A 58,742-nucleotide genomic window follows, 5' to 3' on the forward strand; every position below is an offset into this window, starting at 1 on the left:
ATCAAGGCTTACACATGCTGAATTGGGCTCATCTCCTCCTGCATGCCTGAGTTGAATTTCAAAGTATATCTATCAGTTTCTACAAACAGAGAAATGTGTTGCTTTCCACCTTTTTTTTTTTTGCAGCGTTCCATTTTGACACCCAGTGCAACATCTGCAGCAGACAGATGAGAACAGAGGAGTTTGAATTAGAGTTGACACGTCGTACATGCAGGCAGACACGCCGCACATCAGAGCCAGGCCTGCGCGCCGCGATGGACACATCAGTCTGTTTGGATATCGGCGAATTCTGAGCGTGAAAAAACACGGCTGAGTGGGGCCGCGGGAAAGCAATCTGAGGTATCGACAATGAAATAAATACAGAGGAACAAACCAAAGAAACAGCACTGTGTACCCAATATGACTGCTTAAACTCGCAGAGAAGTTCCCGGGAAGGAAAAGAGAAAAAGCACACACACACACACACACACACACACACAGAAGCTGGAAAGGCATAGTTGTACCTGTCTGGGTGTATTTCCGTTGGTTCTTTTCATTTTATTTTAACAGCAAAAGCGAGGCAGACAGAGATCACCACAACAGAAATATGATGTCTGAACTGAGAAGAGAGATCTGTTGTTCCATTGTTCTGTTTGTTTGTTTTGAAGACCAGTCTGCCAGCGGAAAGCACATCCCTTTCAGAATACAAAAGATGCCTTAGAGGCAACATAAGTGAAGTTTTATGCTGATGACTGACTGTTTGACAAACATCGGGGGTGAAACTGCGACTCCGTTCAGTGAGGAAAAAGGCGCTGGGAAAAAAATAACAGGGATACCTGGTTAATGTGTAAAAGAAAAAGAAAAAATAAGGGTTTAAAAACTGAAGGAGTGAGAGGACAAAAAAAAACCTAATTTATATCCTATAAGAGGAATGTGAGGCACCCAGGGGGGCCGTGTAAGTTGTGAAAAATTAAAGGAGACGGATTCAAACTGTCCAATTTCCACATCAAACAAACCCCGGGCTCCATGCTCCTGGAGAGGCTGCCTCATATCCAACACATAGCCTGAGAAAAAGCCCCCCACCCCTCTCCTCATCCTCCCCCTGCCTCTTCATCCCCTCCACGAGTCCACCGCTGCAGCCGCCACATTTTTTTCTTTTTTTTTTCTTTTTTTACGGGTACTCTCCATTTCCTCAATAACCCCGCTCTCTAATTCCCCTAAGCACTGTACTGGTTACACTAGCCACTGTCTCTCCCCTGCCTAATTATACCCTTGTGAGTCTATTAATCAACTTGTGAATTATTTAAGAAGGAGAGCTCCTCTGCCTGTAACTGGCTTTGACAGTGTGAAGGAGAGACGAGAAGAGAAAGGCAGCGGGTAGGTGGGGGCAGGCTAAAGCGAGGGGGGGACGAATGTTAGGAAGGAAATAAGGAAGGCGGGAGGGTGGATGGAAGGTAAGAGAGAAAAGAAAGGAAATTAAAAGAAAAAGAAAAGAGAAGATGGAATCAGGGTCTTCTTGCATATGTCCCCTGAGGACTGGTCTGCCTGTGCAGCATTGCACCCAGACGAGACAAAACCCCCATCAACATTCACCCTGTTTGTTTTTTCTTTTTTTGTTGTTGTTTTTTTCCCGCTTCCCACCCTCTATTTTCATGCATAAGTTTTCATGATAAACAGGAAATTCATGAATATATGGAGTGATACAGTGGGAAATGGAGAAGGGGGGGGAGACAGAGGGGTGAGGTGAAGGAAGAGAAAGAGGAGTGAACAGTCAAAGCCAAAGAGTGAGCCGAGACTGGGGGGGCAGCATGCATGTAGACAGCAGGATGCACGCATACTCGCATGTACACACACATACACAAGCAGATGCAGTCACTTATATTTACACACACACGCTTCGCATTGCAGGTGAACCGGGTCCTTCCGCTGTTTGACAGGAGGCAGCGTCTCCCCGGAGCAGCAGGTACGCGTGGCGATGGTGATGATGATGATGGTTGTGGTTGTTAGCGTGCCGGAGTCTGTCCTCCTCCTGCTCCCCTGGTCCCTCCTGCTGCAGCCGCTCCCCATCAGTCGAGAGGAGAGCCTGACCCTTCTAATGACTCCCATCGACACTGACGCCCGCCATAAGCAGCCGGGGCAGGAAGAAACAAGCGTGAAAGTGAGATCATTATTATTTTCATAATGTTTTGTGCTCTCAGTCGGACCCCTGGCGCATCGCCGCGCTGCCTGCAGAATCGTAATGAACTCGAGACGGAGGAGTGTTTTGTGGGCCGAAGAGATGAAGTTTATTTCAAAGATGGCGTGTCAGTTTAAAAGGGTCAGTGAACCCAAATGACAAAAACAATATGTTTCTCACTCACCTCTAATAGGATCTAACCACGCAGATAGTTTTGGGTTTCATTTCAAGTTTTGATACATCCACCTCAAGGATTTCTGCCTCCACCCCAATAATACAATGGAGGGGAATGGAATTTCATCCAAGTACTGAAAAGGATGTCTCTTGCTAGAAACAGTGGAACTCAAAGACAATTTTCTAAGGGACTATTTCTTTAGTTTAACTGCAGTGGTTTTTGGATTATCCAGAGTAAAGAAAGAGTAAGGCTGGGCACTTAATCTCAATACTTTGAGTATCGAGTATTGAAAAGTGATCAAGTATCAAACGTTCATATTGAATGCTTGGTATTTAAGCTTAAATGTTTGAAGATATCTGCCACTAAGATTTCTGCCTCGACTCCAACATACTTGAGGTCAATGGACTTTTGAACGCGTAATCTGTCGTCTAGTACAGCGTATTGATTACAAAAACTAATATTGTTGCAAATACCACGTCTGTGCTTCGTTACAGCAAAACAATGCTTTTGTGTTCTCAGTTTGAGGAAGCTGAACATGTTTTATTCCTTATTTAATCATATGAAATATGGCAACCTGCTATTTTCTGAATTCAATCTGGCAGCTGATAAATAATAAATAAACATGCTAAAGAATCAGTCCAAGCATTTAATGTCAACTTTTGATACTTTTCCATTTATGTTGTCTTGTCCTCCTCCAGACACTATGTCCACGTTACTCTGCATCACCACACACTTTTTTTTGTGCACCAAGCTTAAAAGTCCATTCACATTCAACGCATAAGGGTGGAGATAGAAAACTCCAAATCAATAAAACCCAAACTATCTTCATGGCTAGAGACCACAGTAGTAAAAACCTTTTTTTTTTGTACTTTAGGTGAACAGACTCTTTAATGCTCTGTCCTCTGGGCGGCATGCTTGTGTGTTTCCTGAAAGAGTGTGTGCACATTTGGTGAATGTGTGAAAATGTGTGTGTCTGGGTAGCACATCTCATTAGGCCCGAGCGGTGCTGTTGTCTGCGAGGGTACATAAGTCCACACTGCTCCGTCTCTGTGGGATGTTTATTAAATTAATAAAAAGTTGCTCAAGGCGAGCTGTACAGGGGAATGCCCAGGGCTCGGCTGTGATTGGCACTCTCCGCCGCCCTGCGTTCTCTCCAGGGTCCGCCTGCGTTTGCTTTAACTAACTGGCCGTGACTGAGGAGAGCAGGCTGACATGAAGCCCCTCTCCTCTCCCCCTCTGTACTCCCCCCTTCCTCCCATCCATCTCACCCCTCCTCTGTCTGACTGGGCCCTGATCGCTTTGAATGAAGGAACAGGATATCAGTGAAACCTCCAGCCACTTCTTGTCTTGTTGTTAATGAAAAGTATCTCATTTGAAAAGGATCAATTATCCAACTGATTGGTCTGGTTTGCTCTGTGCATGTTTTTTCAGACTAAACCAAAAGCTGAGCTCAAAAGATTTAGCTGCATTTATCTTCAACTTCCACATTTTTTATTTTCTGAACAGATTTGTTTTTTTAGAGCATGGACCAAATAATGTTTCCATTTAACCCAATTTATAACTAGTAGCCTGGAGTGCCTGGTGGTGTCATGTTAAACCCAACAGGGTGGGTGAGAAGGAGGGCAAGGCCCGTGGACACAAACCAGACAGAGCAGAGGTCATAGAAAGGAGACAGTATTCATATTGAAAGAGAATAATCCGACAGGAGACTCCTGAGGGGAGGATGAGTCTTGTTTGTTTGAGGAAAAAATGAGTCATTATACAACCATTTCTCACTTCACACAAACACTTTATTTAGACTACCGGCATTATGTTCCAATTAAGCACAAAAGAAATGTCTGGCATTTCAAACTCTTCAGAGAATCTGCATTTCGCCTTTCAGGAAAAAAAAAGAAAAAACAAAGGGAAAAATTAAAATATATTATCATCTTTTAAAAATCCTTTTAAAAATAAACAAGACAAACACAAACAAAACACAACAAAAAAGCCCCACTCTGTCTCTTTCACTTTATATCTCTCTGTCTATCTCGCTCTCTCTAGCTTGGCTGGGCGACTCTCTGAGGACGAGGAAGCTGAGAGGACTCATTTGCATATAAACTGTGAGAGGCAGGGATTGTCATCGGCGGCACATTAGACGCAAGGAGCGCGAAGGGAGAGGATTTTCATGTGCAAATTTCAGCCTCGCCAACTCCACGCATTATTATTTCATCAGCGCCTGAGAAGGAAACCCCTCCGATCCCCAAACCCTGCCATCTTCCCCACGGACACTTCAAGATTCAGACCAAATCCCCCCGCTGCGCCTCTTCCCCAGAAGGCCCCACTACTGAGTAGCTGTTTACACCGGGGCCCGCCAAGCAGGAGGAGTCAATTCGCCTATGAGACGGGCGTGAGATCAGATAAGAGGGAACCGCAGGAAGAGGGAACAGATATACACCAGTTGTGACCAGCAATATTGGTGTTCCTTGCATTAATTGCTTGTAAACTGTGGGGCTGCAGGCTTGCTGGCTTTCAAGTTTAAAAAGGAGATTACAGCCAATTAGCAGGGCCTCTGAAAACCCTTTACCGCCTGGGGAATAGCGGCTGATCCCTAATGTGGGACAGCTGTGAGCAACAAAAGAACAGTCGCAGTCCTGCTTTTGAAAACACACTTGCAAGCGGAGCACTTTCAAAACACACACGTCACATACACTCACGTATATAATCTCACACGCAAACAAAAAAAAAACCCTCCCAATTGATAGCAATAGCTGCTAAGAAGTACTATTACGAGCATGAAAAATGAATGAGTACATAAATGCAAGCGTTGCAAACAGACACAAACGTGCACAAAGTACGAGCGTGTTCCCAAAAGTGACAAAACGGGAACAGACGGGGAGGTAAATATGTTTTAAAAGGTGAGGGGAAACGTTTGTGGGTTGGGGAAAATATTTCATCCTTTTAAATCAATTTGTCAGCTTCTTCTTAGAGACGCCTTACCAAAAGAGCCGAGTGTTTCCCTGTAAACTGCCATCTTTAATTTCTTTGTCTGACATGCTCCACTATACCACGACACACCAGAGACCGAGCATGAGGTGAGCAAAAGGTTCAAAGCCCAGATGGGAGCAGAGCCTGTGTACCCCTGAGCACAGTGGATTACCTCATTCACTCTCATGTCAAACAGAAGGCAGGAAGAGGAGGAACACAAGTCAAAAGATCTCCACAGGCTCCGTAATCTACGACGATTTATGCCGAGCCCCGTGACTCCCACTTACGAGCCTCGCTCAATGATTTCCTTCTTCCTCTTTATCTATTCTCCCCGTGTTTCATTCCACTTTCTGTCTGTTTTTTTTTTGTCTGTGTACCTTTCTGTCACGTTCGCTGCACACCTGCACATCTTCAGCTACACCCCGCCATCTTCCTCCTCCCTCGTACCCGCGCACACATTAGCAAAAACAGCTGTCTGCCATCTATTCACAAGCTGCATTTGAAATGCAAGTGTTGAAGATAGCTTCAAGAATGTTTTTTTGTTGTTAAGCAGTTGAATCCGGTCTGGTGTTAAAAAAATGCATGCGAATGTGCAGCCAATTGTTCTGCAAGTGTGTTCACAGTTCCTGTGCTGTGGAATTGTTTTTATTATATAAAGAGAATTTTCCAAATGAGACTGAAACTTCTAAAGGGGAAGACAGCAAATTCAATGCAGTAAGGGGTTTTGCATATACAACCTTTATATGACTAGTAGCTTATGGTTGATAATGTTAGCTAACATTAGCAACCTTTACATACATTATTGCTGCCGTGTAACTGACATTACTCGGACAGCTCACTGACTTTATGCGCTTTACTTGTGATGTTGTTAAGCTATGGTTTAACTTTAAATTCTTAACATCTTGACATGTTTTATTTTTTCTGTTTTATCACAAAAGTAATTACAGCAGAAGTAATGACAACTTGTGGCCATTTTTCCAAAATTGCCACGCAGCCCAGGCCTCTACCTCGGATCTGGGAAAGACACCATCCTCACCAAAACTACAGCATTGGTTATTTGTTCAAATTCTTGGTGGTGTACATTACACACAAAAATACATCTTTAATCCCCACGCAGACTAAATCAGTAGCTTTTAGCAGTGGCTCCACTCACATGATATACACTACTGCATCTTACTTAGTGGTCAACAGCTCAGTGAAGACTGCAAAAGTCACTAGCGTAGCGCTGTCCAGCTCCAACTAAGGCCCAACAACTAGATCCTCATGCATTGTTAAACATTGTGCAATAGTGATACTTGTTTCCCAGAGAGATTGGAAAGTTCCTTAAATGCTATATATATGTAAAAACCCGTGGAGAAAGCATTAGCAGAGTATGTGAGCACAGTATTAACTAGCATTAGCACTACGTGAGCTACTAAAGGTACACTGAATGTATACACATGTTGCTTTTGCTTTTTAATGATTGTGAATAACGACCCATCCAGCTTTACAGAAATAGTGTTCCTTCTTCAATGAATTGTCTTTTGTCTCGATTGCCAGATGATGTGTTATAGATTTAGCTTCAATCTTTATATGTTGAACCTCTTTTCACTGCTGAATTACTGTGACATCATTCAAACAAATATTGCAGAAATTCCAAAAATGACACCCTATGTATTCAGTGAGTGCTGTTAATGACAGTGTGAGCTCCATGGGATCTCTTACAACCTGACAGTGTAGCAGCGGAGGGCGGAGTTTAGTCAATGGTCAATTTTGATGATTGATGCATACCGATGGAGGTGCTCATATAGGCTACAACGAAAGAAAAAAATGGATCCAATATATGACTAAAATCACCATCAAACTAAAGATGGTCCAAGCAGCTTAACATCATGATACATTAGCTCAGAAGAAAAAAGATTAATTTTTGATTTTATCATAATTTTCACCTCTAATTTCCACGTGTTTTTCTGATGAGCTACATCTTGCAAATTATCATTGTTACCTCTAAGAAGCCAGAAGTACTGAGATGTTTTTGTAGCATTTAATCTAGTTAGTGAAGAGATCATGGTCAGTGAAAAAGTAGAAAAAGTAAAGTGTCTGCATGGCCAAAGTGACGTGACACCATCACACGGCCCTTCATGGGGTCCTGTGTGGCAGGTTCCCGCCTGTTGGCTATATCTGACTTTTTAACAACACAGAAAACAGGGAACTTTGAGAATGTTGGTTTGCTGTCAGGAGAAAAACCTGTGTGGAGAATAAAATCTAAATTCTTTGATCAATCAAATGTTTCCGCATCACAATTCCATGTCGGCTCATCCTTGCAGAAAATAAAACCGAGGCTTAATCTATGTCACTTTGATACTGCAGACCTCCATTATTGCTTCCTAGCTCCAACCTGCTGTCAACTTTGTTTTCCTTTAACAACGACCACAATATTTCCTTACAGTTCAACTTTAACTATGGAGGTGGCAGATAGTTTGGGCTGAACAACACTGGTAACAACAATTCTAAATCGTCAATTTAACTTGAATCAAGCAGGTCATTAGGTATGCAAAGAAAAGGCAAAACGGAAAACAACACAGTCTCTCAAAAATGACATTCATATAATCAAAATGGTTTTGTCTAATACATTTAAGAATAAATGTAATTGCTTGCAAGTTTTTGTTTCATCGGTCCATGAAGTGCTACATTCTTCCACAAAGAAATAATTTGGAGATGCTTGGGTTGGATGGAGGACTTTAGATTTAGGCCACAAAAAGGTTATGGTTAGGGAAAGACCTTTATGGGCAGCAGACCATAAGTTCCTGTATAACATAGAAGTCTCCTGTTCGTCTTCTGTAATGTTCACACTACAAGCAAAAAAGCAACAAGCATTGCCAGCTACAGTACATTGTTGGCGCATTACTGTTGAGATATTGCCCAAGGGCTCGTCAACATAGGTATGTTGTTTAATTGCATTTGTACCTGGTGAACGGCATTTTTCTTAGATGGAACAGAACAGGGTGAAACTAAAACGTGATTGGTTGGCATTTCACCGTATCATTGGAGTGATGACAAATGTTGAGACCAGCTTGACTTTTTTAATGTGTGTCTTGCATCAGCAAGCGTCACGATGGTGACGATGCTGTCAGGATGGCGTTATGAGCTGTAACCGCTGTATAAGTGCAATATATGCTCACATGCACAAAAATAATGCACTGCTGGCCGGGCTGTGTAAACATAACACAGAGAAGCTTTGATAACAACACACACAGAGGGAGAGGGACTTCATTCTCTGCTCAGGTAGACATTACTCCACTATATCTTTACAAAGCAAATAGTTGTTGCTGCTATATTTACATTCTGAATCGTGTATATATTGCACTGTATAACCAAGTGCTTTGAGTCGCCTGAGCAGAAAAAATATTTGTCACAAGCAGATTTTGTAGAGAAAACACAGGGAAAAAGCTGGCCATCGATAAATTCATTATGAATGCTTTGTGATTTTGCAGATTCATTTTCTAAAAAGAAAATTTGCTTTTAATGACTTCACTCGTTTAGTGCGAGTGGTTGTCCCATCCTCTCGCTGTGCTCAGGGGAGTATTTGTTTATAGCATGACCCTCTCAGGAAAGTCAACAGCTGTTTCCAGTCGGGCGTTAACGGCGTCCCCGCCATCCTTCAACATGATGGGTTTCGCCTTTTAATGTATCGCAGTTAACCACATCCTAATTAGAACTAATGACTTGATTTTGAAGAGCTCTACAGCTAATTGGCTTGCTGAACTGCAAGCAGGGAAACACCACAAGGAGGTCAGGAATTTTAAAAAATATGGAAGTTGTAAAGCGGAGCGAGGCTGACCAGAGAAAGCTGCTAACCTTCTTATCAAACTGCATTTTTAATTAGAGATAATCAATATTCAAGGCAATGGATTTACCACAGTTTATATATCCATCAAGAATCATAAATACTTAATGCTTTAAAAAAACATTTCAAACCCCAACACACCCAAATTTTTATTCCCCAAGTTTATGGCAATCTGGCAAATCAGATATTATTAATTATAAATTGAACCATTACAGCACGCTTCAGAAGCTCACGTTCACAAATTGCATCCACAACTGGGGTTGAACATGAATTTGCTCTCCTGGTATTTCCGAAGCTCGTATGCAAAGTCGCCGGGTCTCATTCACATGCAGGGTCCGTTCTGCACCCCGTAGTTTCATTTAGATCAAAAAGACTCAAATAGACAGAGAATCACAGGATATCCAGAATATCTGATCATTTCCCCCCCACCTCACCTTGCCTCAGAGAATCTCAGAGGCTCCAGAGACGATCTCATTAAATCAGAGATGTAAGAACCAGAGAGAGAATATACAACAGAAATACTCCCTGCTATTGTCTTTGCTATAAGACACTGTGAATCCAGGTTAAGTGCTCCAACTATCCTCCATGTTGGTCCGTTAAGGAGAACGGCAGACACAAGTGGAAGCTTTGACAGTCGCACCGCATTAGTGCACTAACTGTAAAAAGGCCTTCCTGGGATTTGTTCCCTAAAAATACTCTCACACCACTGGAAGCCGGAGCCTCTCAGGAGCCTGATTTGAAACCTTGCAGCCTGAGGACAAGGCAAGAAAAGGCGGTAAAATAAATAAAGATAAAAAACATGCCCCCAAACCGCTCCTATTACAGACACAACATGGCAAACAGTAGAAAACAATAGAAAACAGCGCAGAGCAGGACGGAGAGCGATGGCATCTTGGGGCACAGGGCTGCAGGGCTAGGTGGGGGCCTCCCGGGCGGAGGTGGAGGGAAGGGTGCTCTAATGGGCTCAGGGAGGCTGGCTAGCCCTGCTGGAGGCCCACAGGAGGCCCTAGCCTGTGGTCTTGCCTTGGGCAGGCCTGCCACAGCAGCAGTCAGGTGGGCTGACAGACTGAGGGAGAAGAGGACCTCCCCATGTGGCCTGCCATCAACCCCCCACCCCACGTCCCCCTCCCTCTGCACAGATATTAAGGTCTGGGGAGCAACAAGCTGTGCAGAAACAAACAAAGACGGAGATTTAACATCTTCAGGTTGCATCTGAGCAATGAATCTGTGCTAGTTTTAAATTCAGACTAAAGCATGTGTTCATATCTCATAGCTGCCAGATTAAAAGTTAAACACTCGCTCATGCAACATGGAGAAGAATGAAGTATGAGGTTTATTAATTAATGGTCATTTACAAAGTTGAATTAAACATTAACACTAGGCCTCTGCACCCACATATATTAGTATAAAGTTTGTTTGGTGTCGTGTGTAAAAGAAAAATACATCAATGTGAATCTGAGCTACAACACACACAAGGCTTATCTCTCAGCTGTGTTATGGAGCCGCTCTGTACTTATACAGTCGACCTTTGGCCCCAATGCTCCCTGAAGCCCTATCCATATAGCCCACTGTAGGAGGTAAAGATCAGGGCGGCCCGGCCTGGAGTCTCCCCTCCTGACCGGCGAGGCGTGTGAAGCCTCTGGCATGACTCTCAGCATGGGAAAAGTGCAGCTTTATCACCGTTGCTCAAACATTCATCACACAACCTCTCTTGCAGAGAGCTCCAAAGGGAGACAATAGTGCCTCCATCAAGTCCCATCTGAAGCTGCCGATTTAGGCAGAAGGTGGCAGAGAGGCAACTTCAAAGTTTTCAGGGCCTGGGTCGACGCACATATCACACCAAAGAAGAAGAAGGAGACAGCCGAGGAGGGGCAGCTCTCCCCAGTCAGAAGGGAGGTCATTATCAGGCCATGTTTACGCCGGCACAGAGCACACTGATGTATGCTGCTGTTTTAACATTTGGAAGATGGTACTGCAGCCATCACTGCAGGCAAAATAGTTTATGTTCCTGTGTGTGTTCTACCAGTGTGTGTGTGTGTGTGTGTGTGTGTGTGTGTGTGTGTGGTTGTTCCAAAAGTCTACCGAGACGACACTTTAAAAGGGATTTGCATTATTTCCTGAGGTGAAGGTCAGTGTTTCCCCAGTGAATATCAACATCTTTGCACAAACAGCAAAATAAATACTTTATACAATAAGGCAGCAGGAGAATTCACTGCAAAAGCACCAGATTTAACAAGTCATTTGGTTTGTTATGGACTCCTTTTTTTGTAACAAAACATTTAAGTTTCTAGTTCCAAAAAATCTAATTGTTTCGGGAAGTCTGGCTTGACTTGAACCCGCTGATTTACTCTACTTTGTCTGGTTGCTCACTGTTTACACTGACGGACAATTCTGGAAATAAGAAAAACGGCACATTAGATAAAATAAGCATTATTTGTCTCATGAACTGAATGTGTTATCAATCATTGACGGGATAATGATCAGGAGTTCACTACACCTGTCCAACAGGTGTGCAAGACAATAGTTATAAATAGGGGTGGGACGATACGGGTAACTCACGATTCGATACTGTGACGATATTTGGCCCACGATAACGATAATATCACGATACACGATATCTGCGATATTCGATATATTGCAAGAAATTTCATCAACGATATATCACGATATGTGACTGAAAAAGAAAAAATATGCATAAAAAATAAATTCCACAACTTCGTACAATGTACAAATGAATAAACACTGTCCAGCTGGACACATTAAAGTGCATGAACATTAATAACATGTCTTATGTAAACCAGGACAGTGCTTTCTGATACTGAAAAGTCAGTAGCAACTTGTTTTATGTAAACTTGGGCCCGTTTTAGTTTAACAATAGCTAAACAAGATAAGAATAACATCAGAATTAAATGAAATATTGGGCACATTTCAGTATGCAACCAATTATGTGCAGAGTTATGTTCACCCATCCAGTACCTGGGAAGTCGGGCCTCAAACCGCTTGGAGCTCACAGCAACACCGGGCAGCACACGGCTCCGCGGATCCACACATGCGGACCCTCCGGCGGACGGTAAACACGCGCCGCCCAGAATCCTGCCCGTAAATAGGCAATCGAGCCCGGCCGAAAAGTGGGTCCTCATGCCCTCAATGCTGTGTGAAAAGCGCTTGAAGCTCACAACAGCACCGGCCAGCACACAGCCACGCTTATGCGGCGTTCACACCGGACGCGATAGACGCGAATACAATCGCGTGAGACGCGCGCCGCTTGATCATTTTGGATTATTCGCTTCATTCGCGCATGACGCTCATTTTTGAACCGGTGCTGCTCTAGCGGGGGAAACGAGGGCAGCGCCGGCGGGTCACGTCGGCGGACCCTCCTCCTTCGCCTCGGGGTACCCGATGCCAGAGTCCGTGAGTCCGTGAGCCTCTAAACGCTCGGAATCCTGTCCGTAAATAGGCAATCAGACCGGGCAGCGGGCAGCCCCCGCGGATCCGCTCCGGAGAACCGTAAACTTTTAGACGCACCGACGGGAGTCTAAAAAAACCCGTAGACCCAAAATATCTATATTTGCCGTCAGTGTATCGATTAATTTATTGCGACAGAGAGCACAACAATATATTGCAATATCGATTTTTTTTCCCACCCCTAGTTATAAATATGATGTCTATCAATTTCACACACAAAATAAGGATTATAATAATTACAAAATGCTTATAAAATCTGTTTTGCATATAAAACTTTAGTACTGAAGTCCTTATTAAGATGAACACAGAAAAGAGTGGATGTGAATGTTTCGATTAAAATTATTGTAAATCTTTAAACTTAAATAAGCTATCAAACATCTTTTGGATTTGTGATGAATTGAATTATTTGTTAGTGGGTCTCATCATCAGCTGGGCAGTGCTACGACTTGAGCCCGACTTCAAGCACAGGTGGTGGCCAGGTGAGGTCAGCTGTACTGCAGTTTAAGTAGTTCAATGATCTGATGCCATAAAAATCCCTTATAAACTCCAGTGGACTCCAGCGTGAGCATGCATGTTGTACTTGGTTGTTTAATCCATCCGTACAGCGTGTCATTACAAGTGGTATGTTTTTGCATCGCAGAGAAGCTGAATAAAATATGGGGTGTGAGTCAACTTCACAAGGAAGATTAATAACATGATACAGTGTCTGCCAACCAATAGGATGAGTAAATTGCTCTGTTTTGCACTATATGGCCATTAAAACAATCAAGAAGAATGAATGCACATTTATTTCTCTCGGTGGCAGAGATGTTTACAGACCTGCTGTGCCTTCTCCTGTATATACAGACCAGTTAACCCATATTTCGTAAACATACAGCGTGACTGAGAATAGAAAAACAAAGTCAAACTATGCCATATCACTGGTGTCAAGTGAAGTATGGTTGCATATTTGCATTGGAAATCTGGCAAAGTGACGATAACAACCTCGTGCACTCTCTCGCGAGGCGAGAAGAGGGTTAAATGAACAAAGCCTTGAAAAAGAGTCCAATTCTCCAGCTCCTGCCCCAATCCGCGCAGTTACCCCCACAAAGTACACAAGAAAAAAGAAAACAGTATCATGCATATCATTCATTAGCAGCAAATAAAAGAAATTCTCTCTAATAGTGCCCCCAAATCCCCGAGCTCCCAGCACCACGGAGCGGGGAACTAAAGAAATGGGGGAGAGAGACGCAAAAGGAAGCCGTCTCCCTCAAGTGCTTGTTAGGCCCAAATTATTATGGCGATGAATAATTTTAAAAATAAATAAGAAAATAAATAAATAAAAAAAAGAAACATTTATAGATCTAAGTATTATCAGAGGAGCCGCGGGTCTGTTGCCAAGCTCTCTGGGCCCGTTTGAAATCCTCCTTTGTTTTTCACTTTGATCTTTAACTGCTAACCTATCCATCGCTTCACCTGATCCCCTGTTAGCGCTTCTTCACCCACTTCCTCGCGTTAAACTTTTCTCCACGTGGCACGCCACTGCCCGCACTAAGTGGTAATCATAACCACATCATCATCATCATCATCTTTCTCCTCGTTGTCGTCATTAACTTTGTGTTCTTTCACAACAATAATTAACATACTGCACAGGGAGCAAGATTAGGCAGAGAGATGCAGGAGTAAATGAGGGAGTATAGAGGAACGCGGAGCAAAGAGACGAGGGAAGGAAGCCATGTTGTGGAGGAAGAAAGAGAGGAAGGAGACATGAGAGGAAAGCTGCGACCAGCTCATCTACCCCTCTTTCCTCTAATCTTATCACAATTTCTCAGCGTTCCTTCCCTTCCCTTGTCGGCAATCAGAAACAGAATCCGGTTTATTATTTCGTCTCTTTTCATCTCATTTCCTTTCCCTCTCATCTACTTACTGTATATGTTTTCTCTTGTTTTCCCTTTCCTCTCCTCTGGTATCCTTTACATGCACCCTGTCCCTTCTCATGTAGTTCCTCTCCTTTTGGTTCACTTCATCTATTTTCTCTACTCTCATTCTTCTCTTCTCCTGATGTTTCCTCGTTCTTATTTCATTTCTTCTTCCCTCGCTTCCTTCTCTTCCCCTCTGGTTTCCTCTCCTCTCATTCTTTCTCCTGTCTTCCACTTTCTTCTCCTGTATTTAGTTTCCTCTTATTTCCTAGTTGTTTGACCCCCTTTGCTTCTTTTTCTCCCATGTCCTTTTCTCTCATACTTTCCACCTCAGCTGTTTTCTTTCCCTTGCCATCCTCTTGCTTTCTCTCCTCGTTTCCTTCCTTTAGTCCCTCTTATTTGGTCTCTTTTCCTTTCTTCTTGTTTCCTCTCATCTTCTCCATTTTATTCCCCTCTTCTTCTTCTTCCCCTCTAATTCTTATTTCCTTGTCTCAGTTATTTTCTCTCATCTCATTCTGTCTTCTTCATCAACTTCTGCCTCTTTTTGACTTCTCCTCTTGTTTAATATTTTCTGTTAATGTCCTTTCCATTTTGGTTTGTTTCCTCATGTTCCACTTTTCTCATATCTCCACTCACCTACTTCTCTCATTTTCTTTCCTTTCCTAATTGCATGTCATCTTTCCTATCCTCTTCCTTTGTATAATTTCCTTTATCTCATCACAATTATTCTCATTTGCATTCATTTCCTCTCCCTTGCTTTACCTCTTCTCATTTCCTTTTGTCTCATCTCATTTTGTCTCCTCTTCCCTCCTCATGCTCTCTCTCTCGTCTCCTCTCAATGACTTTCATCTCCTCCCGATGTCTCTCTACTTTCATCTTGTTCCCTTTCCTCTCATTTCCTATGCCCTCATCTTATTTTGTCTCCTCTAATCTATTTCCTTACCATCTTCTTTCTTTTTCTCACTCTCATATTTCATATGGTACTTTATCATCCATTGCTTCCATTTTCCTCGTCTCTGGTTTTCCTTTCTTCCTGTCTCCTCTCATCATCATCATTTTGTTTCCTCTTCATCCATCTCATTTCCTTTCTCATTTTTCCCGCTTCCTCTCTCTTCCTTAATTCTCCCTCTCATTTCCTTTCCTCCCATCTAATTTCTCCTTCCCCCTTCTCTTTTCCACTTCCTTCCTCTTCCCACATTTCTCCTCTCCATGTTTCCTCTCCTCTCCTCCTCAGAGAGGTCAGACACCTCCAGTGCAGGGACATCTCTGTGCCCTGTGCCCGGCCCATGATTAATATTATAATGAGACTTATCCCAACATCCCTTCCTCCTTGTACACTTCCCCACCTCCCCCATCTTTCCTGGTACCCTTCCTCACCCCTCTACCCCCCTTTGCTCCCTGAGCCCCCGAGTGGCTCGCTTGATTCTGTTTCATCACACATCAAACAGGCCTGACGCTCTCCACGCAGGCAGGACCCAGGGACTGCAACATCTGCACGGGGAGGCATGCAGGGGTGTGGAGGGGGGGGGGGACTCCGGCCTCTGAGGGGAGGGAGGACACGGCGTGCTACGAGCAGATGTCACCGGGACCCGAACAGCAGGCTGGGGGGATGCCGCGGGGAAAGAGAGACCCAGTGAGGGACCCACCCCTGCAGCCCAGCCTAGGGAGTCTCTCCTAACACTCCACCTCTGCTCCCCTCTCCTCTCCTCACCTTGCAGCCCAGCTCCCCTCCTGCTCCCCCTCTGCTACTCCTTTTGACAGTACAATTAGGTAATTAGTCACCTCAGCGCTAATAACCTAATCATTACTTGTCCGTGTGTGTTTTCTCTCTATTTTGAAATCTGTGTCCTCCACAGGCACTCCCCTGAGTCCTGACGTGGAGGTGGAGGGGCAGAGGAGGCGTACAATTACCTTTGTCTGGCTACTCCCCGTGGCACAGAGAGAGCCAAGGCTCTGATCCAGACCAAAGTAAAGGCCCTTTTTAATGGAGACAGAGAGCCTGCTCTTTGGAGGGGGTCAGGATCACTCTCACATCCATTAACACCAGAGCTATTTCATCACTGCCACGTTCTGGCAGGCGGGCGTTGTAGAAGGAATGTGATCATCAGCCTCCGTTAAGCGCAGACGCTGACATTTCCCCAGTTAGTGAAAGTGGCAATCGGGAGCTTTCGCTGTCAATGAGTCATCAAAGGGCTTGTTTGAGAACAGCTGTTGACGTCAGTGCACTGCCAAAAGCATTAACCCTAGTTGAGAAGTGAAGTTTTTTTCTGAATTGCTGATGATCCTTTCATCTGCATGGGCAACATGCAGATCTCAAAGTTCACAGAAATGTTATCTGTCATCAAAAAGGGGATCATCTTTTGACAGCATTTTTAAAAGACTTTGGAAAGGTTGAGAAGAACAATGTTATTAAAGAGTTTTTCTGCATGTTTCATTCTTATTGAGAATGAATGTCAGGGGGGCATTTCTTATTGTCTATGAATCCTGGTGTCCACATGATAAATTAATACAATTTCCAATGACAAAAACAACGTAAAAAAATGAATTACATTCACTGGGATACATTATGTATTTATCTTGAAAAAGAAGGCTGAAGTCGCACAAACTCACACAGAGGTCAGAGAAACATTTAAAAATGCTGTAGCACTGTCTTTCAGCTGACATTTCCTAGATTTTTTTAACTCAAGGCACCAATCTCACTTTTCCTTTTCGAATATTTTTCAATTCTCCACAGACTACAAGTTTCCCAGCAGCACAGAAAAGCTGCTCATCTTTGCCATGAAACCACCCTCATCCATTCCTCATAATCTAGTCTCATGTTGTGGGTTTGTGGAGTTTGGATCCCCCGCTGTGCTCGCAGCGACAGCCGTCGTGTCATCCTCTTTAATATTCAGATTTCTTCAAGCCAAACAGCTGTTTTGCATGGCAGATTGAATTAGAGCTGGTGCTGACTCCTGACATTCAGGTGGCAGATAGAAGGACTGAGACCTTGAATTACGGCGCGGCGAGAAACACATGAAAAGAAAAGTTGGCGTTAAAAAATTCCACTCATATCGTACCGATGAAGAATTGCAACAGACTCTTCTTTTTAAATGTACTGTGGGGGTTGTTAGTGTGAAATCTTCACATCGTGTACATCCATACTTGTATATAAATTAAGTTTTACAATGAATAAAACATCTCGACTTCATGGAGACAAGCGTCAAAGCACAGAGAGAGAAAATTAATCGCTGCAGCCACTAACAATATTTCTCCTCCGTAAGAAACTGCTGCAAATGGATTTCATGAGCAAGTGCGTGGTAGGCAGCAGCCTTTATTAGACGCAGCTGAATGCACTGCTTTTGCTTGACGGCAAAGTCTGTGCACTTTATCACGGTCCGGTTAATGAGAGATAACTTCCCTGCGTCTGCGGGAAGCGAGTCCAGGACCACAGCCCCCATGCATTTTTTATCAGCCGCAATTACTCAGAGCTTGTTGATATTTCTCATTTGTTTCATTTGGGAACATTTGCATCAGATAACCAGAGGCCTGCTGTAGGGCTAACTGAGCCATGCTGCAGTAAATTATAGGTCTCCGGCTGCCCGACAACGTACGGAAGATTTGCTAATGGCCAGTGCTGCAGCACGAGAGGTCAGCTGGTTCATTTTGACGTTTAGTCTGTTGTCAACTCTCCTGGGTCAAAACGTGTATGTTTGCTTGTTTGGCAGTATCTCCTCCTCCTCCTCCTCCTCCTCCTCCTCCTCCTATCCAATCAACAGAATACATTTGGTGTTTAGGACAAAGGAGAACCGATTAGGTTTTGGTTCATGGTGCAAAGCCATATTCTAGCAAAGTGTTGAACAATGTGCCTTTCACTCACACAGACACACTGATTTGGGTTTGGTGCCTTGCTCAAGGTCACTGTTGACATGTGGACAGGAGGAGCAAATGTCAATCAAATGTATCAAACGTGATCCACTTTAAAACTAATTCATCCAATTGTTTCTATTAAATTCGGTCAATAATTAATTGAAACAACTTGATGACACACCAAAAAAGTGTCAATATCAAATCAAATTTAAGTGGTCTGGTGACACATAACAACCATTACTCTTAAATAAATTGTGCATCATAAATAGCATGGCACATATCACCACTACTTCAGCAACAGCACCCCTTTACATACAGTGGGCATAAACCAGGTCATTAGTGTCCATTACTTGCACCTTTGAAGTTCTTTAAATTCATCATCAGTTTGTCTATCACTTTGTGTTTTTTCATCCAGTCACTCGGATTAAAATGCAATTTGTAAGACTGTGAAGCCTTTGTACTTTCTGATCCACGATTGTCAGCTTGCCTTACAAATCAATGTAACTTAAAACGGTGGTTGCCAACCCCAACAAGGTCGGGAGTAGCAAGCAGCACGATTACCAAGATAGGAAAGTGATGTTTTTCTGCTCCACTAAATTAAGTATATTTGTTATGGCTCTTGTGTACTAATATTATTCAGATATGTGCAATTAATTAATATTAATAGTAATGTAATATTATATACACACACCACCATTGACAAGTGGCCACAAGCCAAGAGTAAAAGTAAAACAAGATAATTGCATGGTACTGTATGTTCTATTTCTGTGCCACGCTGCACAATCAATCATAATTAGCAGCAGTTCACATCAATTAATGCTGCAGTCTTGAAGTAGAGATGAAGGGCTGAATATCAATATCTCCCTGACAGGACAGGGCTGATTGACAGGCGGACTTCTAACCCGATCACAGTGCAGAGACCAATGGTGGCTGCTTCCAGGTGTCTCGGATTTGTTGTAATTGACAGGTGCAGAGAGACATCCGGGGTCCTGGTGGAGCTCTGCGCCGTTTATGCAGATTAACACGTCAAAAGTACAAATGAATAAATAAACTGGTAAGCACAAATCAGGCATTTAGCCTGAGGGGACGCCATCATTACCAGATTAAACAAAGTGACTAATCACAAAAACAATGAGCTTCAGAAGTGGAGGAAGTCAAAAGATGCCAAAGCTTAGGGGTAAAAAGCTAAGTCATCCTAATTATTCAGCTGTATGCAAACAAAGATATGAATTCATAATGGAGCCATGACAGATAATATTTTTATTTTTCATCCGCCCTCATAGAGTATGTGAAGCTGTGAGATGCCTGCTTTGATGAAAGAGACTCGACTTTCAACAGTAATTTACATGAGGACATATAGGAGAAATGGATGTTTTTGACGATGGAAATTGCAAGATTCAAACCGAAAATGAGCCTTGAGGACGGGATCACAGGGATGGCACAAATTCCCAAAACAACCCGCCAGCATGACTACCTGAGGGAGAGGCCTTGTGGGAATACTTTGGGTCAGTCTAAAGAAGAAGTCGGGACAACAAGATAGCGAACAAACGAGCCCCACGCAGGGTGTTTTGACACTAAAAAGAAAATCCTTCTTCCTTTGAAACCCAAATGAGCGGATGCGAGGTCCTTGTTCCAAACACACAGCCGTGCCACTGCCCATGAAACAAATCCTTAGATGTTTGAGTCTGAGCCACAACTGCTGGGGTTTTTTTTTTTTCACTGTGTGTGTATATATATATATATATATCACCGAGCTGACCAGAGCAGCCGTAACCTCAGCTTGAACTTTCTTCGTGCTTGGACACAACTCAGCTGTAAACACATCACTTCTCTTAAATTGGCATAAAAGCGCCCCTGGTTTCCAGACTTCCCTCCACGCACCGCAGACACCAGCCTCCTTTGACCTTCAGACCAAGCCGCGGCCCGAACCTCGGCTATTGATTTTTCTAACTATCTGTTTACTCCTCGTCTGCACACTTTCCCAGCTGCTTGGATAGCATCGTTTGCCCCGAGGCGATCAGCAGGGCTCAGCTTGTTCCAGTCTTTGATCATCGTTCAGCCAGCGGATTAACATATGCACACTCTCTTCCTCCCTTTGTCGCTGAGCTTGATAATAAATCTACGGCCTTCCTCTCTCTCTCACTCCTCCCTCTCTCTCGCTCCAATATGGGACGAGCCATGAATCAATCACCCCGCTTTACGCCTCGTGTCCGACATGGATGCAAATCACAGAAGGATCTGTGCGTAAAGCTCTGCTTATTACAACCCGATGCCTGACTCATTACAACCCGCTCATGCACATGCATGTCGCCAAGATGAACAGCAGGTAGCACGCGTGAAATACAGCAACGCTGGTGGAGACAAAACACAGACAAGCGAGATTAACCGATTTCCGCGACTCTTATCTTAATGGAGGCCAAAACTAAGCCTCAGCCACTTTGCCAAAACTAAAAAAGAATCGGAAGCTAATAACGTTAATTATCGCATTCAGGGAGGTTACAGCTTTGTCTAAAAGAGGCTTAATCTAAGGGAGACTACAATGTGGAGGCTCGCCTTCAAACCTGCCCTCGCTGTGCAGTAAGTGCACTAATTAAGGTTGGTTTAAGCCTACAACCACCCCAGTTAGCTCACTTAAAGGGCCAGGGCTTCTGGGCTTTAGAACAACACTCATAAGGACTCTGCAAGTAGGACACTGAGTAAATGTGGGCAGAAAAAAAGAGAAAGTATTTCAAGGTAGACAGGTGACTTTTTTTTTCTTAAAATGCAACCTATGTGGTTTCTCTAATGGCCACTGTTGAGACACGCCCTCGCTCCCCGTTGCCTCTCTTATTTATTACGACCTAATTATATCAGTGTGTCAGCTAACGAAACCAGCTCCTTGCCCTAAATGCCGCAATGCTCTCGTGGCTGAGCTCGTACTTGCAGACCTTATGTTTCCGAGCCGTGTACCATTTAACCACGGCTTCTCGAGGCACACAGGGTTGTTTAGCCCGCACTTTTTTTCCCCCCACTCAGTCCATCAAGCATGCAACGGACGAGGCAGAGGAGCACATGCTGTGAATAAAAATACAGTAACAACATGAGCTGAGGACTGGCAGGAGGAGGAGGAGTGAATTTGGACGAGTTCCCCTCCTCATCATCAGCGTGTCGGCCTGAGTGGGCCTGCGAGGTGCCTGAGCTGGGGCCCTATTAAAAAACTGAAGCCCAGTTTGCTGGAAAAGATCCGTCCTCTCACCTCGGAAAACAACAACCCCGCTCGCCCCGACAGCGAGACAATCAACCGTGCGCTGCTCGGGGTGAGGCGGCGGTGACCCGGCGTGCCGGGATGAGGCCGGTTCTACACACTGATGAGCGCTTTCACAGACATCAAACGGGGGTGCCGCAGACCTCCCCACGACCTGCGTGTGCTGCCTTGTCTCCTGCTCTCTGCTTTTATTTGAGGTTGATACGGGCAGACGGATCGGCAAATATCGATCACGGCGCGCTCTGTAAAATTCTCCCTCCAGGTTTGAGAGGTGATTACAGGCCCTGGACCCAGCTGATGCAGACTGGGTGTGTGTATGTGTGTACATTTAGATTTTTCCTCCCCTACCTGTCAGACAGGCCGAGGACAGCAGCCCCATTTTCTTTGGTTCGAGTGTCTCCAATCATCTGCAGAAGAGAGACATCTTTAAAAAAAACACCCAGACAGACAGGCAGGCAGGCAGGCAGCAGGCAGGCAGGCAGACACACTGTACAACACAGAAAATAGGTTATAAAGTGCGGAGAATAATGCATGTGAATCCCAATCATCGAAATTCAAATGATTTGGATGCATCCCCAACCAGCCCTCCTCTCCTTGTCTGCCTTCTGTCGAGGCCTCAGAACTCACCAATAGGATGGGAGGGAAACAGGCTGCAGATTCAGAGGGTTTGCATTAGGAATGGCCCGTTATTAATTAAGCTTGTGGGGAAGAGTTTTTTGACAGCGGCTCCCGAGGCGGCGAGCGGTGTGGATCTTGGCGCTGACCTGGCCCAGCAGGGGTAGGAGCTGTGTCTTTGAGGTGGTGGTGGTGGTGGGGGGGGGGTAGCGGGTAGAATGGGTGGTGGGCGGGAGAGAAAGAGGAGGAAGAAGGTGGGGAGGGTTGGGGTGCCTGGCTCCATGCCGACAGCCAGGCCTGCCACGTCTGCGTGCCCGCTTTGAAGTGTCACCTTGAGGGAAGAGCCGATGGCCGGGAAACCGGGAGGGCGGGAGCCGTGGAGAGGAGTGGCACGGTTGGCATTGCCAGACATGGCGCTTTAATATTGCATGGGCTCCCGTCCATCTCTGTACACACTCAGGACATTCCTTCTGCTTGATTTAGTTTGAAAGTAGATCTTTGTTTTTTTTTCTTCTCTCCTTTCCCCTCCTCGCTCGCCATGCTGTGGCTCAACACCTGTGCTGGTTTTGTGCTCATTCTTGCCTGAACAAATGTCAAGCTCTGCAGTCACAGGAACTTGAACAACTCCCTGCATTATCAAAGTTGACAGTGTTGCAGTGGGCCTGCTGGGTGATGTAAAGTTGACGCATTAGGCTTCGACATTTAATAAATAGACTGCAAAATCATCTCCATCTTATCAAGTCAGTCTATCTGAAACTGATTTGAAAAATTAAAGATTAAACAAAGCTAGATATATTCTAAATGTTTACTTTTTAAACATGGTGTGGTGAGAATAGAACAGAACAGAAAATGTCCATTTGTATATTGTATAATTCTCACTGATTTGGGAGCAGAAATATTTTGTATTTGCTAGACTTCCAGTTATCCCCACCCCAAACATTTCCCTCTACCTTTATGCAAATTGCAACAACAAGAATAAGACAGTTTGCTCCATGAGAATCAAGAAAATTAAATCTGGTTTTAGAAAATTCATGAGAAGAGTTAACCTGCAGAGAGTTCTGACAGACTTCCTTTGCTAGTTTGGAATAAAAAACACTTGAAGGACTTATTGACAAAACTGACTTAATGAGAAGCAGTTAATGATTATCTTTTGCCTCAGAATGAAAATGAAGAGATTGCTAAATCGATAATGATGTGCCTTATTGGCTGACTTTCTTTAAAGTCTAAAAGATATTCACTCTGGTGTTGCTAATTGCTAATGCTGCTTTCATCGCTTCCTCAAATGGCGTCTTCCTTTACGAAAACGAAACCATACCACGGGGGACTGAACTTAAACTTTTAATATTTCTCTCCAGTCGCGCTGACCTGCTGCCAGCACAGTTACAGCGCGCGGCGGAGAATCAAACATGGCGTTAGTTTGAGGAGATGCATGAGAGGGAGTTTATCAACTGATGCTGCAGGAAGGAGGTGTTTTGAAGTGAGGAAAAACGTATTAAAAAAAAAAACACACTCACACTGCATGCACTTTCTACCCACTTTAACAACCGTCCCAGTTCACAAATAGCAGTTTTAACTCCCCTGATTAGCACTGACATCTGCAGCCTTTCATCTCTCCCTCCATCTTGTTTTTTTAATCAGATTAACCCAAACGGGCATCCTTTAATGGCCTCTTTTTTAGGAAAGCTGAAAGAGGAGAGATAATTAAAATAATTAAACCGCAGGGACCAGTCTGTGCACGCTCATCTCTCGCTCTTTTCCTTTCTTCTTGCCTTTAAGTTTGGATTCTGTCTTGCTTACTGATTCAAGCAGCACAAGAGAGAGAAAGACTCATCATCCTCACTTGATTGCATTAAGTTGACTCTCGGAGGTCCAATTTTTCCCTCCTAAACCAACAGCCAATGTAGGATCTGATCTTTAGGTGCATGTCAGCGATCTAAATGTGGAAGTAGAGGGGGGAGGGCATGTTTCTAAACAGCCTTTATGGACCATATTTATTTAGTCAGTGAGTGTATTTTGCATAAGGCCGAAGATAAAAAAGGGGGGAAAAAGTATCCTCTTTAATGATTATTTATTCATGGACTTTTAAGCTTTTAATGAGGACAAATGAAGCCGTTTTCCAGAGTGTCAGTATGTAGTATGCTTACCAAAAATATTCTTGTTTAGCATTTTCTGTTGCACTGTGTGTCCGTGAGGAATAAACACTAACATTTAAATATAACTAGGAGTTTTGGAGCGAGACTTTTAAGTGATCAGATTATCTTGATTTTGCATGAATATAAAATTTCCCACAAGTTTTGATCAGACTCGGTGATGATGGTGATGATTTATTAATTTGAAATAATGCTTGTAATTGAACCTAAATGGATAACATGTAATTAATGACCACTGCATGTTTTAAAATATATATTATTAAGAGTGTGGATGCTTGTCAAAATAAATGATCTCACTTTTTTTCAAACTAAAACATGCACAGCAACTTTATCAAACAATGACCTTCCGAACTTGACAAACGTATGCTCTTTTATATCAATTATTCACTCACGTGTAATTTATTTTCATTCATATGAACACATGTGTCGTGCGATTGTACCTTCTCAGTTCTACACTGACAAGCCGAGATAAAAAACAAGAAGTAGGCTATACGGCACCGTCTGAGTTATATTTTGTGCTATAGGTGTACGTATCTTGAATATGATAATTACAAGTCATCAGATGAATTCAAACTTTACTTCCTGTCAAAAAGAATCTAATGAATTATTGCATGAGGATTTTACCGAGAGCAAGAGCCCCGACATCCTCCTCGGAGTGCAGCCCCAACTTTACACAAGCTCGGATGTCTTTTTCCCTCCTCATACACTTTCACTTCATTCAGATCATTTTCACAGGGCTTCATTTCAAGTTGGCACAAAAAAAGGGAAAGATCCCTTTGCTGGAAATACTTAAGATTTATGTTTAAATTTTCATGGAATCTTTGAGAACATTGAGGAGCAATTTCACATTTGCACTGACATCTAATTTCTCAAGTAGAGTCTGAAAGCACAAATTGCCAAGGATTCCCTATGTGCCCAATTATCCTGCATCAATTTCCTTGACCCTGCGGAATGCTGGTAAATTAATCATACCACTTTTTTTCCCTCTTTTTTTTGGACTCTCTCTCGTGAAATACATATGCACACGTTTGATAAACTAATCATACTTGGTCGGTTGTACTCACAGAAAATGATTCAGTCCTGGAAGCAGGATGAGAGTTAACAGCAAGGCCCAGGGAATTGGAAGCTGATAAAACACACACACACACACACACACACACGGTCACATATATACATACACAAACCAAACACACACACACGAAAATTACAAAATGCTGTTAGTGAAAAATGTTAAGCTTTTCCCCCCTACTCTATACATATTTGTTAATCAGATAAATTGATGAATTAGACAGATTAAATTGTATTAATGAAGGTGGATGGACATTTGTTTCAGCATCAGTAATATTGCTGGTTTTGTTTTGTCTGCAGTCTCAACAGAACGTGTTTATCTTTTTTGAGAATGGTCGTGATGCTATTTCTTTACAGATTAACATCAAGTAAACTGAAATAGCAAAGAAAAAAATCCAAGAAAATACAGAAATTACAGCACTTTCTGTCAATATAATTAATTCTGCTGTTATGTATTGACCAGCAGCGTTAACAGCCTAAGCATCCGCATCATCTTCAATCATAACACTTCATTCACCAGACTGCCTTACCTGTTGATCCCGCGGATGTACCGCTGCTGCAGTCTGGGGTTTTCTGGAGCAACAGTGTCCTCTGGTGGAAACAGGACAACAAACATACGGATAAAAGTAAAAGTAAATACCAACAACGTGGAAACAGGGACACCTAACGTATCTGTGAAAAATCACAGAAAGTTGCCGCTTTTTTTTTTACAAGGAAAATCAACAGAAACGATGGTATGTTTTAGAAACGGCACTATGCCTTAAAGTTGGAAGAGATAATATTTCAAGCACAACTCTCCAGACGCCACGCAAGGTGCTCCAAGGTGAAACACTGGCCATTTAGAGCTCAATTGCAAGCAAAATGCAAGCTTTTCTTCTGAAGTGACAACCAGCATGAACAGCTTTCTATCTTTATACCCGAACACTAACCCGCCTCAGCACAGCTGAAGACTATAAACTATATTGATAGTTGATATGAAATGTCGTTTTTAAAAATATAAAGTAAATTCTCAGTCCACAGGACACGTTTTAAATATTGTTTATTATATTGGTTGTTTTTATTTTGGTTTGTAGACCGCATGGACTAGTTAATTTGCTGTCTTTTTAAAAGCTAACTAAACCCTCAAAGACATGTTGGATATGAGAACATATTAGACTCGCACTCACCTCTGTTATTTATTTACTGAGGGAAGGACTTGACGTGTTGGGAAATGCCCGTATTAGTTTTCCCGTCGAGAGTAAGTTGAGAAGTCAAGTAATTACGAAGTCACGAGGCAGTTAGCTTATTCAGCTACACGGGCTAAAACAAATGCGGTAATAACGTGTTAATTAGTGAGCTTCCGGCAGCTGGTAGTTAACTTGGACATGGCTAAGCTAGCTGTTTCGAGTGTTAATGCTAGTAGGTATCTTGGACATGGCTACGCTAGCTGTTTCTAGTGTTAATGCTAGTAGTAAACTTGGACATGGCAAAGCTAGCTGTTTCTAGTGTTAATGCTAGTCGTTAACTTGGACATGGCTAAGCTTCTTGGTTCTAGTGTTAATGCTAGTAGTAAACTTGGACATGGCAAAGCTAGCTGTTTCTAGTGTTAATGTTAGTAGGTATCTTGGACATGGCTACGCTAGCTGTTTCTAGTGTTAATGCTAGTAGTAAACTTGGACATGGCAAAGCTAGCTGTTTCTAGTGTTAATGTTAGTAGGTATCTTGGACATGGCTACGCTAGCTGTTTCTAGTGTTAATGCTAGTAGTAAACTTGGACATGGCAAAGCTAGCTGTTTCTAGTGTTAATGTTAGTAGGTATCTTGGACATGGCAAAGCTAGCTGTATCTAGTGTTAATGCTAGTAGTAAACTTGGACATGGCAAAGCTAGCTGTTTCTAGTGTTAATGCTAGTAGGTATCTTGGACATGCCTTAGCTAGTTGTTTCTAGTGTTAATGCTAGTCGTTAACTTGGACATGGCTAAGCTTCTTGGTTCTAGTGTTAATGCTCGTAGGTATCTTGGACATGGCTAAGCTAGTTGTTTCTAGTGTAAATGTTACTATTTGGCCACCTCTAATTCCTGTAATAGGAGTAGTTTAGTAGCAATTAGTGATATTTTGATTTACAATTCTTAGTGTCATAAGTAGGACAAGGTATCGTTCGAAAAATATTGATATTGACGACTGTACAATGTTAGCATTTTAGTTCAGATATCCAAACAATACCTCAGTGCTCAATACCTCATCACCTCTGAACCCAGGGGGTCTCCAAGCCAGTGTTAAATTTATGTGGAAAGAAAACTTTTCCCTAAATAAAATATAGCTGGTCTTCAAAGAGAAAGGTTTCTGGGTTTAGATTGGGAAACATGAAATCAAAGAATGCAACAAAGCCTAAGAATCTGGCCACACATTCCAAACATAGAAATAATAAAATAGAAAAAATGATCACAAGTTCCCAGAGCCAAAAGTGAACAACCAGTCCAAAGCCAAAGATAGGCAGTTTACTATGTTATGTGACAAAGAAAAGCAACATGGAATGGAAATTATAAAAACCCCCTTTCCATATTTTCTTTTGGCTAATTGCCTTTTTTTTTTCTTAGCTGTGCTTACGTGCCCAGTTGGGACTTAGAGCTGACCATCACAAAAAACACCTACATACAAAAACATATAGACATACAAAAAAAAAAAAAAACTTGATGCTACATTTCCGCAGACATACAAAGTCGGCTTATATTCAGGAGCAGCAGCAGCAGCAAAAAAAAAAGAGCAAAACTCAGAATTGTAGTGCAAAACATTGAAGACGATCTTTATTGTTCACAGTTAAACACAAGCCACTGCTTTAAGAACTTCCTTTTTTTGCCGTTTTATCCCAGATTCTCCAGCTCTGGTCAGAGTCCTGGTTTCTTCAGTTTGTGCTGATTGTACCTTCTGTCTTGGTTTGCGGTTACTACGGTTGGCATTTAAAGTGGATTGTTGAACATGCTTTAGATAGCGAGGCAAAAGGAAGTGACAGCAGGAGTTCCCGGTGGACAACAGGATTTAGACGACTTTCAATGCCGGAGTTTACTTCAAATACTCTGAAGAAACTCCCGATTTATCAGACCTGCAGGAGGGAACCTGATTTGACAATATGTTTTTGTTTTCTTTCCCACACGGTGCCGGCTGAAATCAGATGTTTGCATCAGCTGGTCGTCTTAAATAATAACAATAAAAAAAAATGTATAAGCTTGGGCTTGTGTCACTTACCAGGTCTGATTCAAATTTAGGATATTTACTTCATGGCTGAATAAATAGAAAATAAAAAAAGGTACAACAGAATGTAGAATTCCTAAAAATGCATACAATTTCATCAGTTTTTAAATTTCACTTTCCTCATTGCATCTTTGCTGAAATACAAGAACCAACATGACTGCATTGCCTACACGCTTGCACATTCACAAACAAAACACATTCGCCCTCTGACTTATTTTGGACAAAAACTCAATAGAGTTTTGTATGGAAATGTTTGTTCTCCGATTCAGTCCACTCCAAGCTTTCCCCAGAACAAACCCAACACCTCTACGTACTCATCCCCTCCATCACTCTGATGCAACACTCAACATGCACTCTGATATCAATAACACATTTCGGTCCACGGTCAGCTCCAAAGCATGCCGCACAGATGATCCTGACAAATAATAACATCTGTTTTTTTTTTGTTTTTTTAACTGATTTGATTTCAAAGGATCAGTACAACCAAACTACAAGCTCCAGTGGTTTCAATTAAAGTTTGTATATAGTTTGTCAAAATTGAGATATTTGTCTCAGAGATTCCTGTTTCCACAGGCAGCCCAATGGAGCTGAAAGAAACTTTATTGGTTGTGTCACAGCATTTATTAATGACATCTAAAATGTATAACAGCAACTTTCCAGTAACAGTGTCCCCACTAGTGGATAATCCACAGACCTCGCTGTAATCTATTTTTCAGGAGAAAGCAGTTCCAATCCAAATAAGACCTTTTAATGCTGTGAGCACCACAAACAAACTTCCTTTCACTTCCATTGTTTTGGCTCTGCTGGTGGAAATCTCAGAGACAGATATTTTAAATTCTGTACAAATTAAAGCTAAATTATCCTCATGGCTAACAAAGCTGGGGCCAAGAGGGATTTTTGTAGTTTGGGTGAACTGAGCCATAGAAACTTCAGGCTCACCGTCATTTGTAAGCTGCTGATAATAACTTTGATCACTGTTTAGCATATCTTTGAGCATCTTTGTCTCATACCCAGATTCATAACACTAACATCTCCGCTGGTTACAACACATCGACTTTGTATCCTTGTTTCCTTGTCAAATTCTTCAGGGGAATGACTCAGTATAAAAAAGAAAAACTAGAAAAACATGGTGGGAAATCCTGTTGTCCACTCTGAGGAATGGAACAAATAACACTGAATTCCAAAGAGTTGCTGACATGTTACTCTTTTGCTGATTTGTAGCTCTTCTCCATCAATAAACTTCAGTCTCTCAACCTCCGCCCTGCGTCCCGGCTCAGTTCTGTGTCTCTAACTGTGCTCGTGATGTGTTTCATTATAGTCCATGATCTTTAGCTGCTGCTGCCGGGGGCGTCCTGAACCAGCCTGACCGCGCACGCCACCCGACCCTGCCCCTGCCTTCCTGCGGGGGCTTTCCTGGCTGGAGACCCGCAGCTTGGGCTCAGAGGGGGGCTCCTTGGTGAGCACAGTGAGAGCAGGGGCGGGGGCAGGAGCTGGGGCCGGAGTCAGGATGGGGGGAGGTGCAGTGCCGATGTGGGCGATATAACCTGGGCAGGGCGGCTCCACACACAGCTCAGTCTTCAGGCCGTGGGCAAGGCCAGCCAGGCGCGTCGGCGGTTGTTCCTCGTCACACTGGCTCTCGCTCTTGTTGCGGAACAGCTCGCGAGCCCTCATGCCCAGGAAGCTCTTGGCGCTGGGGTAGGAGCCCACGGTGACCGGCGCGTCGGAGGGGGGCAGGGGTGCCAGCGAGTTGCCGTAGGGACAGGACAGGGAGGGCTCCACCAGCAGGGGCGGGGCCAGGTCCTGGCTGCCGTTGATGGAGTTGGCTGTCGTCTTGGAAGAGTTGTTCGCCTTTGGTTGCCGTGGCGATAAAGTGCTGCCGTTGCCCCGAGGGGAGTCGTGTGGTGGTCTACCGCTCACTTCTTCATTGGTGTGAGGTTTACTTTGTCCACCTGGTACTGCGATACTGTGGAGGACAAAGTATTCACACGTAAAGAAAAACACTCAAGCGCCTGGAACTCTTTGATAGATCAGATGATAACAAGTATTAATGCGTGTATCGTTGACAATACAATTCCACAAACACTTACATAAACACATGCATTACATTTATTCACACAGTAACTGCCAGAGCTTTGGTATATAAGGTATGGCTTGGTGGGCCATGTATATAGATGTAATGACAATAAAATCTCTGACTTGACCTGAAAACTTCTATTATTTTCCTTGTGACAAATAGAAGATGTTTACAACTTCTAAGTTATTAAAAATGATCAGTTGAGACATCTGAAGCAGACATTAACTTGCTGATGGTACTGCTATTATTCATTGTAATGAATAACAAAATTCATGGTTGGACTCCAAATGACCAAATTAACCAAAGATATATCCGAGGGGTCATGGGATGATTAATAAGATCAGAAACAAGGGGGAAAGCTCTTCCTGCTAGAATTGTTTTTTCTTCTCCAATCTGTCTTTTTAAATTACAAATAACATGCCATAAAAGTGTCCGCTCTTACATAGAGTCTCTTTGGCTCACAAATGATAAACATACAGTATGCGACCATCACATTTTGAGCGGCCATTTTGAGCTGTCACAAGCCATAAAGTAAATAAGGGGACCTAACTGTAACACATACTACACAAACTGAACAGCAGCACTAAACAGAGCGCTTAGCCTGACCTGGAGTCATCATGAGCGTGTGGGTCAGCTCTGCCCCCTGGTGGTGAATTGCTGGCGGTGCTGGCAGGAGCCTCCATCTCCACTCTGCTGTAGAGCTGCAGGAGTTCCGTCTGCAGCAGCTGACTGACTCTCCTCTGAGCCTGATACCTGCTGTCTGAGGCCTGCAGCTCCGCCCTGCGAAGAGCGAGATTAGATGAGGAAAAAAGACGAAGTGAGAAAGAGAAGATGTGAGTTTTGTTTTGAGGACCTGGAAGTTCACACTCACTTTGCTTGACATTTCACATCCTCGAGGAACTTCTTCTGCTCGGCGATGAGGTGTTCCTTCTTGGAGAGGTGTGTCTCCAGCTCGGCGACTCTCTGCTGCGCTGCCTCCAGTTTCTGACCCTGAACCAGAAGGTTCTGCCTGAGCGTCTCCACCTCTTTCCCATAAGACACCTTCAGCATGTGGGCCTCCTGGGTGGTGGGTCATCGTCAACACAGGCACAAAGAGTCGGAAGCAAGAAGAAATTAATGAGAGGGTGAAAAACCCACAGAGAAAGGGTTGTGGAGTATCATGTGAGAGCAGCTTGTGTTCTTCATAGTTCTTCTATGAGGAGTTTTCAATGTCCATTACTATTTTTATATAATAAATGCTATTTATATCATGAGCTACCTTTGAATGTAGTTTGACTCGGAGGTCTCCATAAAGAAAATAATGCAGGTTTCTCTATGCAATGTGGTGCATTCACTGAAGCTCTGAACATCCAAAACTTAAGTGTCAAGTGCTGATTAGCATGGGAGTTATATAAAATATTAATAAATAATATATAATTGTTCTGCAGCAGACATCTGAGCAGCACCAGGAGAGTCTAGATACAAAATGCTAATTATACAAATAACAAATTCACTGACTCTTTAACGAAAGTAGCATGCTACTGTTACTGATGGTAATAGTCGTATTATGGCTGGCATGTGAATTCAGTCAGTGTTACCACCTGGCTCTATTAACTGTGCTCCTTTATATGAATCCCAATAAGATATGCTTCATAAGACAGAGACACCTCTCCATGATCATAACTAACTATGATGTGCATTTCTCAAAGGAAAAAAAACTTTCTATTAGTGATTTGTTTGGAAAATGGGAACGAATGGGTTGGATAAACTAGTAAGGCTGACGCTTTATATGTGCCAAGAAATAATCAGAGTGGATGGAGAAGCAATTATTATTTTTTTATTATCAATTCAAATCTTATTTTCTCAATGAATCAATAATTCCTTTGGTCAGAAAATGGCCAAAAAATACATCTGAATGTCTCAAAGCACAAGCTGAAATGAAATTGATTGTTTTTTTTTTTCTAACAGCACTTTTTTTTCTATAAATTGTCCCTTTTTGATGATCGACCAACACTAAGATCTTAATTCGTTTGTGTGTTAGATTACAGTCAGATGGCGGAAGTAAAAAAATGTACAGTTAATTAATTCCTGAGCCTGTCAGGCTTTGCTCAGGGTAAAACACACAATTTTCCGACTTTGGGTAACTTCTGCTCACAAGTTTATGAATTAATTTCAAGAGATTGAAAAGATTTAAGAAATAATGAAGCTTGAAATGACTTACAATCAAAACCACCTTCTGAACACACTGGACTCCATCCTCACACTCTGGATAACTATAACGTCCGTGACTTATCTAGACAGATTATCTAAAAACGCTTCAGTGGGACAGTTAGACTTGGCGCCCAACAGATCCAATTAGTGTTCCTTTTTTCACATCAGTACATCTTTCACACAAACGCGCGCCCACACGCTTCCTCCCACCGTACCTTTGTGTTATCGGTGCCTGCGTGGTGCAGCTCCTGCATGGACAGCTTATGGGCCTCCCCGAGGAGCAGCAGCTGCTTGTTCAGGAAGCTCATCTGCTGCTGGGTGCTCTCACTGTTGCTCAGCTGAAGGACACGCGAGACAAACAATGACGACGGAGGGCAAAACAGCAATTATGCTACAAATCAAACCTGTCCAGGAGTATCTGGGAATGCATCAACCATGAGCACGAGAGTATTAGTTACTAATGACCTCTCCAAAACCCACTCGGGATGCAACAAGCTGCGCCACATGAGCCGTCAAAACATTTCAGTATACACAACACTCTAAAGAGACACTTTTGTCCAAATCAAATTGTGGCCAACTTACAAAAGAAATGCTGCACTGTACAGACAGGATATTAAGCCATACAGTCTATTCATTTTGTCTGAAGATCATGAATAAAGACCTCCAGCCAACTAAAAGCCTGCTTCCGGATTCAATTGCTCCTTGTTGTCAGGATTTCGTTGTTCAGTCTGGGTCAGAGGAGGGATGACAAACCCCTGCAGGCAGAAAAACACCCAGACCCCCCGTGCTGCTGACCCAAAAATAGAGAGGGAGAGACAACATCTCCAAGGCAACCGAGCCCTGGGACAGTCTGCAGTCTACAGAGAGGTGGCAGGACGAGGACGGGGGCATGCGCTGTTGTAAAGCCCTAAATAAGTCTGAGCCAACCGTCCATCAGCCTGCTCACCATCCTGCCAAATTCCTCCTGTTAGGAAGGCAGGAAGCACACAAACCTGAGGTGACATTTAGATTTTAATTTGACACTCGAGGAGCCAGAAAGGCAGTGACCAAAAAATTTAAAGGGGCGGTTTGGATTTTACCTACAGTAAAGTGCCTTTTAATGATATTTTCTCACCTATGACTGATATAATACTGAGTTCAATCAGACCACGACTCAGGTGTTTCTTTACCTTGATAGTCATCTGGTTGAGGAGGTGACCAGTGTGGCAGACTTTGTTGTTGGCCCTCTGAAGGTCCGCCTCCAGTTCATCCATCCTTTTCTGACACTCCTGCAACTTGCTCTGGAGACACAAAACAGAATCAAATTACAGAGAGTTACATTACATCTAACAAAAGGTAACAACAGCAGATCATTGTACTGTATGGCTTAAAACATAAACAGTGATGTATAGCTTTGTGTGTGTGTGTGTGTGTGTGTGTGTGTACCTGGAGCTCCTGGTTCTTGGTGTAGTAGTCGTCTCGACCCTGCTGCAGCTGTCTGATCTGACTGTGCAGCCTCGTCACCACCGTCTCCCGGTCGTCCCATAGCTGCCTGTACCGCTGCTGCTCCACCTGCAGACTCTCCTTCAGAGACACGATGTCCACACTCTGCAGGTTCAGCTGGTCCTTCTGCATGGACACACACACACACACAAACACAGATGCGCACGTTAAATACAACGTGTACAGGAGTTTTTAAACGGCTGTTTGTAAGAAAAGATGTTTGAAGGCATTTGCAGCAGGCTGTGCCGTCCAGTTGGCCTTTTTAATGAGCGCAGACCAACACAAAACTCAATTACGGTGCTACATGTTCGTTTACATTTCATTTCAGCAGACAAAACAGCCTTCATGGACTCTTTTTAACCATCACTTGTTGCAAATAGACACATGTAGAACAACTTCAGTCACGTTTTCTCTGTTGCATGGTGCAGATGATTCTCGACTTATTTGAGAGCTGGAGCTATGAAACACATGACAAATGACTCCTCTCACTTCTCCTCTCATAGTGTTGCAAACAGAATGCTCTGGGTGTTGGATCAAAACTGGGACGGACCTTTAATTGTCCTGCACTGCTGCATCTCAATAAAGAAACCTGCACAACCGTTTTGTTAGTTGCAAATACTGTTGTCTCTAGCAGAGCTAATCTGTGAGAATGAGCACATGCAAACTTGCCATAGCGTTGTTCTGCTCCTCCAGTGCAGTGGCATTGATGATGCGTCGGAGGAGGCGGCGGTTGCGGACGGCGTGCTGCTCCCTCTTGTAGCGCTCGTACAGCAGCTGGTTGTGCAGCAGGAGCAGCTGGCTGCGCAGCGTGTGAAGCTCGTCCAGCGGAGCCGAGCCTGGGGAGGCCATGGTAATAATAATGTAATTAACACGGTCACACGCCACACACACACACGCACGCCACACACACACTACACACACACACACAGTAGAAATGAACTTGATTATTATCCAAGTGTGGAACAACAGAATAGCTCAGGAAATGCAATGAGAAAATAATATAATATATTATCCATCCATCCATTGTCTACCGCTTATCCTGTAATCAGGGTCGCGGGATATAATATATTATATATAATATAAATACTTATACTTAAATTATTCTCGTTAAGCAAGAAAGGCTGACAGGAGTCCGTTGTAAATGTCTAACATTCACTATAAACAAAATCATTTATGTTCTCACTTTACAAAGGGAACATTAGAGCATCAGGCACACAGCGATAAGAAACTAGAAACGATACAAAGTGTTTTAAAAAGCACAGACCTCCGCTAGCTATATTTCTTAGGGTTATTCATAATTTTAAGAAGACATGAAAAGCTGAATAAAATTTCTGTATTTGCGATGGAACTAATCACTTGTTCCTTGGCTCATTCGTGGTCTGACTTCCAACTAATTTAATTGGGATCTGTTGTGATTTAGAGATATCCTGGTAAATTAACAGACAAACAGGATTAAACACAACCACCTGGCACTTTTAAAAAAGGCAAAATTATCATTGATCCACATTCACTTGACAAGATTTTATCAGCTAGACTTTTGATTGGATGGCTACGACTCTACTTGGCTGACTTTAAAGAGATAGTTTGGATTTTTTGGGATTGCATGAGGTACTAATTCATAGTAGTGTGTTAGCTAGCTTCAGTTCAGTTTAGAGAAAACAGACAGGAGAACCAGTACTGGAGCAAAGCTACAGTACTGGTTAATCACACAATAACACAAACAATCTAACTGGTCGTGGCAGCAGTGAGGTAAATTACTTTTTTGTGAAAGGAGTCTTTCTTTGCAACTTCAGTTCAGCTTCAGTTCCCCGTCGAAAAAAGTCTGACAGCAAGGTAAAGCAGTGAAAATATTCCAAATATAGCGGGCACTTAAACTGGTATTCATTTTTCGTAGGTGACGAAAAAAAGCTCCATCTACTTTAAGTAACAAACTGACTACGGTGAAGAACCTCAGACCTCAAACCTGCTTAAAGAAATCCAAACTATCCCTTCTGTTCTGTTTACCCGGTTAATCACATTATAAAAGACATTTCAAATGAACTCTCTTCAACCCCGCCAACTGGCCAACATAACTCTGGCTACAGAGCTTCACTTGATAACGTGTACGAAGGGGAAGAGAGCCTAAAAAGGACATTTAGAGAAGAATTCTCATGAGAATTTGATCAGAGACCTTGACGGCGCTCCTGAGAGGTTGATCAGTCAGCCACAAGCTCTCAGTTGTTTTAGCTGCAATCAAAATCACACGAGCCAGCCAAGGGGAGAGGATTCAATTCCAGAGTTGTAATTACAAGTTGGTAGACTTTTTAAACAAAAAACAAAGAGTGTTTTCTATTTTGTTGTGAGCTGCAGATGGAGAAGATTAGATTATTGCTCCGGTTGACTGAATGCATACAGGGACGGAAATAAAAGGGTGATGAAATCTCCAAGTGGCCAACTTTCGAATTTCTGACTTGATCAGGTTCTGCATGACTGTGGGAACTTTGTGTGTTTTGATAAACTTCTGCTGAACAAATTCCCTGTCTGGCTGGGTAACTTTTTAACATGCGGTTCGTGTCTCAGAGCTCATGACGAATCGCTAGTCATGCCTGAATAATGCTCCATCTGCAGTCTTCATAATAGCTTCTTTTATCAGTGTACGGCAGTGTTGTGCTGCTAGTGTTTTACCTCCAAAGTGCGTCCAGTCAGCTGACTTACTTGGCAAAGGTAATCTGGAAAAAGGAGAGAATGGGAAAAAAAAAAAACATTTAAGGAGAATGATCTCTGTGGAATGTTTCTCTCTTAAGCTGCTCTAAAGTAACTCATGTCAACCAGTACGGATCATTTTCAGTAAACAGAAGCACGACCAACAGCTGTTAAAATATGAGCATACATGTTTTGGAATAGAGAAAAATAATTACCTCGTTTCCAAATTCACCCGCATTTCATTAATGTTGGTTGTAAATCCAAAACATACTATATCTCAAACCAGGTTTCCCCCATTTAACACAATAACCTAAACCAACACATTGGGGTTTTATGGGGGGGATTATGAGCTTGCGCCATTTCTTGGCTTGTAGTCAGCGGGAGGTTGGCGGACAACCAGTGGAGATTATCTTTAGATGGAGGCAGGCTAGCCACTACCCCCTGCGTCCAGTGCCTATGCTAAGCTATGCATGTATCTTGCACTATCCCGCCATATAAAGTATTTATTTAAATACTTACAAAATATTTTTTCTTTGAAAGATAAGAGGATTTCTTCCGAGAAATTGAGAGGACAATGCAGTTATTGTCACATAACCATTACCAATCCCTACATATCGTTACAAATTGCCATATTGGTCATTTGTCACTGCTATATTATTATTTATTGTTGTTTTGGAGTCTGTTTCCTGTGATTTCATTCCCTTCATCAGGCTGCGTTTGGCTCTGATGAAGACAGACGTCGGGGTGACTGGCGACTCAACTCAGCAAAGTCACATTTCTCTGTGCCCAGCGTTTTGCTGACACGGTTGTATTATTGGCTGGGAGGTTTGGCTAACTGTGTGTGTGTGCGTGTGCGTGTGTGTGTGTGTGTGTGTGTGTGTGAGAGACTGTGGAGAAAGAACAGGGGCGACGGATTCTGAACAATGTCATACTTGTTCTCAGCTGGGTGTTTTCCCTTCGGCCACAGTAATGGACTAGAAACAACCCAGGAAGGCACTGCACAGTGAACAGCACATCAAATCCTCTCTATGATCAACATACTTCATCATACTAACAACACACTCAAAGATCTAGATACCTCCTCCATCGGCTGCACAATCTAGTCATCTATAAACAGGCCAGAGCTAGAAGAACTTTGGATAATTGTATATATACATAGATACATGTACATATCAACTAACCGTTGAATTGTGGGTGAATCCAAATCCAAATATGCTATGGACGTGTATGTGGTTTTCATGAGTATTGAATGTTGAAAAATATGGAAAAGTCAAAACTGTAGAAAACCTCTTCAGGTGTAAATGGTGTAATAAATGGTTAATAAAGAACGGTGCAGATTTGAAGCTAACCCCTTACCTCTTGAGAACTTTATCATGGGTGTCGCTCCCCTGCTGAACAAGGCGATCCAGCACCTCCAGTGGTGAAGCAGACACTACCCCTTCCTCCTCCCCGTCCTCCAACCCCTCCTCCTGCTGCAACAGCCTCTCCAACGCCGCCTTGTGCACCGCCTCTGACGTCTTCTGGCCCACGAAGAGCGAGGCCGCCCTGGGCAGAGCCAGGTCGAAAAACGACTCGTATGGCACCGGGGCCGGGGTCTTGCTGAGGGGGCTCGGGGAGAACATCCCAAACTTGCCCACCTCATCGTCCGGGGCGGAGGGGCTCCGGTGCAGGTGGTGATCGATGGGGGTGAAACCTGACTGGAAGGACCAGGACTGCTCGAGGCCGAGGGCTGAACTCCTGCTCTCTCCTGCTCCTCCTCCTCCCCTTTCACTCCCAACGCCACTGGTACTCGCAGTGGTCTCCCCTTTGTCTGGCGTGGATACTACATGGTGGGTGTCCCTGACGGGGCCTCCAGACTGGGAGTTGGAGAGGTTCTTGTCTTGAGCCTGACAGCCAGTCAGAGTCTCAGTGGTGTGATAGAAAGGGGAGTCAAAGCCCCTTAAACCAGACAGCTCCTGCTTCTCCTCGGTGATCTTCAGCAACTCCTCCGTGATGGCAGCTGCAGCAGAAACAACATGAGGATGATGCTGGTGCCCCCCCCAAAACACAATCCAGTCTCTCTGTGACTGCCTCATGTCCAGCATAATTTGGTTTAGGTCAAACCAAGTCAATACTCACCCTCTTCCCTCTCTTTCTCTGTTCTCAGCTGAAGCTCCAGCTCCTGTTTCTCCATGAAGACCGACAGCTCTGTCAAAGTCATGGAGACGTTCTCAGCAGCTCCTGCATCTGATGAGGAAGCGCATGCATCACAAGTGCGGGTATTGATGTCAGAAAAATAACTCCAAAAAAGCCACAATGTCAAAAGCTACAAACATGCCTCTGATGTGGTTATTTTTAAGAAAGACGGTTAGAAGTTTGTGAAGATTAACGATCAAAATTACTACAAATTGCAATCAGGATGAGATGAAACTACATTCAGCCTACTTGAGTCCTGGTAGAAGCTTGTTGTATTGCAGCAGGTCTCAGGTCTGTCTATGTTAAACACCTGAGTGACTCAACTCTCTGTCTGCTCTGTGATTCACATCATATTCACCACTGGAGGGAAATGTGCTTTTTGAGGCAGCCAGAGGATGTGAGAAGTGCAGTAAACACGACATCTCTTACTGCACCTTTTAACACAGTTAATTGGTGGTTCATGATGTTTTCTCTATCAGGGTCTGCTCAGGTCAACCACATCTTGGCTCGGGTGTAATTATCCTCGGGTCTGACTGCCCTCGAGTCACATCTGGATTGAATAACTAACCGTTCTCTTCCACGGGTTCATTTTGGATGTGATTAAGGACCTGTTAATCCTTTTACTTGAAAATAGCAATGATAAAAACACAGTGATGCGACTTGTAGTGACTAACCTCTGTTTGGTGCTCCTTCTGCAGTCTTCTCTGTGTCCTTCACTTGTTCCTGCCTCAGCAGGGCTGGCTTACCGCTTTCTCCTTGCCGGCGATCCTGGAAGGTCACACAGATTATAGTTTGAATTCATTTTGGATAATAAATCAGTGGTTGGCTCTTTCCATCTCTGAAAATATTTACACCTTCTCCTCATTGCAATGTGGGATCTTATTCTTTGTCCAAAAAAAAGTTTTCTGCTGAAAACAAAATTCTGACTATAATGACTTCAAGTCTTTTCTCCTGTTGATTCACTTCTGTGTGCAAAATCACATTTGATCAATCAATTTGCCTCCTGCTGCCAATGGAATTCGGTTTCAAGATGATACAAGCTATGATGATTGAATTGGCCGGCATATTTATGCTTGGATGTCCCTAATTAACAAACAGGATCACGAATAAAGCCATTGTAAAATTAAGAAAAACAGCATAATGAATCACCACAATCCAGCCATTGGTCTTTAGCAATTCTGTTATGATGAAAAAAATACTTGGAAAAAGTCTGTTTGGGGATGTTAGTATAAATTAATTTCACAAATGGACAACTGCCCATCATAAACTCATTGAGGGGAAAAACAAATTGCAAACAAAGAGTGTAGTAACAACCACTTTAAAATGGAGGGGAGGGAGCATACCTTTCTTGGTGGACTGGACTGGACTGTGTTGGCTGGTAAGGAGATTATGGGGAAGTCATCTGATAGGGTGGGAGGTGGGGAAGAGGTTGCCGGAGTGCTGGACGCAGGCGTTCCTTTTCCTCCTGCTCGGGTCAAAAACAAATCAGCAGTCAGCAGAAAATTCCAGTCCCTCACTCAGTTCAAACATAAAAAAAACAACAACCCATAAAACACTACAGTACATTGACAGCCAAGTTCATCTGTTAACACAATCATATAATCGTCCAAGCGCTGACCTGATGTGCAGTGGAAGCGGCTGGGAAGGTGTGAGGCACTGTGGGAGAGCTCTAAGTTGGGCGACATGCCCCTGGAGGAAGGGGGCGTGGCCATACCACACAACGAGGAAGGGCTCCACAGTGGGTCCTTCCCCCCACAGGAAGAGTTGAGTTCACAGGTGGAGTTCTGCAAAGACAGAGACCAAATGATTACAGCAACGACAGAAAACATCACAACACAGACATTAGCGCTAAATCTTCATTTCCACAACACTTAAAGGAATAGTTCAATAGTTTTGCAACTTATTTCCCTTTTGAGGATGTAGATTATGTAGAGTGTAATATAAAAGCCCACAGCCAACTATTTAAATTTGGATTTAGACATTAAATAGCCACCATAAAAAACAACAACCAGGGTTTTGCCTGCATCAATCATCGAGGCGGCAGCCTTTTCATTTCATCCCACCTCTAGGCTTCGACAAAACTCTGCTGGTCATCTTCGTGGAAAGCGTTGCTTTCTAACAAGGGTTGCACTTGGTGGATTTCTGTCAATTCTGACAGCATGTGTGGCATTACACCGGTGTGTTGGCGCTGCTGATCAGCACAGAGCACCAGGAAAGGCGCTGCTAAAACTGAAAAGAGGAAGAAAAGAGCCCTCTGTGTGGTTTTTGGCTGGACCGAAGCAAGGCGGGGGTCTCTTCCCACTTTATTGAACATACAAGTTCAAACAGACGACTGTGAAACATGATATCACTAATATTACTGATAAAGTAAATTATATCAATTAGGAGTGTCTTGTAAACATGTGCGAGAGGGGATTACATTATTTTTTAAATGATTCACATACATACATTTTTTATTGTGATATAAAATAGTCATCTCTGAGGAAAAGGCAGAGCCACTGTTTCACACAGGGATTGCCGTATACTTTTAATGAGTATGGCTGTTATTGTAGCTGTTGTTGCTGTCAGGCATCCACCTAACCTGATCACAAGATGAGACGAGTCATGAGCTGGGTGGCTCACCACCTCAGAAAAACTATTTCTTGGGGAAAAACTCGGAGTGAGTAGTTAGCAGTCTGTCACTCAACCTAAAAATCCAGCTTTAAGGCCCTTTAGTAGATTTTCCACCTTGCTGAATCACTGACCTCTGACCTCACCTCAAAGATGGCCAGAAAATCTAAGTTGCTTTTGCTCATGTTTTCCAAATTTTCCGCCTGTCTGGTTTGGAGGGAGTGTAACGCAGAGACAAATACTCAGACAGACCCCAGGAGGCAGAAAAACACCCAGACCCCTCCGTCGTGAGACTGCCCCAATGATCGGCATCAAGATGACATCTCCACGGCAACCAGCCCCCTGGAGTGTCTACAGAGACGTGGCAGGACGAGGCAGGGGGGCCTGTGTTGTAATTCCTGAAGCTCGACCCGCCTGTCTGCCAGCCTGCCGACTCTCAAAATCCACTTGCTTCCTGTCGGCATTTTAAATAACAAACGCTGCTCTGATTGAGGGCATGATGTGGTTTTTGGAGGTCAGCGCTTGAACTCTCGACACCTGACAGGTGACATATGGAGAGTAAACATGGCCGTGCTAGCAGCAAACAGAAGCTTAATGACTAGTGCTCTGGCACCGCCCTCTGATCAGGTACCTCGTGTCTCCACCAAGATTTTTGACAGCGATTGACCGCATTATGGATGATCTTACCTGCCGTCTGGAGGTCGGTGGGCTGCGGGAGGACGACTGCGTCCCTGAGAAGGGGGGCAAGGACAGGGGCGGGGGGAGCGGCTGCCGCGGAGTCGAGAATGGGGTCGATGAAGAGCTTCCTGTTGTCAAGAAGACAAATAGTCTGATCAATCTTCAAACGGATGCACCAACCAACCTGCGGCCTTTCTCTGCTCTTTTGGACACTGCTGTTTGGGGATTGTCCTTTAAACCACATACTTGTTAAGACTCGGGCTCACTTTCATTATTGATTCATGGTCAGATTAGTTTTTCTTTGAAAAACAAAGTGAAATTGAAACAGATTCTTTCCAACAAAGCAAAGAAATAAATGCATGATGGCGATCAGCGATTTGAAGTGCAACTAAATTTAAATGGGGACACAATGATGCACTTACATGATTTATTTATTCGACAGGGATACTTTAATAATAACTGAACATCTCAAACTGCAATATTTTGTCTGACTGTACGTTGGGGTTTGGTAATACAATGAACATGAAACAATAGAAATTTGTCAACCATGGGATGTTTCTATCATTCCATTGACATGTATTATGTATCCCTTAAATGTGATCACTGCTGCTTTATGGCAATACTGGATTTTTTAAATAATTTCTGTAGTGGGCATTTAATTTATTACATATCATTATAAATCCCGTGAAATGTTTCTCAATTAACTATATCATGAAATATGTTGGGATGATATGACATTACATGTATGGTTTCACAGGTTAGGGTGAAAGAGAAACACTTTACATGTCATATCTTATCATGCCACCACCTTTAAAAAAAAACAGGGAAAATAATTAATTTCTTGTTATTGTGGTTATATAAACCACGGGGAAAATGTTGTTTTTAAAGGCTAAATACCAACAAATATGGATTGAAGCAGAATATTTCATAAAATAAATGTTTTTGTTCAATAAAAATAAATAAACACTCTGGAGTTATTGGAATCCTACACAGCCACTGCTGGAATCTAATTTTACAAATAGTAAAACACTAATAATATTAAAGAGACATGCAAAGAAAAAAGCTGAATTGAATTTGAATTGATTTAGAAGATGACCAAGTTGGATTCTGGTAATATTATAGTAAACAATATAATACCTAAGAATACATCAAAAAAATTGGCCAAAAATGTATACTTTGTATCATTTGTGTATATAGGATGATGGTAAAAGAAACACATCCATTGCATAGTTAAAAGTAAATGAAATATATGTTTATGGTATGTGTTTTCAGGATTGTTGGCGCTCTATTAAGTGTCATATGAAGTGTCGTCTGACCGTAGCTGCTGTGGAGGTCTGTGTAAGGGCTGGAAGTGCAGTCTTGTGGTCGCATGTGGATTTGAGGGTAGAAGTTCTCAGGCATGGTGGCGTAGCCCTCCTCACAGGAGGCCTCCTTGGGGTCCAGAGACACTTTGGCACATTCAATGACGATATCATGGATTTCATACTTTTTCCACCTACAGCAAAGAGACAGAGAGAGAAATGCAGTAAACTTGGAAAAGAAGATTAAACACTTAAATGTTCCTTTGGCAGGCAGGGCAGTACAAGACTTACCTGGTGGGGTCAAGCTCATGGTCCTTGGTTCCGGTCACCAGTTCTGGGTGAATACGAACGTGTTCAAGCATCGGCTGAATGGAAGGTTGAACATAAAAACCATATTAGTAATCATTTGGCAACAAAACCTCTAATGAAGAGCGACAAAGCAGAGCAGCAGGCATAATATCCTCACCTTCACTACTTCCTCAAAAGTTTCCATGTTCTCCTTCATGCTGTAATGGGAGCGCAGGTAGGACACAAAGTTGCAAGGGTACATGCCGTAGAGACGGTGGAAGAGTGAGTAGACGCTGGCGTGCAGGTGGATTAGGTAAACCTCTGTAACATGCCCTGAACGTGTAAAAAATATTGAAGAAAAATTACAATTTCAACCGAAGGAGCAAGATAATTGGCAAACACAGTTACAGGTTTTTTTTTATGCTTTGGCCTATTTTGTTCACCCAGACATCCTGCCCTTCACCAAATGTGATTTTTTGCGCTCCAGTTAACTGTCTACATGTCTATGAGTGCGAAAATCCTTTCAGAACCCTATGAGTGCTTGAGTCATGATATATGAATTTAAATAATACATATAATACATACATACATACATACATACATATACATATCATTTAATTTGCAAAAAAACATTTTTATTTTACAGGGTTGGATAATATTTCCCACAATATTAAAAAGGGACATTTTCTTATATCAATATATTGATTATTATAATCCTTTCCTGTATTATGGGAGTAGTTACCACCCCAACGTGTGGATGACCATCATTTTAGTAGGTAAGGATCATAACAGGAAGCTCCTACCGGGATTCTTAAGGTTCCAAGAAGCCAGGCGGCCGAAGATGTCAAAATACTCCCACAGGTGTTGCTTCCCAGCTTGAGGGATCATGGGTAGCAGAGTGATCAGCACCAGCACGCCAGTTATCAGCACCACTACGTCCGTATCCGTCTGCCAGGAAATCAACAGACACGTATTCAAGTTTATGATAACTTCAGAGATTAAAAGGTTAAAATTAAGAACCTGATAATGAGGAAAATGTCCTGTCCATCATCACATCCCTAGTGCCCTGCTTGCATGACTAAAACGTCATCTAGTTTATTCAAATGTTTGCTCAATGACGTTGTGAAACTTACCTGTCTGGTTTGAGTAGACAAACGTGTTAGCGGTTCTCTAAGCAGCACCGACAACTCATCAAAAACACAACACATCAAACCTGTAAGCAATCGGTTGTTTCACTTCAACAACACACTTCAGTGCTTGAATCTTTGGTCTGTAGGAACTACTTCTCCAACAGGTTTACATAAGAGGTTTGAAAGCTACCTTCAGGGATCAGTGCAGATTAAATACATCAAAACTCATTTATACTGTTTGATGTAGCCCCAAAACCTTAAAATGTAAGATAAAATATAAAATGTGTCTTTTGAGAAAGAGTCTGACCAAATATCAAATATGCTCTGTGATTCTAAAAAGCAGATCTGTAATCTTCGTCCGTCCACACACCTCCGGGAGATTTCTTTGTTCACAGAATCACAACTGGGTCGTTACCTTTAGGCATTTGAGCAGCGAGACCAGCAGAGGGTAACGGGCGATCTTATGGATCCAGGACGGCTGCTTGCGGATTACATGGCCGAGCAGGGTGAGGGTGGGCAGCCGGCAGGCCTGTTTGGTCATACACTCATTCATCTTGTCCAGAAGGTGCTGTAAGGGAGGGAGGAACAGCAGGGTTAGCTCCGTTGTTCTTAATTATAACCATACATGCTGCATTGTGCAGAGGATTTGAAGTTAACTCATTAAATACACGCTACAAATCCCCACTGTGATTCTACTCGGACCATTCTCATGTTTGACGCGAGCGTTTTGATTAGATGCAAATAAAATAATCATAGAAGACTGCAGAAATAATAAAGACCAACACCACAACAAATCCACATCTTCATTTGCCATGGTAATATGCAAATACAAAAAACAACAACACTGATGACATTTCCAAGAGCGGAGGGAAACACCACCAACACAAATAATGTCGGTTCTGTCAGATTAAAAATGTTGCGTGTCCTGTTCTTTGTAAAGTAATTGACTTGCTCTTCTTTTGGCTGACTAAAACGTTTCAAAATAAGACAGAAATGAATCAAGCTATTGCGTTTCCTTTTATCTGTGTTGCATCATTCCCTGTTATTTCCCCTTCTGTCAGATTACAAGTCAGGTGTTCCATAAAGCATAAAACAGGAATGGCGATGGCACAGAGAGTCAGACCTACCAAACTGTTCAGCTTGCTCTTCTGTATAACAAGTTGAATGCTGTATGGGCTATCTGTGATCATGATGGTGTTTATGATTTACTCAACTATAACATGAAAGGCTGTGGGCTAGACAGCCTCATGTGAACCATGCCACCATATCAGTTTGCTGTATGTAAATCCGATGCACAGGCTTGATTGCTGGGCCGATCCCTCTCAAACTCAAAGAAATTCAAAGCAACATAGTTCAAATAGACAGGGAGAAGAAAGCAGAAAAACACATTCAGCAGATCCTCCAATCCCAGCGATTAAATGGGAAATAATTGATTTCACCAGCAGCTTTTTTAATACTGTGTGACCAGGCATTAAGTCTGCCTGGGGCGTTCCTCACCTTATCATGTGGCTCTCTGACCGAGGAGAGGATATGCATGGCCTGGGCAGAGTTTGTTTCCAGAAAGTAGTCCACCAGTCCGTTCAGCAGCATGGACCCTCGGTCTGTCAGGAAAACAAATAAAGTAATACTAGTAGGAATACTAAAATCAGGAACATTCCCGCATCAGTGGAGCTGTGTTGAAAGTCTGTTCAAACAGATGGTGAAAAACAGCGTTCATAAAGCAGGCCGGGGCGATCCTGACGCACTGGCCAAACTGACGACTAGAGTTACAAATTCTCAAAGCTCCCCAGAAATCTGAACACATGCGGATAAACCGTTCTGTCACTAAACCAGCCAAGCTGCCCTACCAGTGCTGAGCTGCTCGTTGATGAGGCCTCTGATCTCTTCTAGCTGGTGGAGGTCGGAGGTCTCAAGGAGCGGGAGGAGGTCCCCCACGTTGGGCTGCTCCCTGGCCATTGTGGTGGCAGTGCTGGAGGTGGAGGCAGCGTCTCACTCACGGTGTCCGTTCCTGCCTGCCTGGAGGACTCCTGGGGCCACCCACCAATACAGTCTCCAGGCACCTCTACATACAAGAGCAATTCATAAACATTTCCCAGAATTAGTTTGAGCTGTGATCTAGGATTAGTGGTCACATGACAATACCAACTCGGTACCAGGAAGCAGGGTTTGTGCAAAAACATAACTGCTCTACATGAGTGCATGAACTACATTTTTTAAAGATATATTGGACTTGATGTGATCCTTTCAGAGGACGTGACTTCAGTTTCAATGATGTCATCCCATTAACCATGTGTGATGTCACAGAAAATATGCCCCTACTTTACAGTCATAGTTGCAATACTTTTTGCTATAAAAGAATTTGCTCTAATAGTCCACTTTAAACATTGTCTAATTTTCTGACACTTATGATATAGTCACAGAACAATATGAAAATGTCATGTGATGCTTGTCTTGGCCAAAATTATTGTGATTCACAATATTATCTCAATTATCATCAAAATATGCTTAAAACCCAAAAAGTCAATAAATTGCACAAATCACTTCTACTACTCTACTCTATTTCTAAGAAATCAAATTTGACATTGCATTTTTATTGCATCACACACATTTTTAGTGAAAAAAAAAAAACAAATATTATTGAATAAGGTGATTATAAATCGTCTCCATGCGTAAAAAAATTATAATGAACAAGTATTTTTCACCATATACCATGACAGCGAGATAGACAGCTTTTCCAAATCACTTATGAAGATATTCAAGATTATCCCCATAATGGAAATTCCTCATGATTGACTTATTGTGAGTGTTTTTTTATTGCAATACATGCTAAAATCTTATATCGTCTCATCACTGGTCATGGAAGACAACGATTGAACCATAATCACTAACGAGATTGTTTAAATAAGCTGTCACTATTCTGGTATTGTGACTGTGGATGTGCTGGATGACTTCCAGGTGTGAATCTGTGTCACTGTGAGTTTGAACCAGGCTTGAAAAAAAAAAAGAGCACTGCTCTGAACCTTCCCTGGATAAATAAAGGTTAAACCTGCCTGTCTGCCATGATGAAAAAGACGCTGACAACAATAACGGCAAGCTGTGAGTTGGTTGGCTATAACGGTTTAACTGGCACAAAGTAGCAAAGATCACCCTGATGAACCCAAATGATTAATCATATGAAGTCAGGCAGACAAACAATGTTAGTGGCTACTAGCTGGTGAACACTAAAGAGCCAGATGTTTCCCTCAGGAGCTAGTTAGAGCGTTAATGTTGGACTTTTATATGCCAAGCGGACAGAAACCAGGACTCCAAATGAATGCTAATGTTTATCTGTGTCTGCTGGATGTGTAAATACGTAGCTGGTTGTCAACACATTAGCCCTGTTAACTTCATAAGGCGATAAGTCACAGCTTGTTGCACTGCCCTCGGGATTTATTGGTAAAACTGACCAGATTAAAGGCTCCATGTGGTTTCTTCTTTAACCGATGCAGACATGGGTCCCCATTTTGTTTGTCACTTGCACAGCACACAATATGGCTGCAAGATATTGGAACAAACCTGTCAACGCAATATTTTTATTTCTTCAGTATATTTTGTGATATTAAAAAAATACAGTAATTTTGTACATTTTGAAGTGAATTTGATGAGCAAAGTAAGGGTCAATGTTGTGCCCAGGTAAAAGATTTATTCATAAACTCACTGGTTGTGTAGATATGAAAGCCCAAATGTCACACCCACAAAGCGTGGTCAACGAGACCTGCCAATGGTTTCACACTATGTCACTCATCTACATGTGGTGGTAACATGGCAGCAATATGCAACTTCATTTTCAATGAGAACAGGGCCTTTTCACAGCAGACATTTTGAATTGTCATAGCAGGAAAAGCACAGGTGTTACTAATAACATGAACAATGGCTCTTTTCTACACGAGTGCCAGCATGAATGATTACAGTGTGACAGGGATCTGACATGCACAGTAGCAGGACCCTGAGACTGAAGCAGCTAAATGGAGTTCAGCCATCAGTTAATTGTATTATTTTCACCTATGATTCTCCTACTGTGGCAAGTCAGCATGTGTTATGTAAAGAAGGCTTACGCCTCTCTCAGGGATGTACAAACTCAGCATACTTCTCTCACTGAAACACAACAAATGATCTAATAAGAAAGTATGCATCAAGCTATAATGTTCTTCATCACACACACTTAACTCACAGCATAGGACACTAATTATCAGTGACTTTCCCATCAATCCTAGTGTTCAGTACCATATATATACAGCCTCACCAACAAAAACAGACCCAACCATCCACACTTACACAATGTAGACCAAATCGAGAAAAGTTGAGAGAAAACACTAAGCCAAAAGGCAGACAACGTCCCAGATTTAACTGAGACAGTGTGATGGAGCCAAACATATGACCTGCATCTTATGTGACCACGCCAAATATAACCTTCAATCTTCCCCAGTGCTCAGAATGAAGATTTTTGTTTTTATTCAAGAGCTATATTTACTCTTTAATATACCCCAAAAGAAATTGGCTTTTAAACACAACCTGGCCTTATGGGTTTAAAATGTCACATTATTAGTCCATTTATGTTGTCTGCGATACATTTAGAGCCAGACGCTGAGTCAGTCTTCAAAGTAGAGAAGGCCAGGGGAGCCTTGCAAATCTCCGTTTGAAAAACAGGCAGAAATAATCCTGATAGGCAGGTCATTATCATCAGGGTGTCTGCGCCCAGCTGCTTATTCCCTAACAGAGTAATGAATCAGCACCAGACATCTCATCAGCTCTTAAGATCTCCTTTCAACACTTCGGCCAAAACACTCAAACATGCTGGAGGCTGAATCCTACCAACTACTCCATTAGCAGTGAATATTAAATCTCTCAACACGGTCACGTGTCATCAAAACCAAGACAACAGGGGCGAACTTGGAGCGTGGGACAAGCAGAAATGAATCAATTACTGGCAGATTTGTATCTCATCCAAGTCAAATTTAAAAAAAACACTGCTCTCTGGGATGAAACAACAATATTAAGGTCTTTGAGTCGGGCTCCTCTATCACGATATAGGTCTTTTCATATATCGATAAACCATACAGCATATAAGCCCATATAAAATAAACACATAGTTGTGTACACTCATGTGAATTATTTTAGTTGGGATGTGCTTGTTATTATCAATTTAGACAACGATATCTGATTTAATCGCAGCATGAGACCATTGAGAGACGATAAATCATCACATTGAATTATCGCCCAGCCGCATCCTCCGGCCTCCCTCGGTCACAACAAAACCAAAATGAGACGGCGAAGGCTCAAATACGCTCCCGTTTGTTGATTCACAGAAGAGGTCACAGTGCAATTGTCTCCCTGTTATCAATTAACCACTCAGTCATGGGGCTGGGAGTCGGGGTGTGGAGGGCAGATTCGAATGACGTGGCTGTTTTTCAGCCTCGGAGAGAGCGTCTTGCAGGGACGGTTCGGTGGCACAAACACGAACCACACTCGGTGTGATCTCAGGCAGCTTGGAGACGCTCAGGAGGACACAAAGAAGCTTTATGCAGCCCGAGCACTTCCATGTACAGACACTGGAAATTACATTTGGCTGTGTGCAAGCTGTTACCGACAGCCTCCTTTTCTCCTGGGTGAATATTTTAAAGCATAAAAGACACAAACGGCCTGCTCAGTCCATTTGAAGGAATGATTTTGACCAACACATCTCCCCTGTTCATCTAGCAATTAGCAGATTTCATTTCATGTCATCGCTGACGTTAACAATTAAATAAACAAAAATGTCAATAACTTCTCTGTCAGTCGACTAATCAATTAAGGAGACAGTTGTCAAACTTGAACTTACTTTACCTTAAATTATTATCTGAAATGAATACACACAAAAACTCAAATATGACTATATATGAATAGCAGGCCACTTTTTTTTCTGTTCCACTACTCTTTATTCTCTATTACACCAAGAGGTATTTAAATATAATATTTATATACCCTGATTGCTATAAACATGGTGGACAAAATAGGAGAATCGCCTCTCAGTAAAAATGCAAAAATGCAAAACTCAAAAGCATGACAAACCAACACCGTTTTAAAAGTGTTTCTGAATAACATTATAGCCTTCGTGAAATTAAGGTTTCAGTATTCTCACAATTCTACTTTGAAACTGGCTTTAGGAAATTAAATGTAGCTGAACAAATGAAAGATGACAGTCCTAAAAAAAACATTATTTATTTATTTTTTAAGTTTCTGTTCAGACACTGAACTCAAGACTTGAGTACTTCTGAAATCCTGGCACAAACAGACATGGTGACAGTGAGTCCAGTGAGGAGCTGAGGAGGTCAGACTGTGAAACTAGTGAACCATTTTGTCTCCATGGTGGCAGGAGGGCCTGATGACCAATGAATGAACGCGTGCTAACAGTAGGATATTAATGATTGACGTGATAATAGGGGACAGAAAACGGGTGCATTCAAGTAGGATTGCAGCCGTTAGATAAAAAGCAACGACGTACGATGCAGAAAGCTGCAAGAGATGTGTCACTGTGCTGCATTGCGAGGCAAACAGATAAACAAGGTATAAAAACACAAACGCCATGACGACACGCTGTTATACTGACATGCATACTGTGGAGCCAGAAGAGAGTCCGGACCAGCTGAGGTCTGAGGCTGAAGAGCAGCAGAGCCGCCGCTGTATGTGGACTGACCACTGGCTGCTGCTTGTCGTAAACAACTCACTGAGAACAATAGGCAGGGTTGGGTTTACTTTACCCGACTATCAAAATGTGCCGGCATCTCTCCTCCGGCAAAGCGACGACCTCTCCACAGCCCGCAGAAAACGCACACACACCCACCGTTGAACGTTCAAAGCACCAACGTCTACAAAAATCCATCACCGGGTCTTTTCCGAAAACAAGTCAGTTCCAACGGCCAGAGCTAACGTTAGCTGGGAACAGCGACCCACACTCGGTCGGCGATTCATCTCGCCTGTCAGCCGCGTTCAACCGGCGGGAAAGCGAGGTATACGCCGTCCGTGTGGTAAAACAACTCATATGTGCTGAGATCCGCTGCAACAAAAACACACAAGACGTAAATAATCGGAGCTGTTTACCTGTTAGAGTAGCTCCACTCCACAGGGCGCCGCCATCTTGAACACCTCACAGCCCATCCCACCGCAGTCAGCCTCCGCTGTCGGGCTGCATGCAAACTAATCCCACAAGTTAGCGTCCGGCAAGTACGCCACCGCAACTTCTACAAGTCATTCAGCCGAAAAACGTCTGGAATTAACGTGTTGAATAACACATAATAACGCGGAAGTCGTATTTTCACCGACACCTCGAGACATGATTTGCTCTGCTGCAAAAGCTAAGATTGTTTTTCCCACATCCCCATTGGTGGAAGGATGAAATGTGTGTAATGCGGTTTCGCGTGACCCATATGTGAAGAGCGCACGCGCAAATTAGATTTTTCTTTTCTTTTCTTTTTTCTCTCTACCAGGTGGTGGGGAGATCAATGTGGAAGCCCATCAACGCCAATAAATCAATAAATAAAAATGTAAAAACATGAAAAGTTAGAATGTTAAATTGTATGTGTGGGGAATAAATGAGAGCAGCAACAAATATTAATTTACATTTTTCAAAATAATTGGAAAGTTAGACCCAATTATATTTATATATTCTTTATTAAAGTCGTGTCATGAGGTAATAATTCAAAATGTTTGTAGGTAATAGGTTAAACTACTAGCCTAAATTATGATGTCATGATTTGACAAAAAAAAGTAATAATTTTGACTGGGCATAATTTCACACATGACTTACTATCTCAAAACTTTTACTTACAATGAATAATTATATATTACATTTTATGGCAGTAAATGGGCTTCCATACTCTCAATGCAAATGTTTCAACTGTTTCAACATTCATCCATCCATTGTCAACCAACTGTCTGACAACTGACAACTGTCATTGCATAATAGTACACATAATAATAGTACACAACTAAATGCACTTTAAACCAGAAAGTAGTGTCAACAATAGACACAGCCTTTTGAATATATGATATAATTACAAGTATACGATGGAGTATGCAAGTAGGACGACATTTGTAGTTCCTCATCAGATATGATGCCAGCATGTTAAAATGACAATTTGTTTACAGAGTGCAGCGCATGTTAGGCGCTATGAACTTTTGTCTTTTGCCCTTTATTTATATGTATTTAGTTATTCTTAACGATGATGATGTTTTAATCCACATCTACAAGGTTGTATGGCTTAGCTTGCATGCTCTTGTACAGCAACACTTACTGCTGAAAAACTAGATAAGAACACATAGCATCACAAATAGAGCAACAAACAAACAAACAGGCACAGGCAGGGTTATTGGTGTTTTAGAAGCCCTCATGACGCCGCATCTCAGACAATATCACCTCCATTTAAACACGCTTTGGCCAGTGGGGCAGGCTGTTGCGTGTATGTGTGTGTTTACACATCCCTGAATGTAATAGCAGCAGTTGGTTCAGACCTTTGCAATCACAGACAAGTAATATCTAAAGTAGTTGTGAGGTTCAATCTTAATTGGCCCATAAATTAGATAAGATAAGACATGCTTATCCCACAATGGGGGACATGCATGAAATATAGGCACTAAACAAACAAACAATATAAACAGTATCAAATATTAGCTTATTAAGCTAATACGCAATATGCAATTACAGATGGATTTAAGACATAATTTTATTTTAGAATTATTATAAATTGTTGTGTTATTGCTCAGTGGGTAATAATAGTTGAAAAAGTTTAGTTTTGAATACATTTTCCAATTATATAAAGTGGGTATGAGGCTAAAACAGTCTATAACTGGATATTACTCAACAAATATATATGTAGCCAGTGACAATTGCCTGTGTTTATATATATGGACGAATAAATATAGTTATTAGAAGTTAAATATTATAAATAAATAATTATAACATCTTTTATCAACATCCAGGAAAAATCTCAAGCCCTTCACCTACACACATTGTCCACAAGATGTCGCACTTGTACTTCTTTAGTTATGGAAATCTCTCCTGCTGCTCAAAATGTTTCTCAACTTTTCGACTTAATGTTCTTCAACATCATTTAACAAGTTGTAAGGATTTTCCGGAAGCTCGCAAAGCCCCCCCACCCCCCCCTTACATGTATGGGAATGAACAGCCTAATAATGTCCAACTCCATTCTACCTGGTCGCTCCGTCCACGCGTGACACTGAAGCATCCCGTGAGTGTGAAAAAATCTCATGAGTGAATATTGACATGCTTTAATAAATAAAGACAGTGTCAACAGAGTCGGTCTCCCAGACTGGTTTGGTGTGTGTATCTTTGGAGGTGCTGCAGTCTCTCTTATATGATCTTGGCCGTTTAAATCTTGCACACAACACAGTCATACACACAGCATTATACTCCGAGTAAATCCTGTAAATCAAACATTGTCAGGTGGAAATATTCGGTCGGATTTTTTTAGATGGAAATTCTTACTTGTCTTTGTGCCTTTTTAGAAAAGCAACGGTCATTTAAATTGATATGTGTTTGGTTTTAATGTAATGTATTTTAAAGATCAGCGAAAATGCAAACGAATTATGCTCCATAAAGCACCGAAGCGAGAATATTATATTATAATATGAAGTTAAATTCCAGCCTTTAACCCGTAACATTTCCCTCTAATATTTGGTGTAGGCTAACTGTTTCAGGGACAGCAAGGCCCCTTGTTTTTTTACGCAAATATCCACCTGCAGGTTGGCCTTTTCATTGGTCGAAAGCACAGTCAGATTCTCCTGCGAAATTATCTGATTGAAAATCAGGGCGGGGAGAAAAAGAGAGAGCAACAAGTGTGATGGTTTTACACTGCTTTGCTTTTGGGACTTTTAGGAAAGGATTTTGCGACACATTCCCTCCGCCGAGCCGCTCCACACCCAAAGGACAAGGACTTTATTCTTATTATCATTTTATTCTTACTTCGTTTTAAAGGGGAACTTGCGCGGTTAACGGGTGAGTACAGCCGGTTAAAATAACTTCTAGACACTGACAGCGAGGAACTTTTGACGACCTGTCATAGCCTACTTTTCCCGAAAGAATAGTTTAAATTTTAAAATGTAAACTTCATTTCTGGAGGCCTGTTTATTAAGTAGAACGAATTAATCTATTTTATATTATACTGAATGTTATACATTAAATTATAACAGTAATCCAGCTGCAATTAATAACTGAAAAGTTGTAAAACATTATAAAATAGATAGATACATTAGTAACTATCTTACATTTAATTTAGTTTTCAGTGACGTTTTTGGTTGTACTACAAAATACGACATTGGCACTATTTTTTTAACATCCATGCTGTATTTGAAAATACGTTTTAAAGCCTTATTGTGTCGTGAACGATTCTTTGTTTAATTTGTTTTCATGTTGGCTTGTAGGATCAACATGCCTCGGTCATTTCTTGTGAAAAACAAAAGGTGCGCGTCCTTTAATGTTCACCGAGCGCACGAAGACGAGCCGAAGCCACCCATGATTAAAGGTAATAGCATGTGTCACTAACTTATTATATTACTGTAATACTTATAACACTTCCTATGACTTTTAGACTTTACTTTTGGAGCAGCAGCTGTTTGAAACTCGCTTGTGCCGTTAATGAACTCATATCCAACTGTTTTCATATGCAAACACAGTGCCGTTGTTGTAGAATATCTGCTCGTCGTGTGATCAGGTGAATCAGCTACACTTGTATTTGTTGTGGATGTGCAGAAGACCCGTCAGAGGCGCACAGCACAGACTCCGAGGACAGGCCTCCGTCGGAGGGACGGTCCTCCCCTGCGGACCACTGCTCCTTCGAAAAGGAGGCGGCGGACCTTGAATGCACCTCACCTGCGCACCCGGAGCCAGCCAGACCCCCCGTGGCTCCCACGCAGCCGTACTACCTAAACGGTGAGCTGCCGATGCATTCATCTTCACCGTCTGCGGTGTTACTTGCACAGACACATAAGAGTCAGCCATCTGGTTGCAAGTAACTTGCAACCAGATGGCTGACTCTTATGTGTCTGTGCAGCCTCAGAGCCTCACATGGCCGGATTCCCTCCGTACTTCAAGCCGTCGTACGCCTGGGAGCCGGTGCCTTCCTCCTTCAAGCTCCGTCAGATGAGTTTCAGCCCCACGGTGCTGCAGCACACCAGCAACCTGTACGGCAGCCACATCAGCCGCAGCCCGCAGCCGCAGGCGGCGCAGACGGCCCCGCAGCCGCTGGACTGCAGCACGCACTACTCCCCCACCTCCAACACCTACCACTGCATCACCTGCGAGAAGGTACGGTCTGCAGGCGCACACCTCATTGTTGGTGGCGTTACTTTATGAACGTGTCAGCCGCTGCTGGACTAACCCTGATCCTGATCTAGGTGTTCTCGACGCCCCACGGGCTGGAGGTCCACGTCAGGAGGTCGCACAGCGGCACGAGGCCTTTCGGCTGCAGCATCTGCAGGAAGACGTTCGGCCACGCCGTCAGTCTGGAGCAGCACATGAACGTCCACTCTCAGGTAGACGCACGTCACGTCTCTACGCTTCAATGGGTGACATGGACGCACTGTCCCTTTAAAAGACACGTTCCTGCCGCTTTTGTTCATAAGTTAGTTATTAGTTGTTGAGCTCATTTCTGTAATCATGAGCAAATGAATGATCGTTCAGTCACGCTGATGAAATGGTAATGAATTATCAATTTACTGTTAATTAAAAGATCAGTTGATGATGTTTTAGAAACTAAAATACTGACCTCAAAAAACTCACCACAAGGTCAATTAAAGGGCAACATGCAGGTTGATTTTTACTTTTTTTTTTTTTTTACTAAATTGATACTCAACCTTTCCTGAAAGTGACAATTCATACTTTTATATGTTTTACCAGATATAAGAACATTCAGGGGCCAATGTAGCAGCTTTGAGCAACACTGTAAAAAATGTGACGTCAAAGGCATCATATGACATAGCAGCCATCTTGCCTTTACTTCGTAGTGGATTGTGGGAAAGTTTGAACGAATGTATTGAATGTGACTTTTCTCCCAGTTGTTTTATATTACATTTCAGCATTTATCATCACATCGTTTATCTGTTTTGGCCAAAATGCACCTTGAAGCTCAACTTATACTTTCCTCATTGATTCAGGAAAAAAGCTTCGAGTGCAAGATGTGTGGCAAATCCTTCAAGCGCTCCTCCACTCTCTCCACGCACCTGCTCATCCACTCGGACACGAGGCCGTACCCCTGCCAGTACTGCGGCAAGAGGTTCCACCAGAAGTCCGACATGAAGAAACACACGTACATCCACACCGGTGAGTCCCGGCATGCAGATGGCTTTACAAGTGGGTGGCCATATATGAAACCGTCCATGACTCCTCTTGCTCTAATCGTCAGCTTTCCAGGTGCAGCATGCAGGAATCGTTTCCAGGAGTAATATAACTACTGATAAATCAGAAAAAGAAACTTAAACAAATATCCCATGGATTTGCATATCTGGTTTTCCTGCTTCATGCAGAGCTCTGTAAAAGGAAGTCGATGCTGTCGTCAAATCTGAACAATGGCTCGATTCTTCGCCCGTAGATATAAATGCAAACATTATCTTTTGGGGGGAAAAACACGACTACCCGGTGATGATGACAAAACCGGATTTTCCAGAAGCAGCGTCGACAGTTCCATAAATGATTTGGAAATGATTTCAAGCTGTTTTCTTTTGTCGTTGTTGTTGTAGGTGAAAAGCCCCACAAATGCCAAGTGTGTGGTAAAGCCTTCAGTCAAAGCTCCAACCTGATCACCCACAGCAGGAAGCACACAGGCTTCAAACCGTTCGGATGTGACATTTGCTCCAAGGGCTTCCAGCGGAAGGTGGATCTCCGCCGGCACCACGAGAGCCAGCACGGCATGAAGTGAAGAGTCGGGCGCCACCGGAGTGTTTATGTGTACAGTACATTTCTATTAAAAACAATAAGCTGGTATTGAATTGCGATTGGAGGCGTTTTAACTTCAGAAACAAAGAATATCATCTGTATAATGAAGAAATTGTTAGTTAATATATTGGAAGGGATGTGGATGAATGTGTTGATTGTCATTTAGAGTCAAAATACACTTTTTTATGACAAAAAAAGAATGTTATTTTTCGTTTCATATAATTTATTTAAGTTATGCTTTGAGTCTGCGTGTGAAGTGCTTTCAGTTGAAATAAACAGTGTAAAAAAAAAAACTGGAAAATCTTTGGTTGCTATTTCAGAATAAAGACATTCAAAGTGAAATACATTATAAAATCCTTTGCACCCTTAAGGCAAAATACACACCGACTGTTTGTCTAAGACAATAATGAGCACTGTCACCACACTTTTACTCCCGTTTGGTCTCTTTCTGTGTGTTTTTCCACGTCGTTCTCCTGTTGGAGCAGGATGTAGAGGGACTGGAGCCTGTGGCCTTGGGGGGGAAATCTCTTGC

The 58,742-nt window shown here is 42.7% G+C and overlaps 2 protein-coding genes across 3 annotated transcripts; one reads left to right on the forward strand and one right to left on the reverse strand.

Annotated features, from left to right (window-relative positions):
- Window positions 1-28,166: 28,166 nt before the first annotated feature.
- On the reverse strand, window positions 28,167-52,543 carry tsc1b (TSC complex subunit 1b). Of its 2 annotated transcripts, none has more exons than XM_084035053.1 (22): window positions 52,363-52,543; window positions 47,094-47,308; window positions 46,744-46,847; window positions 45,662-45,814; window positions 44,920-45,064; window positions 44,295-44,449; window positions 44,120-44,193; window positions 43,844-44,022; window positions 42,537-42,655; window positions 40,858-41,023; window positions 40,583-40,704; window positions 39,914-40,007; window positions 39,183-39,290; window positions 38,421-39,063; window positions 37,047-37,090; window positions 35,052-35,218; window positions 34,326-34,508; window positions 34,070-34,180; window positions 33,116-33,238; window positions 31,582-31,769; window positions 31,317-31,490; window positions 28,167-30,599 (listed from the first exon to the last, which is right to left on the reverse strand). In XM_084035053.1, exons 2-22 carry the CDS (start codon window positions 47,200-47,202, stop codon window positions 29,924-29,926), a joined length of 3,837 nt encoding a protein of 1,278 aa, XP_083891179.1. In that variant the 5' UTR covers window positions 47,203-47,308; window positions 52,363-52,543; the 3' UTR covers window positions 28,167-29,923. The 2 variants fall into 2 exon arrangements, with proteins under 2 accessions (XP_083891179.1, XP_083891178.1); XM_084035052.1 differs by having other exon boundaries at window positions 40,583-40,707.
- Window positions 52,544-55,124: 2,581 nt separating this feature from the next.
- Window positions 55,125-58,491, forward strand: gfi1b (growth factor independent 1B transcription repressor). Its single transcript, XM_084035085.1, has 7 exons — window positions 55,125-55,276; window positions 55,702-55,802; window positions 56,030-56,209; window positions 56,331-56,584; window positions 56,674-56,811; window positions 57,433-57,598; window positions 58,015-58,491. The coding sequence occupies exons 2-7, from the start codon at window positions 55,709-55,711 to the stop codon at window positions 58,191-58,193; spliced, it is 1,011 nt and encodes a 336-aa protein (XP_083891211.1). The 5' UTR covers window positions 55,125-55,276; window positions 55,702-55,708; the 3' UTR covers window positions 58,194-58,491.
- The last annotated feature ends 251 nt before the right edge of the window (window positions 58,492-58,742 follow it).

The sequence above is a fragment of the Eutrigla gurnardus genome, assembly GCF_963514095.1.
Source record: "Eutrigla gurnardus genome assembly, chromosome: 19".
Classification (NCBI taxonomy): Eukaryota; Metazoa; Chordata; class Actinopteri; order Perciformes; family Triglidae; genus Eutrigla; species Eutrigla gurnardus.

Coding starts and splice junctions, on each gene's coding strand:
- tsc1b (XM_084035052.1), bottom strand. CDS start 47,202: ATGGCCAGGGAGCAGCCCAACGTGGGGGACCTCCTCCCGCTCCTTGAG. Junction 45,065..45,661: donor CGCTGCTCAAATGCCTAAAG/GTAACGACCCAG, acceptor ATTTCCTGGCAG/ACGGATACGGACGTAGTGGT. Junction 44,450..44,919: donor TTGGAACCTTAAGAATCCCG/GTAGGAGCTTCC, acceptor TTACACGTTCAG/GGCATGTTACAGAGGTTTAC.
- gfi1b (XM_084035085.1), top strand. CDS start 55,709: ATGCCTCGGTCATTTCTTGTGAAAAACAAAAGGTGCGCGTCCTTTAAT. Junction 55,803..56,029: donor GAAGCCACCCATGATTAAAG/GTAATAGCATGT, acceptor GTGGATGTGCAG/AAGACCCGTCAGAGGCGCAC. Junction 56,812..57,432: donor ACATGAACGTCCACTCTCAG/GTAGACGCACGT, acceptor TCATTGATTCAG/GAAAAAAGCTTCGAGTGCAA.